Consider the following 72,089-nt stretch of genomic DNA (forward strand, 5'->3'; position numbering starts at 1 on the left):
AAAGTCACAGTGATGGGTGACCTTCTCGAGAAGGATTGCGAAATCAATTTAAACTCAAATTTTGAACCATAAAATGTGATGCCGCGGTACTTAGGACTAGTGCGAACACAGTGGAAAAGAGAAAATCACGAAAAAGAATTGTTAAGCCAGTCAAATAATTAGGTTAGGGATCCAAAAGAAATATTGAATTATTTGCAAATCGGGTTGAACCGGCGAGGGGCAATTTGGTCAATTGACCCCGTGAGCTGACTCCTGACCTAAATGTCAAATAAAATCAGAGAAAAGAAAATTTCAGAATCGAGAATTAAATTAAAGAACTAATGAAAAAATAAATAGAAAAATAAAAAGAAAATTAAAAAAGTGAAAAGAGATGACATCATGCATGATGCCATAAATACTATAATTGAAAATTTATTTAATTTGATTTTTTGGTATTCCATAAGATTAAAAGCATAAAGAAAAGAAAAACAAAAAAAACAAACAAAAAAAAAATCATCTTCTTCCTCAATTTCCGTCTCTCTCTCTCTCACCCTCTCCTTCACAAAATACTCCATGAAAGCTCATTTTTTAGCTTGAAGAAATCAAACTTTAGCCATAGAAATTGCAAGCCCCTTAATTAAAACTTGTGTTGACAACTAGAAGAGGAGATTGAATAAGAAAGAAAAAAAGAAAAGAAAGAAGAAATTGAGTTATTGAACTTCAAAGTTGAGGTAAGCTATTTACTTTGGAATTTTGAGTTTAATACATGTGTTTATGATTGAATGAACTTGGAAATATGCTTAAATAAAAAGAAAATTTTTATTGAGGGACCAAGTTAAATTTCGGTCAACTAGGGTTTTGATGTGTGTATGCATGAATTTGATGGACTTAAAAGTGTATGTGAGCTTGGTTGGGTTGAAGAAGCATGTATATAGGCATTGAATTGGTTAAATGCAACAATTTAGTGAGTTAGGGTTTTGGGCACTTAGCGTTTGGGAGCCAAAAATGTGAGATTTGGTCAAATGTTGTGTTTGACCTTGTTTGAGATGAAAAATGGTCATTTGTGACCAATTGAGATGTGTTGAAAATGTTAGAAGTGAGTTTAAATTCAGATTGAAAATGGTCAAGCTGCAGGCAGCAGGACCAATGTCCCTTTGAGGGACCAAAACTGAAAATTTACAAGTCCATTTGGTATGAGACCAATTGAGAATGAAAATAGACACAAAATGGAACAATTTTTATTTAGGAATCATGCTCAAAAAGTGACCAAAACTTAGTGAACAATTTGACCAAATCTGGATTTCAGCAGGCTGACCTGTATAAAAAATGACCAAATGAACAGTGTTTATTCATTTGCCCATAACTTATGCTAGGTAGGTCTAACTAACCTGAAATTTTACCAGTAGATAGGTGAGATATAGATCTAAAACTTTCATGAAGAACACAAACCCAAATTATGCCCTTAACTAAGTCATTTGGCCACCCAAAATTGGTGACCTAAAACTGCCAGAACCAGTTTGGTACCCAGAAATCTGGGTTAAGTCCAATATGGTAGCCATGATTCAAATGGCTATAACTTGAGCTAAAAAACTCCAAATAGAGTGATTCAAAAAGGAGAATAAAGTTAAGATAATAAAGAACATTTTCTATGGAGAAAGTTTTGCCAAATTCTAACAGAAAAATGACCAATGGGACAGTGCAACATAAGACACCCAAAACTTAAAATTTGCAAATTTGGCTAAAAGACTTAGAATTTGAGTAAACAGCTAAAACCAACAAATTTAGTGACCAAAATGTGGTATGTGGGTAAATTTGGAATTCCCATACCTATTAAGCCTTAGAAAGTCAACAAATTGACTTGAATAGTATAGTGAATAGTAACCCCAAAACACAAATTTTAAATAACGTCAAGTTTAGCACATTAGAGCTAGGTAAAAGTGAAATTAAATTTATTTTTGGATTTATGCTAAGTTATGATATTGAAACACTGTAAAACTGTGTGTTTCAGTGAAATAGAATACCGGAAAGGAACCCGAGGTGTCGAGTCAAGGCCAAAAGGCGACTCATATAAGGTTTGTGCACAACGTATGATTTCTGTAAATTATCTTCTGCATATTGTTTTGAATAATTTGAAATATTGAATTGTGACATTATTATGATGAAGTATTTATGATGCTTTTGATATAAATTGTTGGAAGTTATTTGTGTATATTTGAGATGGCATAAATATTTAGTAAATTGTTAAGATAAGTTTTGAAACCACAGTGTCATGACCATATATTTGAACACCTCACTAGCATGACTAGTGGGGGTAATCATTTTCGAATTTTGATTCCTTCTCTAGCTGAAGTGTTGAGGTGTGTGCCAGTAGAAGAAGAAATTGAATGGATATCCATATATTTGAGCTAGCTAGCCTTGTGATGTGACTTCTCCTTAGCCTCTGGCTATTGAGATTATATTTGTTTCGAATGACATGATATAACTGTGGGTTTTATGAAATGTGTTTTGATACTTCGAAATGAAATTGTTTGGATTAAAATCTCATAATTCATGTTTTGTATTTAATTCTCATGTTCAATCTAATTTTTGAATAAATAAGATTTAAATTCTGCATAAAGATTATTTTAGTATGTTGTGCACCACTGAGTCCTAGTACTCAGCGATGGCTGTGATTGCTGTCGCAGATATAGAGACTAGAGGAGCAGCAGATTGAGCTGCTGAGGATTGAGGAGCTACTTGCCCTGAAGCTATCGGGTATAATTTTCATCCTGACTGTAAAAAATTTATTTTGATGTATGTAATGTATGTAAATGTATGGACATGTAAAATTGGTCTTGAGCAGTTTGTATAAAGTTTGTAATAAATTTTAGTTCGAATTTCTCTTAATGTAAATTTTTGTAATGATGTATATAAATTGTTTTATCGTTAATGAAATATGAATGGAAGTAATTTGTCTTAAATTGAATGAAATTGATTAATAGTATTTTGATGATTGTTGAATATTGGAAATTATGGACTTGAATTTTTGAAAATGGATAAATGATGTTGAAATTGAATGGGATGATTGTGAATTTGAAGAAGTGGTTAAGATAAATAATTGGAAGTGCTTTTACAGGTATTTGAAGAACCGTTTTCTCAAAATATAAATGGCACTCTGCCGAAATTTCTATAAAATTTGCGAAAAAATAAAATGGGATAAAATTTTTTACTATTTTTAAAACTTCGAATAAATGATTTTAATACCTATTAGAAAATGCTCAACACTTATAAAAATAAGAAAATTATTTTAAAATCCCTTGTAGGGTACTTAATGAATTATCGGTAGGTGAAATTCGGTAGTTCATTAGGTATTTTATGGGATCATGTTATGCCTTACAGAGGGGTAAGGTGTGACAGCCTTCCCAGGATGGTAGTCTATCACACAGTCATAATCTTTCAGGAACTCAATCCATCGCCTCTCTCTTAGGTTGAGCTCGTTCTGGGTTGGCAAGTATTTCAGACTTTTGTGGTCTATGTAAATGTAGCACTTTTCACCATACAAATAGTGCCTCCATATCTTCAATGCAAATATGATTGATGCTAGCTCTAGATCATGGGTAGGGTAGTTCTGTTCATGTGGCCTTAGCTGTCTAGAAGTGTAGGCGACTACTTTTCCTTCTTGCATTAATACACACCCTAGCCCATTATGTGAGGCATCACTGTAAACCACAAAATTCTTCCCAGATACTAGCTGTGTCAATACTGGTGCTTCTGTTAATATAACTTTCAACCTTTCAAAACTGGCTTGACACTTGTCATTCCAGTCAAATCTGACATTTTTATGCAGCAACTTGTTCAGTGGAGCAGCTATCAAAGAAAATTCCTTCACAAACCTCCTGTAGTAACTGGCTAGCCCCAAGAAGCTTCTGGCCTTACTTGTATTTCTGGGAGGCCTCCATTCCATCACTACTTCAATTTTCTTGGGATCCACTCTAATCCCATCAGCTGATACTATTTGTCCAAGGAAGGAGATCTCACTCAATCAGAAGTCACACTTGGACAACTTAGCATACAGCTTCTTTTCTTTTAATGTCTATAGAACGATCCTCAAATGCTCATCATGTTCTGCTTTATCCTTGGAATACACCAGGATGTCATCTACGAAGACCACTACAAACTGATCTAAGTATGGATGAAGATACGATTCACAAGGTCCATGAAAGCTGCTGGTGCATTTGTCAAATCAAATGGCATCACTAGAAATTCATAGTGCCCATACCGCGTCCTGAATGCAGTCTTAGGCACATTTGCATCCCTTACCCTCAGTTGATGATACCCTTGTCACACCTTACCCCTCTGTAAGGCATAACATGATCCCGTAGAATACCTAATGAACTACCGAACTTCACCTACCGATAACTCATTAAGTGCCCTACAAGGGATTTTAAAACAATTTTCTTATTTTTGACAAGTGGTGAGCATTTTCTAATAAGTACTTAAAAAATTTAGTTAAAATTAAAACTAGTTAATATTTTTGGCCCATTTTATTTTTACGCAAATTTTATAAAAATTTTGATAGAGTTCCCTCTGTATTTTGAGAAACCAGTTCTTCAAATACCTGTAAAAAAGCACTTCTAAAAATTTTTCTCAACAACTACTTCAATTTCATACTCAATCTCAATCAATTTCTCAACACATTTGTCAACTTTCAAATTTCAAATCCACTATCCAATGATCATCAAAATACTAGCAATCCATTTCATTCAAATTAAATAAAATAGTTCAATTCATATTTCACTAGAAACAAAACAATTTAGATATAACATTGCAAAATTTACATTAAGAGAATTTCAAACTACAATATATATTACAACTTTATACAATTTTTATACAAACTGCTCAAGACCCATTTTTACATGTCCATATATTTATGTGCAATATATATACATCAAAAGAAATATTTACAGTTAGGATATAAACTATACCCGAAGACTTCAAGCTGAATGATCCTCAATCTTGACTCGATCTCTTGCTCCTCTAGTCTCTAAATGCGATGATAAAAGCTATCGCTGAGTACTAGGACTCAGTGGTGCACAACATACTAAAATAATCTTTATGCAAAACTTAAATCACATTTATTCAAAAATTTGGCTGAACATGAGAATTAAGTACAAATCATGCATTGTGAGATTTTAAATGCAAACCAAGTTCATTTCAAAGTATCAAAACACATTTCATAAAACCCACAGTTAGATCATGCCATTCGAAACAAATAGAATCTCAATAGCTAGAGGCTAAAGAGAAATCACATCACAAGGCTAGCTAGCTGAAATATATGGATATCCATTCACATCCATTTCTATTGGCACACCTCAACACTTCTCCAGAGAAGGAATCAAAATTCGAAACTAATTACCCCCACTAGTCGTGCTAGTGAGGTGTTCAAATATATGGTCATGACACTGTGGTTTCAAAACTTATCTTAAAAATTTGCTAAACATTGTCATTTCAAATATACACAATAAATTTCACAATTTAAATCAAAACATCATAAATAAGGTCACAATAAACTTTCAACAATTCAAAGCAAAAGTAAAATGCATATTTCATTCACTTTATCAATGAATTTTAAAGCATAGTGATGTTGTGCACAAACCTCAAGCGAGTCGCCCCTTAGCCTCGACTTAGTTCCTCGGGTTCCTTCCCGATATTCTTTTCAACTGAAACATACAATTTTACAATGTTTCAGTACTAAAACTTAACATAAATCCAAAATAAATTTAGCCTCATTTTTACCTAGCTCTAACGTGCTAAACTCGACGTTCTTGAAATTTTGTGTTTCGGGTTACTATTCACTACACTATTCAAGTCAATTTGTTGACTTTCTAAGGCTTAATAGGTATGGGAATTCCAACTTTACCCACATACCACATTTTGGTCACCAAACTTGTTGGTTTTGGTCATTTTCTCAAAACTTAGGTCTTTTAGGCAAAATTGCCAAATTTTCAGTTTTGGTGTCCTTAGTTGTACTGTTTCATTGGTCAGTTTACTGTTGGAATTTGGCAAAACTTTCTTCATAGAAAATGTTCCTTATTGTCTTAAGTTTATTCTCCTTTTTGAATCACCCCAATTGGAGTTTTTTAGCTCAAGTTATAAGCAAATTACTATTACTGTTCATGCTGCAGAATTTGGTTCTGCAGATTTATTGATCTAACTTCATTCAGTAATTTGATCAAGTTAAGTCCATAATTTGGTCTAATTTTCTTCATATGAAATGTTCTACTATGTCTTAGGTTTCCATCGGTTCAAGAATCGCCTAAATCGGAGTTTTCTAGAGAGAGTTATAGCCATTGAAACTTTACTATTCATACGGCAATCTGTAGCTCTGCAGATTCAGGTCACCAACTTTGTTCAGTAATTTGATTGGGTTAATGGCATAATTTGGGTTGGTGTTCATCATGAAAGTTTTAGATATATATCTTATCTAATTACTGGTAAAATTTCAGGTCATTTTGACCTGCCTAGCTCGAGTTATGACTAAATGAATAAACACTGTTTATTTGGTCAGTTTGTGCAGAGGCAGCCTACTATTTTCCGACTTCAGCTACTTTGTTCACTAGGTTTTAGTCACTTTTTGGGCAGGCTTCCTAAATGAAAATTGTGTCATTTAGTACTTATTTTCATCCCCAATTGGTCCCATATCCATTGGACTTGTAAAATTTCATTTTTGGTCCCTCAAAGGAGATTTTGGTCATGCTGCCAGCACATGACCTTATCCAATCCGAATTGGCTTTTAATTCCAACACTTCTAACACACCTCATTTGGTCACAAATGACCATTTTTCACTTCACATTTGGTCAAAGACACCATTTACAAGTTTCTCACATTTTTGGTCTCTAAACCCTAGGTCCAAAACCCTAACTTCCATGTTTAGCTCATTTATTGAATTCTACATGCATATTTGGAATTTATACACTCATTCACACTTAGCTAATTCATAATTTGTATCAAAATTATTCATCCTCAAACCTAAACCCTAGCTGCCCACATTTCTATTTGGTCCACCATGCTTGATTTTATTCACTTATTTGTTAATTACAAGTGTAACTTAACTACTTACACATAAATTCAAAGAGAGAATGAAGGAAGAATACCAACCTTAAGTGAGCAGAATTTTATCTTCTATTTCTCTCAATTTTCTTCAATTATTCTCCTTCTAATCTTCCTCTTGAGGTTTAATTTGAGGTTTCTACTATTTTTCACAAAAGATTTATGGTGTAATTTGAGGTTTAAAAAGCTTGATAATAAGCTTTAATGGGGGAAATTGGAAGAGAGGGTGAGGAGGAAGAGAACTCACGTAAGGAAGAATAGCCAAAAAAAAAAAATTTCCTTTTTTTTTTTTTTACTTTGTCTTCTTTAAACAATTTTTGACTTGGTCAATATTGGTGGGAAATAAAAAAAATCAATTATGATGTCATAAAGGTGAGATAAGCATAATGTAATAACTTTTTAAATTTTCTTTTTCTTTTTCTTTAATTCTTCAATAGTTCTTTAATTTAATTCTTGATCCTGAAATTTTCTTTTCTCCAATTTTATTTGACAGTTAGGTCAGGAGTCAGCTCTTGGGGTCAATTGACCAAATTGCCCTTCACTGGTTCAACCCGGTTTACAATTAATTCCATATTTCTTCCGGCTCCCTGACCTAATTATTTGACAGGCTTAACAGTTCTTTTTCATGATTTTCTCTTTTCCACTGTGTTCATAAGGGTCCTAAGGACCGCAGCGTCACATTTTACGGTTCGAAATTTGAGTTTAAAATGACTTCGCAGTCCTTCCCAAGAAGGTCACCCATCGCTGTGACTCTCGGCTCGTTTAACTTCTTCTGTTCTGTTTTTCTTATTTATACTTAACTAATTGAATATTACTAATTATTTGTATTTATGGCTTATCTAGTTGTCTTAAGTGTGGTTCTAATCCCCTTAATTGTCCGGACCGACATCGGTCACCGGAACAGTGAAATCTACCAGGCTATGCAAACGGGGGTGTTACAATTCTTCCCCCCTTAAAATAAATTTCGTCTCGAAATTTTACCTGGTATGAATCTCTGAACAGCTGTGGGTGTTGTCTCCTCATGTCCTCTTCTCGTTCCCAAGTAGCCTCCTGGCTCGAATGATGGTTCCACAGCACTTTTACCAACGGTATTTGCTTGTTCCGTAGCTGCTTCACCTCATAAGCCAGAATCTCTATGGGTTCTTCTTCATATGTGAGGTCTGGATTCACTTCAATTTCCTCTACTGGTAATACATGAGATGGGTCTGATCGGTACCTCCTCAACATAGACACATGGAAAACATTATGTATCTTCTCCAACTCTGGAGGTAGTGCCAACCGATATGCCAAAGGACCCACTCTTTCTAGAACCTCATATGGCCCAATGAAACGAGGACTCAGTTTCCCCTTTCTGCCGAATCCCATAATTCTCTTCCAAGGAGAAACCTTGAGGAAAACTTTCTCACCCACTGCATACTCAATATCCCTTCTCTTCAGATCAATGTAGGACTTCTGACGGTCTGATGCAGTCTTAAGTCGATCTCGGATCACCTTGATTTTCTCCTCAGTTTGCTGAACAATTTCGAGTCCAATCATCTTTCTTTCACCCACGTCATCCCAACACAACGGGATTCTACATTTTCTGCCATACAAAGCTTCATATGGAGGCATCCCAATACTAGATTGATAGCTGTTATTGTAAGCAAACTCAATCAAAGGCAAGTGTGTATCCCAACTGCCCTCAAACTCAATCACACAAGCCCGTAGCATGTCCTCTAAGATCTGAATTACCCTCTCGGTGGCCATGCATGCGTGGGTGGAATGTCGTCTTGAAGTTCAATCTAGTTCCTAGGGCTCTCTCAAGACTACCCCAGAATCTAGAAGTGAACCTAGGATCTGCATGCGACCACGATGGATCGGCACTCCATGCGATCTCACAATCTCATCGATGTATAACTTGGCCAATCTTTCTAAGCGTAATCCATCCGATCGCGAAAATGAGCGGACTTAGTTAGTCCGCGACAATGACCCATCTTGCATCATGACTCTTTTGTGTCCTCGGAAGTCCCATCACAAAATCCATTGTTATTCTTTCCCATTTCCATTACGTGCGGTAGTGGATGTAACAACCAGTGGGTACTTGATGCTCTGCCTTCACTTGGCGACAAGTTAGGCATTTGGATACAAACTCGCCACATCTCTTTTCATACCCATCCACCGATAATGCTCCTTTAGCCCTCTATACATTTTTGTGCCACCGGTGCATGGCAAAGGAGACTCATGTGCTTCCTTCAAAATGATCGCCTCAAATCAACATCATTAGGAACACACATTACGCCTGGTGTAGCAATAGACCATCATCTCGATTGAGAATTACGGTTTCTTGCCTGTCGGACTTCTTCCATCAACCGATACTTCGATCATTACGGCGACCATTCTAATCTGATCAATCAACACTGGCTGTACATGCCATGCAACTGCTGTCTGCCCATCATCATTAATCTCTAAGCTAGCATGCAATGATCTTAACTCATGTACCAAAGACAAAGGAGTAACTCGTAGACTTGCCATAGTCTTGCGACTTAAGGCATCAGCCACAACATTAGCTTTCCCTGGCTGATAGTCTATCAGACAATCGTAGTCTTTTATCAACTCTAACCATCTCCTCTGTCTCAAATTCAGCTCTTTCTGGGTACCCAAATACTTCAAACTCTTATGATCTGTATAGATGTAACACTTTTCCCCATACAAATAGTGTCTCTAGATCTTAAGAGCAAACACAATAGCTGCAAGCTCTAAATCATGTGTTAGATAGTTCCTCTCATGCGGTTTTAGCTGGCGTGATGCATAGGCAATGACATTTCGATCTTGCATCAATACACAGCCTAACCCATTGTGAGAAGCATCACTATATACTGTATATTCTTTACCCGGAGTAGGTAAAGTTAGGACTGGAGCTTCAGTCAAACATCTCTTCAATTCATCAAAACTCTGCTGGCATTTGTCCATCCACTGAAATTTTACATATTTTCTAAGCAGCTTGGTCAATGGAGATGCCAACATGGAGAATCCCTTCACAAATCTACGATAGTATCCAGCTAAACCCAGAAAACTACGAATTTCTGTGACATTTCTGGGTGGCCTCCAATTAAGTACAGCTTCTATCTTACTTGGATCTACCTTGATGCCCTCTTCTGATACTATGTGCCCCAAAAAGGATATTTCTTTCAGCTAAAATTTACACTTCGACAATTTGGCATATAGCTGTTTCTCCCTCAAAGTCTTCAGTACAATCCACAGATGTCTATCATGCTCTTCTGCATTCCTCGAATAGACTAATATATCATCTATGAATACCACAACAAACTGGTCGAGGTATGGTCTGAAGATAGTGTTCATCAGATCCATAAAAGTAGCCGGAGCATTAGTTAACCCGAATGGCATAACCAAAAACTCATAATTGCCATAGCGGGTTACGAGGCGATTTAGAAATACTCTGCTCTTGTACTTTCAACTGATAATAACCTGATCTCAGGTCAATTTTGGAGAACACAGCTGCACCCCTCAACTGATCAAACAAGTCATCAATGCGGGGCAATGGATATCTGTTCTTTATAGTCACCTTATTCAACTGCCGATAGTCAATGCATAACCGGAGAGTGCCATCATTCTTCTTAACAAACAATACTGGCGCTCCCCAAGGTGACACACTAGGGCGGATAAAGCCCTTGTCAAGCAGTTCTTACAACTGCACTTTCAACTCTTTCAATTCTGCAGGTGCCATTCTATACCTATGGAGATTGGGTCCACACCAGGCATAACATCAATCTCAAACTGCACCTCTCTTTCTGGAGGTAATCCTGGCAATTCATCAGAAAATACATCCGGAAAGTCACATACAGTAGGGATGTCTTTCAGTGCTGGACTCCCCACTTGGGTGTCTATTACATGTGCCAAGTATGCTTCACACCCTTTTCTGATCATTCTTCTGGCTAGTGCAGCCGAAATGATGTTTGATGGCAGTAAATGCCTCTCCCCATGTATTAGCACATCACCGTACAAAGGGAGACCAAAAGTGACTGTCTTCAGTCTACAGTCAATCATGGCGTGATGCCTAGCTAACCAATCCATGCCCAAGATAATATCATAATCTCTGAAGGGCATTTCAATGAAGTCTAACAGAAAAACATGTCCTTGGATCACCAAAGGACAGTCTCTATAAATTCTGTTGACCCGGACCTCTTGTCCTAACGAACTAGTTACTAGCACTTCAAAACCCATTTGCACACAAGGAACAGCAAGTGAACTGACTATGCTAGCACTAACATATGAATGAGTTGAACCCGGATCAAACAATACAAATACTTCTTGATCAGAGATAGAGAATGTACCAGCTACCACATCAGAAGTCTCAGCCTCTTCTCGCTGTCTCATTGTGTAGATTCTGGTTGAAGCACTTCCTTGTCCTGACTGACCAACTATGCCCTGACTGCCTGAAGCAGTGCCTCTACCTCTACCTCTTCCTCTGCCAACTGACGGTGAACCTCTGGGAGCAGGACTCTGAATAGATCTGTCGACACCATATTTTGGCCGATCCCCAAAATCAATGAAACTTAGAAACTGACCTCAGTACTAAGTCTCCTTTGATAGACAGTCACATTTCCGATCTCTCTTTGATAGACAGAAACATTTTCGATCTCTCCTCACAGAATTAAATCAATGCTAAGTCCTCATATCAGTCAAAGCCTTACCGATCTCTTAAATCGCTCACTGATCTCTCGAACCCATTGTTGAATCTCCGAACCAGACAAGTATATTCCTGGTCTCTGTTAATAGACAAAATGAACTGACACCAAATCTTTTCTTACCAGTTTTATTGCCGATCTCCCTTTAAAAGCTAAGGTTTTGGTCCGGTTTAATGAGGATTCCGATCTTAAGTGTTCAAGTCAAATTTCCAATTTTTAATCAAGTCCCGTTCAACATTTCTTTCCAACCGATCTCATGCTCATTATGTTTTTCCGATCTCTCACACTTAGGATAATAATAGTTTTCAGTTATTTCAATATACTCAGACAATCAAGTGTTTAGAAATTTTTCGATCACAACCATTCATCAAACAAAAAAGCCTTCTATTTCATTTCATTGCAAAATTTGTACATCCCCCAGCCTGATCTACATTTTTCTCATCCTCTCCCTCCTCTTCACTATCCTCACCCTCGCCCCCGGGAGCCAGGTCGGCCATCCAAGAGAAGTCCTCTTCTGGGTAACGCTTCTGGAGCTCGGCCAAGAGATCCTTGTGAGCGTTCACATAGGCACCGGCTATTCCCGTCACCATCTCTTCATCTTTTGCCACCATCTCTTCGTCTTTCGCCTTAAGCTCCTCGATAAGTTGGGCGACCTGAGAAGCATCATTGGCCCGGAGCGCCTCGACTTCCCTGAGAGCACGATCCCTTTCAGCCAGAATATGATTCTGTTCGACCACTCTGTCTTCATAGAACTTCGCCCGCCCCTCAACTTGAGATATGTAATCCCGAGCGGATGCAAGTTGGGATCGGAGGGAAGCCATTTCCTGATTCTTCTTCTCAACCTCCTTGCCCAGGCGATGAGCATTTTCCCGAACTATGGTTTGGCTCACCAGGCACTCCACGTTCAGGCTCATGGCGTGAGTCAAGATATCGTCAAGGCTATCCGGGGATAGCCTGTCTCGATCCTCCCGGAGGCAGATGGAAGACCCCAAGACTTTGGCAAAATCGGGGTTCTCCCGAACAGTCTGGTTGTTCTCCAGGGAGGCAATCAGCACTTGGGCGCCACGAGAAGGGGGCCTCGTAGGAGGTCGAGAACGACCCTCTACTGTGCTTGGAGCAACTTGAGGAGGTGGAGACGGCTCTTCCCGTTGAGGAGGAGATCGGACAGCTTCAGTGATCGGCGGTCCCGAAGGTCGAGGCGGGCTTCTTTGGATCTCCCTGTGTTCATGGTAGGCGTTTGAACCGTTCATACGCTTCATTTCTTTTACTTTCCGGAAGATCTCTCTTTCCTTCTTCCGTTTCCTAGAACCCTCGCCACCCGCCATACCTGCACAAAGAAGAGGTCAGTGAGATCGCTAAGGTCCTGAGATCTGAGATTTAGAAAATACCAGTGCCGAGGTCAGAGAGCGGAAGTTCACGATCTTGGCCGGTGAGCAGCTGTATGGTCCAATGGTGCAGCTCGGCAGTCACCGCATCTAAATAGGAATACTTTTGAGTGGCAGCCTGACTCTTCAGCTCCATCACTATCAGGCTTTCCTCCTGGCTCAGGGTAATGTGCTTCGGAAGCAAGGGCCCCTGGTGCCACCAGCTACGAGGGAAGTCCTCAAAGCAGGTTGGATTTTTGCTCCTCAGAATGAAGAAGCGGTTCTTCCAATTTTTAAGGGAGGAGGGCAGATCGGTGAAGAGCCCGCAATGAGGCTTCACCTGAAAGAACCAATGCTCGTCGTCCTTTCGGTGAGTTAGCCTGTGCAGCTCGGCAAACACCTTAGCCGTAGGTCTGATTCCCTTAGATCGGCATAGACCTCGGAAGGCTACTAAGATCCGCCACGAGTTAGGGTGAACTTGAGCAATGCACACCCGGTGAAGTTTTAAGACCTCCTTGAAGAAGTCATCCAGTGGGAACCGAAGACCGGCCTTTAACTGTTCCTCGTATACCATAACCAGGTCATTCTCTTCAAAGAAGTGATCGGCTCGGTGATTGCCGTGACACCGGATAAATTCGTACAAATCAGGACGAATATTGTACTCCTGGCTGAACGATTGCAGATCAGACTCTTGTAAGACCGATGGCAACTCGTCCATAGGGAGAGTCTCCCTCCCTGAAGAAGGTACGTGCCTTGATGGTCCGATCCGCCCCCGAGCTGGAACGGAGACCCTAGGAGGTCCTACTTGCGCGCTTGGCCCGACCACCTCTTCTTCGTCAGACGACCACGAAAACTGAATGGAAGGAGGACTCGCCGCTCTTTGACCCTCGGCACCGCTCATTTTCAAAGAAAACAAAAAAACTTAAACTAAAAAGAAGATCAAAGCCCTTACCGGAGTCTGATTGGCGTCGGAAGAACTTGAGTAAACGAGAGAACTTCGAAGTTGTGAGCAGGGGACTGGAAATGGAATGAGAGAACAACTGGCTAACCCCCCACCCCTATTTATACTAGTCCGAGCATTTAATGCTCGCGAGGTTCTAGGCAACGCATCGATTGGTGGGACTCGACAGCTGTTCTGACACTTCTCTCAAATATTCGAACATTCCAAGGAGACCGGTTAAATGGAGATCGGCATAATAAGTTGAATATTTTGAATGAAGGATTAGTTAAGAGTCGTTTTGTTAGGAACCAGATCGGACAAATATATCAGAGATCGGAAAATAATCAATAAGATAATAATTGAAGAAACAAGATTTTTATTTCCAAAAGATCGGATTACATCATTTGGGCGATCTCTAGGATCGGCTTATAATAAAAAACTAACTACATCATTTGGGCGATCTCTAGAGATCTGATTACATTGAAGGATCACATCATTTGGGCGATCTCTAAAGACCGAAGTGACATCCTATCTGAAAAGCCCCAAGTTTATAACTGATCCCAAGTATGCCGCCGATCGGAACTTAATCCACTGTCGGAGCACCCAATGTGGGAGGAAACCGCTGTCGGAACACTCAATGTGGTGAGAAGTCGAATGAACTTGAGGAAGCAACCGCCAAGGGTCAGCGGAGCATCAGACAAGGTTATGCGATCACCGGTCGTAAATCTTGATCGAGGAATAAGGAAGTCCAGGAGAGGGATCAAAACCACAATCATGGCGGAATGACCACGGCTAGAACTAGAAAAGAAAGAAGGAAGAGAAAAATCAGATGAAGGAAATGTCTCGTAAATGAGGTATATATAGGGAAAACGGGCATTTATTCTTTGGCGAGCGTAAACGAAGCGAACGCCTCGGGAATCGAGGGGAAATTAATGCTTTGACCAGACCGGACCAGAGAAAAGGAAAGGTCGGAATAATAGATCGGAAGATGGGAAATTAGCAAAAGAGATCGGAATAGGAGCGTGTCAAGAAGAGGGATCGGAAGGTAAAAGGAATAAGACAAATCCCAAATAACCGTCGTCAGAATCAGAGCCGAGGTAGTTAAAGCGTTGCAGACGAGATCTCCACCGCACGCCTAAGAATCGCCCACAATGCTGACAGGTGCCAGGATATGTCATGACAGTCCTGTACATCCCAATCCCCACCGTTGATCTCACTGGTAAGGACAAACCCGGAACCCTTGGATCAAGAGAGAAGACGACAATACCAGCGCCTTTCGCTCTTAGCCCTCAGATCGTTCCGGACGAGAAAATTTGGGACCGTCAGATTGAAAGAAGAAAAGGACAAAAATTCTGAAGAGTGATCTCAGCCATTCATTTTGATTCTCTTTAATTCCTGAACATCCGATCATGTCCTTCGAAATCCGGACCCTCCATCTCCCTCAAAATAAATCCTGACCCTTCATGGGGAGCACCCGATTCCTATAAATACCTGCATGAAAAAGCTGCTCGAAGGGCGGGCAAAAAAGAGGTGGTTATTATAGCGGAAAAACTCTGAAACTTGATTCAGTTTGTTACTCTGCTACTTTGAAGTTTTTATTAGAAAGACTTTTGAAACAAGTTTTCTGAAGTGTTTTCTTGAAAAGGATTCTGAATACTGGAACTCTACATTTTCAGTTTGTTCATTATCTGGTCACACTCTCACTTTCAGCCTTTTATTATCTCTGCCTTCATCCAAGCTCAATTTTATTTCATTCGGTTTTTATCTTAATCTGATTGAATTTTAGCTAAGCACCCTTTAAGTTCACAACGGACATCAACCCTCAGGCCAATCAATCCGCTGCCTTATCACTATTTGTCCCCCTGTAGTTATTTCAATAGATTTGGCTCCTCACAGGTAAGAGCTCATACTGTTGTTTTAATTGACTGTTTACATTCATTTTTCGCATTTCCTTTACTTTTTTTTATGCATGTGATTTTCTCCAAGTTCATCTAGTGACAAAGAACCTTGAACAATGTTACTCTCGAGTTTATTTCTTTAGTGATCAGTTTATCATTTTATTAATCTTCGTCATTTCTGAATGCAAGTTTTCTAGCTCCCAGTAGCGTGTAAGTGGTTGGGTAAAACGTAGGTAACTGCAACTTAAGGGTCTCTTTTGAGAGAGAGAACCTGAATAACACGTCAGGAAAATAGTTAAACCATTAGATTGACATAAACGGCAATATGGCAAGAGGCCATAAAGTGGAATAAAAACCAAAGCAAACAAAATAGAATAGGTCGGACATTAATAGGTACTGGTGAAGTGACCTTAGGGGAGGTCAGCAAAATTCAGTCCAGCTTCTCTTATTTAGTCACAAAAGAAACCTCATCCCTAGCACTTTAGAACGCCAGAATCCTTAGCTTTAGGACCTTATGACATATAGCTGAAGTTAAAATTTGGGAGATCGAAAAGATCCCATTAAGGTTTCTGTTAATTTAAAAAGAGATCGGAAGAGGGTTCTTATCCGATTCTCAACTCAAAACTTTTAATTAAATAGAGATCGGAAGAGAGTTCTTATCCGATCTCAAATCAAAATTTAAATAAATACTTAATAGAGATCGGAAGAGAGTTCTTATCCGGTCTCAAACCAAAACTTTAATAAATACTAAATAGAGATCGGAGGAGAGTTCTTATTCGGTCTCAACTCAAAATTTTTAATAAACATTAAATAAAATCGGAGGAGGATTCTTATCCGATCTCCCCTCAGAACTTAAGAGAGATCGGAGGAGAATTATTATCCGATTCTCACACCTAATTTTAACCTACACGCAAAACAAACCCAAAACCAAAAATAATATGCGACGACAATTCACTAAGGTTGTCTCATTTACTTATGTATCTGGGTGATCCAAATTTAGTGAAAAATCAAATGCTCCTTTAGTCAAAAGGATCAACATGTCCATTCGAGCCCTTCTAACTAATGCAAAATTAAATCTACTTACCCTTATTAAGGGACGAGGTGGGGTGCCTAACACCTTCCCCACCCGTTTACGGACCCCGAACTTAGAATCTCTGTCTTGAAGTGGTTTCATTTCAATTTATTTTCACAAATGGTTTTCTTTAGTTTCCCTCAAAACTAAGGTGGCGACTCCTCACTCTTTCCCACTTCGGTGAGTGATCGTCCAGGCGACCGCAAAATCCCTTGCGACAGCTTGGCGACTCCACTGGGGAGGTCAAAATGACTGACTTAACCCCGGTCTAGTGGTCCAAAAGTAGATTTAATTTTGTTCGATCAAATTATAGTTAGATGGGCTCATTCAGCGATGTTTTATATGTTATTGCTGCTGACTATTTTATTTGTTTCGCCAGTTTTATTTCTTACAGTGTTCTCCATTTCAAAAAAAGGGAAAAAGGGAAAAATGGAAAATAAAATCCCCCTGAATTGGGAAGAGGTAAAGGTGTCCCTTCACACACTGAACACTCACACGATGTCCTCACACACTTTGGCCCTATACCCGGGCTTTCTTACCCTTTTAGGAAAGTAGGAGGGGGTCATGTAGCGGTACCCGTGGGTTTTACCCCGTTAGTATCCGTGAAGGCTTCTGCTCAAATTGAAACTTGTTCTATCCACTGTGATACTCGTGGAATTTTCCTGATAATATCATGGGGGTAGAATGGGGCTCTACTGTTTACAGTAGGGGCAATTTGGGAACCTGTGGCTTTTAGAAAATTAGACCTTGAGCTAAACTATCACGATAACTGAAAGCCGTAGTAAGCTACCTTGTAAGATAGAACTATCCAAGTAGGTAGCGCTCGTCCGATATCAGGAGTCTCCCTATTATAGGACAAAAGGGGCATACTTACTCTTATCCTTTTCTGTCTTAATTTCCTTTTGTTCATTTTTGTGAGGGTAATTTTGAATTTTACTGAAACACCTACGCATTTTCCTACTTTGATAAATGTGTACGTGTCATCCTGTCAACAGTATGATTCAAAATTATCCTAATTTATCTTGCCAATAAATTTTTCCACAGGCATTACCGAACCAAGAGTCTGTAAAAGATAGGCATCATATTTATCATGGCATCCTCGAGTCAGTCGGCAGAAGAAGTTCAGAATGCTAAACTCTGGTCCAAATCGATTCATACTCCGGTACCCCCACAAGATGATGTTTCCAAGGCACATGCTAGCTTTCTACCTTCATTAGATCTGAATAAAATTGAAGTCAGAATGAACAGCCTCGAGGGTCTGTCTAATGGATGGAGGTCGCTTCCTGATCAGGTCAAGGTACGATTTGAAGAGAAGTATGGGAGGATTGCCACCTTAATGCGAGTCAAGGTCCAAATCCTGGCATTGAAGGCCATGTTGTCGGTTTGGAACCATAAGTACGGGATGTTCTCTTTCAATGATATTGATACAGTTCCCACTATGGAAGAATATCAGGCATTATTAGGGATTCCTTATTCAACACAGAATCGGATCTACCTACACCTTGAGCATAGGCAGACCTGGAAATGATTAACACATTTGTTGGGCATCCCTTCGGAAGAGGCAAAGTCAAAAGAAACTGTCAAAGGGAACACACATGGTTGGTACTGGACATATCTCCAGAAGTGGTTAGATCAGTGCCTCCAAGAGAAACAGTGGCATCAAGCTTCAGTGGCACTCGCCTTGGGAATCTATGGTCTGATTTTGTTCCCGGGACCATTGGGAATCATAACTTGCAGCGCAGTAGAAGTATTCTGGGCGGTAGAAAGGCAGGAGGTCAATCTGATACCGGCAATTCTTGCGGAGACCTTGTTAACCCTAACCTACTACAGACAACAAGGGAAGGGGTCCATTAAGTGTTGTTTTCAGTTACTATACCTCTGGATTATCAGTCACATGTGTCCTTTGGAGACAAAGGGATTAACTTAGTACCTCGACCAGCCTCCCATCGAGAAGATCACCCGGTTAGTAATCAGTCCGAAGAATGAACAGCAGTGGCGGGAACGGATTTTGAGTTTCAATAGTTATGACTACTGTTGGAGGAAGCTATGGACGTCAGGCCAACCCGTTTTAATCGGTACGGGAGGTAATCAGTCGGTATCCCTAATCGGAATAACCGGATATACAAGTTACACTCCGGCATTAGTAATGAGGCAGTTTGGCTCAACGCAGTCCATGATCAACATTGAAAAATATCACCAAGGTCACTTCTACCACGAGCTCAAGGGAGATGAAGGATTGAAACTAGCTCGCAAGTCTTGGGAAAACATTACTCTGATGGAGAGATCGCCTAAAGGCCCAAGTGCTTCGGGCGATTACCTTAAATGGAGAGCTGACAGGGACCAAGAACACTCAACTACAGAATTTGAGGACAATAACCCTCGCCAAAACATCTTATTAGAAGAAGCTGATAATCTTCTGTTTGACTCGCTACAAAAAGCAAACACCGAGAACTCACAACTGCAAGAACAAATAAAACAGTTGGAGGATCAACAGCATAAACTTAAAAGAAAAGTGAGAAGGCTCAAGGAAGAGGCAAGGGACGAAAGGATGGGGTTCGAAGAGCAAGAAGAACAGTGGGAAAAGGAAAAAGACTCTCTCCAAGCTGAGGTAAAAGAAGTGAAAGTACAGAATAGTAAGCTTCAGGAAAAGATGAAATACCAAGAGGTGCTCATTGAAGAGTATAAACAAGAAAATAAAAAGAAGAAGCTCGAATTAAAAGAACAGGCACTACTCATCAACGATATCTTGAAGGAGTGTGCCAAGGAAAGGAAAGAAAAAGAAAAACAAGCTGCTCTCTATCAAGGACTGAAAGAGAATGTTGACCGGCTGGAAAGAACGATAGCACAGGGAAAACAAGAACTATTACCTGAATCCGAATATGCTCTCAAAGCATTCGACCCTGCCAAGCAAGAAGAAAGACTATATGAGTATCTCAGAAAATGTCATCTCATTATAAAGAACCTTCCAGAGCCTAGACCGATGTAGAGGATACGATGTACAAATTATTCAGTTAATGAAATGATTTCTGGACCATTGTTTAGTAAATTTGTGAATGAATAATATGACTCCCGTAGGAACTCCCTCGCTAGGGTTATGTGAAAAATTGAATGCGCTATATGGACAGGTATCATAAATGCGTATTCAATCCAGTCATTCACAGTCAGACTATCGGACGATGCCATGATAAAATTGATGCGATGATCCTTTTACAGATTTCAACCTGGCTCTCAAATGCCACTGTATCCTTCGTCCAGACCAGGACTTTTAGTTTCTTTGCAAAATTTAAAGTTCATTTAAAATTTTCTTCTTACTCCTCACAGGAAATCAATATTGCTTCAAACAAAGCAAGTCTGACCAAGCATACGGTTCAGCCCAAGCGAGTGTACTTAACAAGATCTCGGACGAAGAAGATAATGGAAGATCAGGAACAAGTACAGAACCTACAAGGGCAAGTTTCCGAATTAAAAGATCAGGTCTCAGAACTCATGAGACTAATGAGGGAAATGTCCCAGAATAAACCCACAGCGGAGCCTAGCCTACCATTACCTCCTCCACCACCTCCAACAAATGATCCTCACCAAGCTTCAACTTCTTTTACCTTTCAGTCTCCCATCCCGGACCCGACAATCACTGTCAATCCGGTTACTACAAATAATGACCTACCTTACTCTCATTACCCAACCGTTCAAAACACTGACCCATACCCTTCAAATGTGATCCCTCCCATTCACTTCACCCCTCATCTCCCAACTGGGGGAGTATTCCATGCAGTAGGGGGAGAAAATAAGTCAAAAGAAAGTGAGAAACTATCTGCTCTAGAGGAGAGATTGAGAGCAATTGAAGGGCTGAATATGTATGGTTCGGTCGACGTGGCATCACTAAGACTGGTGCCAGATGTGGTGGTGCCACCCAAGTTCAAAGTTCCGGATTTCGACAAGTACACCGGGAACTCAGATCCCCGCATCCACCTGGCAACCTACATTGCCAAAATGTCTGCCCTAACAGAAGATGACAGACTTCTCATTCATTTCTTTCATGAGAGCCTCTCCGGAGCAGCTCTAAGATGGTGCATACAATTGGACAGGAGCAAGCTGCACTCCTGGAAGGATTTAGCTGATACCTTCTTGAAGCAATACAAATTCAATTGTGATGCGGCACCCACAAGAAGGGACCTCCAGAACTTGGCACAGAAAGACCGGGAAGGTTTCAAGCAGTATGCCCAGAGATGGAGAGAAAAGGCGGCGGAAGTATATCCCCCGGTGACTGACAATGAGCTATGCTCTTTGTTCATCGAAACTTTGAAGGCCCCTTACTTCAACTTGATGATTGGGAACACCTCCAACAGCTTCTCTGACATCATACAGGCTGGCGAGAGGATAGAGGCCAACTTAAGAATGGGACGACTGCAGGAGTCAGCAGAGAACCCTGCAAAGAAAACTGCCAGCTTTGGCAAGAAGAAGGAGGGTGATGTGCATTCCGTCACCCGTCAGAACAATTATTCCCCATTTCCCCAGAATAACTATCGGCCGTACTCTTCCCCTCACGGCCAAACCATCGCAAACATTCCACCTCCTTTTCCTAGTTATCCACACCTACGCCCACAATACCCTTCACTCACAAATTACCAACCAAGACCACCTCCTCCTCCTGCCCAACCAAGACCACCATCAAACAACCCAAGACCCCCAAGAAACCCTGATCCACCTCTTCCCCTCCCACTCAGTGAAATATACCGATACCTTGTCGGTATAAACCAAATTGTACCAGTTCCCCTAGACCCCATCCAGCCACCATACCCCAGGTGGTATGACGCTACTGCCCGTTGTGAGTACCATGGAGGGGCACAAGGGCACTCAACCGATAACTGCAGGGCACTCAGGGGAAGAGTGCACGCTTTAATCAGAAACGGGTGGTTGAAGATTGAGGGAAATGGTTCCCTCCCCAATGTTACCTCAAACCCACTGCCTAACCATAATGCAGGCAGTGGTGTAAATATGATAGAGCATGATGAAGGAGGATCAACGCTGGAAGTAGACAGGCTGGTTCCTTACTTTAAGGAAATTTTTGCTCTGGCAATAAAGGAAGGCTACCTCTGCCCTCAGGTAGTAGGATTGGAAGAAAGTACGGGGTGTCCTTATCATGGAGGGGCAGCTGATCACGAGCTGCAGGGCTGTGAGGGATTCAGGCAAGAGGTTCGGAACTTTTTAACTCTCAAGGTTCTGAGATGCCAGACGAGGTCGGAGATGGAAGAGGGAGTGAATACCACTAGATATGGCCAAAATACTCCCAACCCTAAACCTAGAATCACTTTCTCACCCCCGGTAGCCTCACCACCGGTAACGGTCATCCGAGCCCCATCTCAGCTCCCTGTTACCAACACCCATGCCATACCTTGGAACTACAATTTCCAAGTCTTCACTCAAGGAGCGTCGAGCAGTATACCGGCTCCTAGCCTTGCTTCACCTCCAGCACCTCCTAAGCCATGTTTCACTCCTCATGCACACTTTCAGATGACTTATGCAGGACCTACCACCAGCGCTACTCCCCAGATCGATCCCCAACCCGTCACTGCCACAAAGTCCTCCTCCCTTGAGCAAGAGGTCGAGTTCATAACTCGAAGCGGGAGGTGTTACAGTAACGAAGAAAAAAAAAAGAGAAAAGGGAAAGTAAAGGTGGGAGGGTCATGGAAGAATGCAGAAGAGGATGTAGAAAGGGCAGAGGAAGCAGAGCCGGCTGAGCATAAAGAAAAGGAGGAACTGCTACTCCAAATAATGAAACAGAGCGAGTATGATATGGTGGAGCAGTTGAGGAAAACTCCTGCCCGAATTTCGCTGTTATCGCTGATCTTGAGTTCGGAAGTGCACCGACAAACCTTGCAGAGAATCCTGGATCAGGCCTTTATAAACCCCGACATTACTCCGGGGCAGTTCGAGAAGATAGTGGGACAAATCCAGGCATCCAGCTTCGTTACTTTCTCAGAGGACGAGATAGACCCTGCAGGTTTAAGGCACACTAAGGCTCTACATGTGACAGTGAAGTGTAAGGGTTGTATAGTAGCCAAGGTACTTATTGATAACGGGTCAGCTCTCAATGTGCTCCCCAGTGCTACCTTGGCTAGATTGCCAGTTGACCAAACCGACATACGTCAAAGTGCTATGGTGGTAAGAGCCTTTGACGGTACCAGAAGAGAAGTGTTGGGAGATATTGACTTGCCGCTTCAGATTGGCGCATGCACTTTCAGCGTCACATTCCAGGTGATGAATATAGAGCCGGCCTACACTATGCTGTTGGGGAGGCCTTGGATCCATTCTGCGAACGCCGTTCCCTCAACTCTGCACCAGAAAATAAAATACATCAGGGACGGCAAAATTGTCACAGTAAAAGGAGAGGAGGCCTTGCTGGTCACCAAGCCGCAATCACTGCCCTATGTGGAGGCAGCAGAGGAGTCACTAGAAAGCTCCTTCCAAGCCCTCGAGTTACAAGATACCATTTCAGACAATGGAGGGGCTATGGCTATGGTAGCCAAAATAATGTCAAGAAATGGATATCAGGAGGGAAAAGGCCTAGGCGCTGCCCTGCAAGGAATTGTTGAACCCATACCAACTATCCAAAAGGTAGGCCGTTGTGGTTTGGGATATGAGGAGGATGCCCTCATGGATGGGCGATTCTGGATGAGGAAAATGCTTCGGGATCAGAGGTTCGATCAGAAAATGGGCAAAGGAAGGGTAGTCCCGAGAATCACGGAGATCTTCACTAAGCCAGTCATTTAACATCCAGCAAATACAGAAGAATCACCCGATGATCCATCCATAGATGTCATCCAACTGGATTCCTTGTATGAGGCCCTAGTCTCGCCAACAACTGAGGGGCAAGAGCTGAACAACTGGACAACCGAGGACATCCCTGTACTCAATTTCGAGTAAAGTACCTTTGGTTATCTATACTTGATCATTTTGTCCATGGTGACAAGTGTAATGCTGTAAATGGATCTTTTTCTTATGGCATAAATATTAATAAATTAATAGCGCATTTTTAAATCCAATTCTTTCCAATTCTTTTCTTTTGAATTTCATCCTTATAATATGTTCCATTTTTATTCATTCAGGACCATTCATCAATTAACACCTAATAATCCAATAGACTCAGAAATTCCTCTGGTTAATTTTGAAATCCCCATAACTGCCATTACTTCAAGTGATTTTGAGAAAGACCTTACAGAAGAAAGCAATGAAAAGGATGAACCCTCCCTAGTGCCTTGTGGAGACGAAACGCGCACCGTAAACTTAGGCACAGAAGAAGTAAAAAGGGAACTTAAGGTAGTGGAGAGTGAAGAATTGGGAGATATGATCAGTCTGCTTAAAGAGTTCCTCGACGTATTTTCCTGGAGCTATGACGATATGGTGGGTTTGGACCCTCAGATAGTGACGCACAGAATTCCCCTAATTCCAGGGATAGTCCCGGTAAAGCAGAAGTTAAGGAGAATGAATCCCGACACACTGCTCAAAGTTCGGGATGAAGTCAAGAAAGCGATGTGCTGGGTTCCTGGAAGTGGTCAAATATCCCCAATGGATAGCTAATGTGGTCCCGGTAATGAAGAAGGACGGGAGAGTTCGGGTGTGCGTCGATTACAGGGATCTCAATAAAGCGAGCTTGAAAGACGATTTCCCTCTCCCTCACATTGATGTGTTAGTTGACAATGCTGCGGGATTGGGCAGGTGTTCGTGTATTGATGGGGCATCAGGGTACAATCAGATCCCGATGGACGAGGAAGACAAGGATAAAACTGCTTTCATCACTCAATGGGGAGTATTTTGCTATCGGGTCATGCCTTTTGGGTTGAAGAATGCTGGTGCTACCTACCAGCGTGCAATGGTCACATTATTCCACGATATGATGCATAAAGAGGTGGAAGTGTATGTGGATGATATGATCATCAAATCCCGGGGAGAAGAAAGTCATGTGCAGGTACTGAGGAAAGTATTCGAGAGACTCAGGAAATACCAGTTGAAACTGAACCCTGCCAAATGTATATTCGGAGCTAGCTCGGGAAAGTTGTTGGGATTCATAGTAAGTGAAAAGGGAATAGAGGTTGATCCAGACAAGGTTCGAGCTATTCAAGAGATGCCATCCCCAAGAACAGAAAGGGAGGTGCGCAGTTTTCTGGGAAAATTGAACTACATTTCGAGATTTATTTCCAATCTCACTGCCAAAGCTGAGCCAATTTTCAGGCTACTCCGGAAGAACAACTCCACCCAATGGGATTCAGTTTGCCAAGAGGCTCTTGAAAAGATCAAGCAGTATCTGTCAAACCCACTAGTGTTGGTTCCACCCGTGGTAGGGAGGCCTCTTATCCTGTATATGGCAGTCCAGCAGAACTCGATGGGATGTGTTTTGGGACAACATGATGACACCGGGCAAAAGGAGAGGGCTATTTATTACCTGAGTAAGAAGTTCAATGATTGTGAGTCAAGGTACTCCTTCTTAGAAAAGACTTGCTGCGCATTAGCCTGGACAGCAAATCGCCTCAAACACTATATGTTGAATCACAAGACATGGCTCATCTCCAGGATGGATCCTATCAAATATGTATTCGAAAGCCCATTCGTGCCAGGTAGATTAGCCAAGTGGCAGGTTATACTCTCCCAATACGACATAGTCTACATGACCCGGAAAGCGGTGAAAGGTAGCGTGATTGCTGACCTCTTAGCAGAAAATCCTATCCAGGATTATGAAGCTCTGGATTTTGAGTTCCCTGATGAGCATATTAATGAAGTGGACTGCGAAGAAGAGGGGTCAGCCGATGTATGGGAAATGTATTTCGACGGAGCTGTCAATTTTTCCGGTAATGGAATTGGAGCTGTATTGGTATCCCCGAATGGAAAACATTTTCCGATAGCTGTCAAGTTGAGGTTTGATTGTACCAACAATGTCGCAGAGTATGAAGCTTGTGTAATGGGTCTGCAAGCCGCTATCGAGAGGAAAATCAGAAAATTGGAGGTGTATGGAGACTCAGCTCTGATAATTTATCAAGTCAAGGGAGAATGGCAAACCAAGGATCCAAAGCTGATCCCATATCAGAAGTACTTACTGGAGCTGATTAAGAAATTCGAAGAGATCTCTTTCACTCACCTTAGTAGGGACAAGAATCAATTTGCCGATGCTTTAGCTACTCTAGCCGTTATGGCTCAAATCGAAGAGGGTCAGATGATTCAGACATTGAGGATTAAAGCAAGAGATGAGCCAGCTTACTGCTTCATGATTGAAGAAGAGCCCGACGGTAAACCTTGGTATCATGACATCCTGATCTACTGCAGAACCAGAGAATTCCCTCTGGGGGCAAACCGAAATGAAAAGAAGATGATTCGGAGATTAGCATTTGGATACTTCCCCAGTAGAGAAACCCTATACAAGAGGAGCTCCAACGGCGAACTGTTGAGATGTGTGGATGCAAAGGAGGCAAAGAAAATCCTTTTTGAGACTCATGAGGGAAATTGTGCAACCCATACCAATGGGCACATGATGGCTAAGCAAATCATGCGACGGGGGTATTTTTGGACTACAATGGAAAAGGATTGCATCGAGTATTTCCGAAAGTGCCATAAGTGTCAGATTTATGCGGATCCAATAAATGTGCCACCTCACAAGTTATTCAACCTCGTCTCACCATGGCCTTTTGCAATGTGGGGCATCGATGTGATTGGTCCCATCAATCCCAAGGCATCCAATGGGCACAGATTCATCCTTGTAGCCATCGACTACTTTTCCAAGTGGGTCGAAGCCACGTCATACGCGCACATCACACAGAATACGTTTCTCAAATTCTTCAGAAACAATATTATCTGTCGGCATGACCTCCCTAATGAAATCATCACTGACAACGCCAAGAATCTGAATGGTCCAAAGGTTCAAAAATTGTGTGATCAATACAAAATCCGACACCTCAATTCCTCCCCATACCGTCCCCAGATGAATGGAGCGGTGGAAGCTGCAAACAAAAATCTCAAGAGGATAATCCGGAAGATGACGGTCACGTATAGGGATTTGCATGATATGCTTCCCTACGCTCTTCACGCATACCGAACTTCCGTGAGAACCTCAACCGGGGCAACTCCATACTCGCTGGTTTACGGCATGGAAGCGGTATCACCAATCGAAGTTGAAATCCCTTCCCTAAGGATTCTGAAGGAATCAGGGATTGATGAGTCAGAATGGGTCCAGTCAAGGTTGGATCAGTTAAACTTGCTTGATGAGAAAAGATTAGCAGCAGCATGTCATGGGCAGTTATACCAGATGAGAATGGCTAGAGCATTTGACAACAATGTTCGCCCGCGCGAATTCCAACCCGGGGACCTAGTTTTGAAGAAAGTACTGTCGAATCAAAACGATCCCCGGGGCAAATGGTCACCAACCTACGAGGGACCCTATGTGGTTAAAAAGGCATTTTTTGGAGGAGCCTTGATCTTGACCCACATGGACGGTGAAGAGTTTCCGAGACCTGTGAATGCTAACACCGTCAAGAAATACTATGCCTAAAAAAAAAAAAAAAAAAAAGAGTAGGAGTGAAAACCCGAAAGGGCGCTCCTAGCAAAATGTGTGAAAGAAGGCGAAAACCCCGAAGGGGCACTTTCTGTAAAATGAGTGGAGGAAAACCCGAAAGGGCATCCTGAAAAAGTGAGTCGAAAAAAAAAAAAACTTAGGGGTGAAAACCCGAAAGGGCATCCCAAGAACAAAAAGGGAGAAATAAGGAAATAGGGGGCATGAAACCAGGATGAAGAAGAGAGTGTCACGATATGAGGCTTCAGAAGACTTGAAATAACGACAGTTAAGGGATTTCAAGATCAACCGCAGGGAGTATGTGAGATCTATCCTTGTACCCTTCTTCTTTGAAACTCTTTCTTTATCTATATTAAACCATAATAAAACCACACTTCACTCCCCATGCTTCTATCTTTTCCTTATATTTATCTTTCTACAATCTCGTTATTTAATGCGCTATTTAAATCAGTTAAAATTTTTGCCATAAGATTAAGATTTGACAATTGATAACCTCACGTACTTTACTATGAGATTTGCAGGGAATGACCAAGAAAAAGGTATATAAAAGAAATAGGGATGAAAACCTGAAAGGGCATCTTTTTAAAAAAAAAAAAAAAAAAAAAAAAAAAAAAAAAAAAAAAAACTAGAGGTGAAAACCCGAAAGGGCGTTTCTAGTCATATGGACGAAGGGGAAGTGAAGACCCGCAAGGGCGCTTTTCGGAAAAACAGAAAAGGGGTATTTGAAGAAGTGGGGTCATAGGCTAAGTCTTGCAACTTGTCCTCCATTCGTCATTGGTCTTCGGGATTCTATTAAGTACACTTCATCGGGGAAGAACTTCTTGTGTCTGGATCAGGCTTGCTTTGTGCGTGCAATCTAAATTTCCTGCCAGTTTTAATTTCCTGCAATTTAAATTTCCTGTTATCAACCTCTGGTTCCTTGATCTAAGTTAATTTTAATTTCCTGCAATTTAAATTCCCTACTATTAACCTCTGGTTCCTTGATCTAAGTTGATTTTAATTTCCTGCAGTTTACATTTCCTGTTATCAACCTCTGGTTCCTTGATCTAAGTTGATTTTAATTTCCAGCAATTTACATTTCCTGCTATCAACCTCTGGTTCCTTGATCTAAGTTGATTTTAATTTCCTGCAATTTAAATTCCCTGTTATCAACCTCTGGTTCCTTGATCTAAGTTGATTTTCATTTCCCGCAATTTAAATTTCCTGTTATCAACCTCTGGTTCCTTGATCTAAGTTGATTTTAATTTCCAGCAATTTACATTTCTTGTTATCAACCTCTGGTTCCTTGATCTAAGTTGATTTTAATTTCCAGCAATTTACATTTCCTGTTATCAACCTCTGGTTCCTTGATCTAAGTTGATTTTAATTTCATGCAATTTAAATTTCCTGCTATCAACCTCTGGTTCCTTGATCTAAGTTGATTTTAATTTCCCGCAATTTAAATTTCCTGTTATCAACCTCTGGTTCCTTGATCTAAGTTGATTTTAATTTCCAGCAATTTACATTTCCTGCTATCAACCTCTGGTTCCTTGATCTAAGTTGATTTTAATTTCCTGCAATTTAAATTCCCTGTTATCAACCTCTGGTTCCTTGATCTAAGTTGATTTTAATTTCCCGCAATTTAAATTTCCTGTTATCAACCTCTGGTTCCTTGATCTAAGTTGATTTTAATTTCCTGCAATTTACATTCCCTGCTATCAACCTCTGGTTCCTTGATCTAAGTTGATTTTAATTTCCAGCAATTTACATTTCCTGTTATCAACCTCTGGTTCCTTGATCTAAGTTGATTTTAATTTCCAGCAATTTACATTTCCTGTTATCAACCTCTGGTTCCTTGATCTAAGTTGATTTTAATTTCCCGCAATTTAAATTTCCTGTTATCAACCTCTGGTTCCTTGATCTAAGTTGATTTTAATTTCCTGCATTTAAATTTCCTGCTATCAACCTCTGGTTCCTTGATCTAAGTTGATTTTAATTTCCTGCATTTAAATTTCCTGCTATCAACCTCTGGTTCCTTGATCTAAGTTGATTTTAATTTCCTGCAATTTAAATTCCCTGCTATCAACCTCTGGTTCCTTGATCTAAGTTGATTTTAATTTCCAGCAATTTACATTTCCTGTTATCAACCTCTGGTTCCTTGATCTAAGTTGATTTTAATTTCAGCAATTTACATTTCTTGTTATCAACCTCTGGTTCCTTGATCTAAGTTGATTTTAATTTCCTGCAATTTACATTTCCTGTTATCAACCTCTGGTTCCTTGATCCAAGTTGATTTTAATTTAACTTCTGATACCGATCCCTAGGTCACTGACTTAGGTATGAACACCTAATCGTCCAAAATACGGGTCTGAATCTTTACATAATTCCTACACGGGAAATTTTTCCCTTAATAGAAATTATGTAAAGAGGGGCAGCTGTCGACACCATATTTTGGCCGATCCCCAAAATCAATGAAACTTAGAAACTGACCTCAGTACTAAGTCTCCTTTGATAGACAGTCACATTTCCGATCTCTCTTTGATAGACAGAAACATTTCCGATCTCTCCTCACAGAATTAAATCAATGCTAAGTCCTCATATCAGTCAAAGCCTTACCGATCTCTTAAATCGCTCACTGATCTCTCGAACCCATTGTCGAATCTCCGAACCAGACAAGTATATTCCTGGTCTCTGCTAATAGACAAAATGAACTGACACCAAATCTTTTCTTACTAGTTTTATTGCCGATCTCCCTTTAAAAGCTAAGGTTTTGGTCCGGTTTAATGAGGATTCCGATCTTAAGTGTTCAAGTCAAATTTCCAATTTTTAATCAAGTCCCGTTCAACATTTCTTTCCAACCGATCTCATGCTCATTATGTTTTCCGATCTCTCACACTTAGGATAATAATAGTTTTCAGTTATTTCAATATACTCAGACAATCAAGTGTTTAGAAATTTTCCGATCACAACCATTCATCAAACAAAAAAGCCTTCTATTTCATTTCATTGCAAAATTTGTACAAGTTATTCGGCTGGGGGATCACCCCCAGCCTGATCTACATTTTGCTCATCCTCTCCCTCCTCTTCACTATCCTCACCCTCGCCCCCGGGAGCCAGGTCGGCCATCCAAGAGAAGTCCTCTTCTGGGTAACGCTTCTAGAGTTCGGCCAAGAGATCCTTGTGAGCGTTCACATAGGCACCGGTTATTCCCGTCACCATCTCTTCATCTTTTGCCACCATCTCTTCGTCTTTCGCCTTAAGCTCCTCGATAAGTTGGGCGACCTGAGAAGCATCATTGGCCCGGAGCGCATCGACTTCCCTGAGAGCATGATCCCTTTCAGCCAGAATATGATTCTGTTCGACCACTCTGTCTTCATAGAACTTCGCCCGCCCCTCAACTTGAGATATGTAATCCCGAGCGGATGCAAGTTGGGATCGGAGGGAAGCCATTTCTTGATTCTTCTTCTCAACCTCCTTGCCCAGGCGATGAGCCTTTTCCCGAACTATGGTTTGGCTCACCAGGCACTCCACGTTCAGGCTCATGGCGCGAGTCAAGATATCATCAAGGCTATCCGGGGATAGCCTGTCCCGATCCTCCCGGAGGCAGATGGAAGACCCCAAGACTTTGGCAAAATCGGGGTTCTCCCGAACAGTCCGGTTGTTCTCCAGGGAGGCAATCAGCACCTGGGCGCCACGAGAAGAGGGCCTCATAGGAGGTCGAGAACGACCCTCTTCTGTGCTTGGAGCAACTGGAGGAGGTGGAGGTGGCTCTTCCCGTTGAGGAGGAGATCGGACAGCTTCAGTGATCGGCGGTCCCGAAGGTCGAGGCGGGCTTCTTTGGATCTCCCCAGGTTCATGACTGGGCGTTTGAACCCGTTCCGCACGCTTCATTTCTTTTACTTTCCGGAAGATCTCTCTTTCCTTCTTCCGTTTCCTAGAACCCTCGCCACCCGCCATACCTGCACAAAGAAGAGGTCAGTGAGATCGCTAAGGTCCTGAGATCTGAGATTTAGAAAATACCAGTGCCGAGGTCAGAGAGCGGAAGTTCGCGATCTTGGCCGGTGAGCAGCTGTATGGTCCAATGGTGCAGCTCAGCAGTCACCGCATCTAAACAGGAATACTTTTGAGTGGCAGCCTGACTCTTCAGCTCCATCACTATCAGGCTTTCCTCCTGGCTCAGGGTAATGTGCTTTGGAAGCAAGGGCCCCTAGTGCCACCAGCTACGAGGGAAGTCCTCAAAGCAGGTCGGATTTTTGCTCCTCAGAATGAAGAAGCGGTTCTTCCAATTTTTAAGGGAGGAGGGCAGATCGGTGAAGAGCCCGTAATGAGGCTTCGGCTGAAAGAACCAATGCTCGTCGTCCTTTTGGCGAGTTAGCCTGTGCAGCTCGGCAAACACCTTAGCCGTAGGTCTGATTCCCTTAGATCGGCATAGACCTCGGAAGGCTACTAAGATCCGCTACGAGTTAGGGTGAACTTGAGCAATGCACACCCCGTGAAGTTTTAAAACCTCCTTGAAGAAGTCATCCAGTGGGAACCAAAGACCGGCCTTTAACTGTTCCTCGTATACCATAACCAGGTCATTCTCTTCAAAGAAGTGATCGGCTTGGTGATCGCCGTGACACCGGATAAGTTCGTACAAATCAGGACGAATATTGTACTCCTGGCTGAACGATTGCAGATCGGACTCTTGTAAGACCAATGGCAACTCGTCCATAGGGAGAGTCTCCCTCCCTGAAGAAGGTACGTGCCTTGATGGTCCGATCCGCCCCCGAGCTGGAACGGAGACCCTAGGAGGTCCTGCTTGCGCGCTTGGCCCGACCACCTCTTCTTCGTCAGACAATCACAAAAACTGAATGGAAGGAGGACTCGCCGCTCTTTGACCCTCGGCACCGCTCATTTTCAAAGAAAACAAAAAAACTTAAACTAAAAAGAAGATCAAAGCCCTTACCGGAGTCTGATCGGCGTCGGAAGAACTTGAGTAAACGAGAGAACTTCGAAGTTGTGAGCAGGGGACTGGAAATGGAATGAGAGAACAACTGGCTAACCCCCCACCCCTATTTATACTAGTCCGAGCATTTAATGCTCACGAGGTTCTAGGCAACGCATCGATTGGTGGGACTCGACAGCTGTTCTGACACTTCTCTCAAATATTCGAACATTCCAAGGAGACCGGTTAAATGGAGATCGGCATAATAAGTTGAATATTTTGAATGAAGGATTAGTTAAGAGTCGTTTTGTTAGGAACCAGATCGGACAAATATATCAGAGATCGAAAAATAATCAATAAGATAATAATTGAAGAAACAAGATTTTTATTTCCAAAAGATCGGATTACATCATTTGGGCGATCTCTAGGATCGGCTTATAATAAAAAACTAACTACATCATTTGGGCGATCTCTAGAGATCTGATTACATTGAAGGATCACATCATTTGGGCGATCTCTAGAGACCAAAGTGATATCCTATCTGAAAAGCCCCAAGTTTATAACTGATCCCAAGTATGTCGCCGATCGGAACTTAATCCGCTGTCGGAGCACCCAATGTGGGAGGAAACCGCTGTCGGAACACTCAATGTGGTGAGAAGCCGAATGAACTTGAGGAAGCAACCGCCAAGGGTCAGCAGAGCATCAGACAAGGTTATGCGATCACCGGGGTCGTAAATCTTCAGTCAAGGAATAAGGAAGTCCACCGGAGAGGGATCAAAAACCACAATCATGGCCGGAATGACCGCCGGAGCAGCTAGAACTAGAAAAGAAAGAAGGAAGAGAGAAAAATCAGATGAAGGAAATGTCTCTGTCGTCAGGGGTATATATAGGGGAAAACGGGCATTTATTGCTGAGCAGAAAACGAAGCGAACGCCTCGGGAATCGAGGGGAAATTAATGCTTTGACCAGACCGGACCAGAGAAAAGGAAAGGTCGGAATAATAGATCGGAAGATGGGAAATTAGCAAAAGAGATCGGAATAGGAGCGTGTCAAGAAGAGGGATCGGAAGGTAAAAGGAATAAGACAAATCCCAAATAACCGTCGTCAGAATCAGAGCCGAGGTAGTTAAAGCGTTGCAGACGAGATCTCCACCGCACGCCTAAGAATCGCCCACAATGCTGACAGGTGCCAGGATATGTCATGACAGTCCTGTACATCCCAATCCCCACCGTTGATCTCACTGGTAAGGACAAACCCGGAACCCTTGGATCAAGAGAGAAGACGACAATACCAGCGCCTTTCGCTCTTAGCCCTCAGATCGTTCCGGACGAGAAAATTTGGGACCGTCAGATTGAAAGAAGAAAAGGACAAAAATTCTGAAGAGTGATCTCAGCCATTCATTTTGATTCTCTTTAATTCCTGAACATCCGATCATGTCCTTCGAAATCCGGACCCTCCATCTCCCTCAAAATAAATTCTGACCCTTCATAGGGAGCACCCGATTCCTATAAATACCTGCATGAAAAACTGTTCAGAGGACGGGCAAAAAAAGAGGTGGTTATTATAGCGGAAGAACTCTGAAACTTGATTCAGTTTGTTACTCTGCTACTTTGAAGTTTTTATTAGAAAGACTTTTGAAACAAGTTTTCTGAAGTGTTTTCTTGAAAAGGATTCTGAATACTGGAACTCTACATTTTCAGTTTGTTCATTATCTGGTCACACTCTCACTTTCAGCCTTTTATTATCTCTGCCTTCATCCAAGCTCAATTTTATTTCATTCGGTTTTTATCTTAATCTGATTGAATTTTAGCTAAGCACCCTTTAAGTTCACAACGGACATCAACCCTCAGGCCAATCAATCCGCTGCCTTATCACTATTTGTCCCCCTGTAGTTATTTCAATAGATTTGGCTCCTCACAGGTAAGAGCTCATACTGTTGTTTTAATTGACTGTTTACATTCATTTTTCGCATTTCCTTTACTTTTTTTTTATGCATGTGATTTTCTCCAAGTTCATCTAGTGACAAAGAACCTTGAACAATGTTACTCTCGAGTTTATTTCTTTAGTGATCAGTTTATCATTTTATTAATCTTCGTCATTTCTGAATGCAAGTTTTCTAGCTCCCAGTAGCGTGTAAGTGGTTGGGTAAAACGTAGGTAACTGCAACTTAAGGGTCTCTTTTGAGAGAGAGAACCTGAATAACACGTCAGGAAAATAGTTAAACCATTAGATTGACATAAACGGCAATCTGGCAAGAGGCCATAAAGTGGAATAAAAACCAAAGCAAATAAAACAGAATAGGTCGGACATTAATAGGTACTGGTGAAGTGACCTTAGGGGAGGTCAGCAAAATTCAGTCCAGCTTCTCTTATTTAGTCACAAAAGAAACCTCATCCCTAGCACTTTAGAACGCCAGAATCCTTAGCTTTAGGACCTTATGACATATAGCTGAAGTTAAAATTTGGGAGATCGGAAAGATCCCATTAAGGTTCCTGTTAATTTAAAAAGAGATCGGAAGAGGGTTCTTATCCGATTCTCAACTCAAAACTTTTAATTAAATAGAGATCGGAAGAGAGTTCTTACCCGATCTCAAATCAAAATTTAAATAAATACTTAATAGAGATCGGAAGAGAGTTCTTATCCTGTCTCAAACCAAAACTTTAATAAATACTAAATAGAGATCGGAGGAGAGTTCTTATCCGGTCTCAACTCAAAATTTTTAATAAACATTAAATAAAATCGGAGGAGGATTCTTATCCGATCTCCCCTCAGAACTTAAGAGAGATCGGAGGAGAGTTATTATCCGATTCTCACACCTAATTTTAACCTACACGCAAAACAAACCCAAAACCAAAAATAATATGCGACGACAATTCACTAAGGTTGTCTCATTTACTTATGTATCTGGGTGATCCAAATTTAGTGAAAAATCAAATGCTCCTTTAGTCAAAAGGATCAACATGTCCATTCGAGCCCTTCTAACTAATGCAAAATTAAATCTACTTACCCTTATTAAGGGACGAGGTGGGGTGCCTAACACCTTCCCCACCCGTTTACGGACCCCGAACTTAGAATCTCTGTCTTGAAGTGGTTTCATTTCAATTTATTTTCACAAATGGTTTTCTTTAGTTTCCCTCAAAACTAAGGTGGCGACTCCTCACTCTTTCCCACTTCGGTGAGTGATCGTCCAGGCGACCACAAAATCCCTTGCGACAAGATCCCTCGGTAGTAGTAGGAGCTGGACCAAATCTCGAAGATGGAGCACTAGTGCAGTCTCTTGCTAAATGACCCTTGCCTCCGCAGTTAAAGCAGGCTCCAGTGGCCCAATAGCATTCCCCTCCATGAACCTTGCCACAAGTCTCACAGGGGCGGCAGAATATGAACCCTTGCTCGACTGCTGACCAGACCTAGGGGGTCTCTGTCCAGAAAATCTGCCTCTACCAAATCTTCCACCTCGACCCCTGCTGGGTCCACTAAACTTCTTTCTCTTTCCGGAGGTAGCACCAGAACTTTGTTCAACTGATTTTTCCCCCTTGTCTTTTTCTGATTTCTCAGCTTTTTCTGATTTTTCTTTCATTGGGGTTGCTTCTGATTCAATTCTCTCCAGTTCAAGTGCTTGAGACATAAGCTCTGAGAAGTTGCTGTGTCGAAATCCACAACTTGCATCCTTATCTTTGGGCTTCAAACCCGTCTCAAATCTCTTGCATCTTGCCTTCTTGGTAGTAAGGAGACTCCCAGATAATGACTTAAGCGGAGAACTCCCTCTCATACTCGCCACCGATCGGTTCCCTTGTTTGAGACTAAAAATTCTTGTAATTTCGATCAACATATGCATCCGATGTATTTCATGCGAACTCTTTGATGAAGTCATCCTGTGTCAAGATCGTAGTTCAGCCAAGCTGTGGGGATGGTCTTCCACAAATCATATGCATCCTTGCGATGGCGACACAGAATACTCAAACTTTAGTTCATCTTGGCAGTGCAGCTTCTTAAACACTCTGTCCATTCTTTCAAGCCATTGCTCTGCCTCTAAAGGGTCCACTGTACCCTTGAATTCTGCAGCCCCATACTTCAATAACTTATCATACTGTCTAGCTGGAGGCAGTGATTGTGCCACAGGTGGTTGGGGTGGAGCTTGAACAGGCATACCCCCAGCCATTTGCTGAAACATCGCAGCCATCTGCTGTGCGAATTGTGTAGGGAACTGCGGCATTTGTGGGGCTGGTGCTGCTGACCCACTGACATTCGGTAAAGCTGGGGCTTCCTCTTGTGCCTCAGCTTTAGCAATTCGCTCAATGGCGATCCTTTCTTCCATTTCAGTCAGAAGTTAGGGTATCTCCTGAACAAGTAACACATGGAGATTTCCCTCCGTTAGTTTATATTCATGATGTAATGCACTGTATGTAATAATTATGGACATTGAGCAGTTGTACTTAACAAAGAAAAATACAAATTCACAAGTTAAAACATACTTCAAAAATTTGCTCTGATACCACTAAAATATGTCACACCTTACCCCTCTGTAAGGCATAACATGATCCCATAGAATACCTAATGAACTACCGAACTTCACCTACCGATAACTCATTAAGTGCCCTACAAGGGATTTTAAAACAATTTTCTTATTTTTGACAAGTGGTGAGCATTTTCTAATAAGTACTTAAAACATTTAGTTAAAATTAAAACTAGTTAATATTTTTGGCCCATTTTATTTTTACGCAAATTTTATAAAAATTTTGATAGAGTTCCCTCTGTATTTTGAGAAACCAGTTCTTCAAATACCTGTAAAAAGCACTTCTAAAAATTTTTCTCAACAACTGCTTCAATTTCATACTCAATCTCAATCAATTTCTCAACACATTTGTCAACTTTCAAATTTCAAATCCACTATCCAATGATCATCAAAATACTAGCAATCCATTTCATTCAAATTAAATAAAATAGTTCCATTCATATTTCACTAGAAACAAAACAATTTAGATACAACATTACAAAATTTACATTAAGAGAATTTCAAACTACAATATATATTACAACTTTATACAATTTTTATACAAACTGCTCAAGACCCATTTTTACATGTCCATACATTTATGTGCAATATATATATATCAAAAGAAATATTTACAGTTAGGGTATAAATTATACCGGAAGACTTCAAGCTGAATGATCCTCAATCTTCAAGACTCGATCTCTTTGCTCCTCTAGTCTCTAAATCTGCGACAGCAATAAAAGCTATCGCTGAGTACTAGGACTCAGTGGTGCACAACATACTAAAATAATCTTTATGCAAAACTTAAATCACATTTATTCAAAAATTTGGCTGAACATGAGAATTAAGTACAAATCATGCATTGTGAGATTTTAAATGCAAACCAAGTTCATTTCAAAGTATCAAAACACATTTCATAAAACCCACAGTTAGATCATGCCATTCGAAACAAATAGAATCTCAATAGCCAGAGGCTAAAGAGAAATCACATCACAAGGCTAGCTAGCTCAAATATATGGATATCCATTCACATCCTCTTCTACTGGCACACCTCAACACTTCTCCAGAGAAGGAATCAAAATTCGAAACTAATTACCCCCACTAGTCGTGCTAGTGAGGTGTTCAAATATATGGTCATGACACTGTGGTTTCAAAACTTATCTTAACAATTTGCTAAACATTGTCATTTCAAATATACACAATAAATTTCACAATTTAAATCAAAACATCATAAATAAGGTCACAATAAACTTTCAACAATTCAAAGCAAAAGTAAAATGCATATTTCATTCACTTTATCAATGAATTTTAAAGCATAGTGATGTTGTGCACAAACCTCAAGCGAGTCGCCCCTTAGCCTCGACTCGGTTCCTCGGGTTCCTTCCCGATATTCTTTTCAACTGAAACACACAATTTTACAATGTTTCAGTACTAGAACTTAACATAAATCCAAAATAAATTTAGCCTCATTTTTACCTAGCTCTAACGTGCTAAACTCGACGTTCTTGAAATTTTGTGTTTTGGGTTACTATTCACTATACTATTCAAGTTAATTTGTTGACTTTCTAAGGCTTAATAGGGATGGGAATTCCAACTTTACCCACATACCACATTTTGGTCACCAAACTTGTTGGTTTTAGTCATTTTCTCAAAACTTAGGTCTTTTAGGCAAAATTACCAAATTTTCAGTTTTGGTGTCCTTAGTTGTACTGTTTCATTGGTTAGTTTACTGTTGGAATTTGGCAAAACTTTCTTCATAGAAAATGTTCCTTATTGTCTTAAGTTTATTCTCCTTTTTGAATCACTCCAATTGGAGTTTTGTAGCTCAAGTTATAAGCAAATTACTATTACTATTCATACTGCAGAATTTGGTTCTGCAGATTTGTTGATCCAACTTCATTCAGTAATTTGATTAAGTTAAGTCTATAATTTGGTCTAATTTTCATCATATGAAATGTTCTACTATGTCTTAGGTTTCCATCGGTTCAAGAATCGCCTAAATCGGAGTTTTCTAGAGAGAGTTATAGCCATTGAAACTTTACTGTTCATATGGCAATCTGCAGCTCTGCAGATTCAGGTCACCAACTTTGCTCAGTAATTTGATTGGGTTAATGGCATAATTTGGGTTGGTTTTCTTCATAAAAGTTTTAGATCTATATCTTATCTAATTACTGGTAAAATTTCAGGTCATTTTGACCTACCTAGCTTGAGTTATGACCAAATGAATAAACACTGTTCATTTGGTCAGTTTGTGCAGAGGCAGCCTGCGATTTTCCGACTTTGGCCACTTTGTTCACTAGGTTTTAGTCACTTTTTGAGCAGGCTTCCTAAATGAAAATTGTGTCATTTAGTGCTTATTTTCATCCCCAATTGGTCCCATATCCATTGGACTTGTAAAATTTTATTTTTGGTCCCTCAAAGGAGATTTTGGTCATGCTGCCAGCACATGACCTTATCCAATCCGAATTGGCTTTTAATTCCAACACTTTTAACACATCTCATTTGGTCACAAATGACCATTTTTCACTTAACATTAGGTCAAAGACACCATTTACAAGTTTCTCACATTTTTGGTCTCTAAACCCTAGGTCCAAAACCCTAACTTCCATGTTTAGCTCATTTATTGAATTCTACATGCATATTTGGAATTTATACACTCATTCACACTTAGCTAATTCATAATTTGTATCAAAATTATTCATCCTCAAACCTAAACCCTAGCTGCCCACATTTCTATTTGGTCCACCATGCTTGATTTTATTCACTTATTTGTTAATTACAAGTGTAACTTAACTACTTACACATAAATTCAAAGAGAGAATGAAGGAAGAATACCAACCTTAAGTGAGCAGAATTTTATCTTCTATTTCTCTCAATTTTCTTCAATTATTCTCCTTCTAATCTTCCTCTTGAGGTTTAATTTGAGGTTTCTACTATTTTTCACAAAAGATTTATGGTGTAATTTGAGGTTTAAAAAGCTTGATAATAAGCTTTAATGGGGGAAATTGGAAGAGAGGGTGAGGAGGAAGAGAACTCACGTAAGGAAGAATAGCAAAATAAAAATAAAAAATTCCTTTTTTTTTTTTTTACTTTGTCTTCTTTAAACAATTTTTGACTTGGTCAATATTGGTGGGAAATAAAAAAAATCAATTATGATGTCATAAAGGTGAGATAAGCATAATGTAATAACTTTTTAAATTTTCTTTTTCTTTTTCTTTAATTCTTCAATAATTCTTTAATTTAATTCTTGATCCCGAAATTTTCTTTTCTCCGATTTTATTTGACAGTTAGGTCAGGAGTCAGCTCTTGGGGTCAATTGATCAAATTGCCCTTCACTGGTTCAACCCGGTTTACAATTAATTCTATATTTCTTTCGACTCCCTGACCTACTTATTTGACTGGCTTAATAGTTCTTTTTCGTGATTTTCTCTTTTCCACTGTGTTCATAAGGGTCCTAAGGACCGCAGCGTCACATTTTACGGTTCAAAATTTGAGTTTAAAATGACTTCGCAGTCCTTCCCGAGAAGGTCATCAATCGCTGTGACTCTCGGCTCGTTTAACTTCTTATGTTCTGTTTTTCTTATTTATACTTAACTAATTGAACATTACTAATTATTTGTATTTATGGCTTATCTAGTTGTCTTAAGTGTGGTTCTAATCCCCTTAATTGTCCGGACCGACACCGGTCACCGGAACAGTGAAATCTACCAGGCTATGCAAACGGGGGTGTTACAACCCTGATCTGAGATCAATCTTGGAAAATACACCTGCTTCCTTTAGTTGATCAAACATATTATCTATTCTGGGCAATGGGTATTTGTTCTTTACGGTTACTTTGTTCCGCTGTCGGTAGTCAATACATAGCCTCAAAGTTTCATCCTTCTTCTTCACAAACAGCACTGGAGCTCCCTACGGTGACACACTGGGCCATATGAACCCCTTGTCTAGTAACTCTTGTAACTGGATTTTTAACTCTTTCAATTCAGTAGGTGCCATCCTATAAGGAGCAATTGAAATTGGAGCTGTACCCGGCATTATCTCAATGGCAAATTAAACTTTCCTTTCTGGTGGCAAACCAGGCAATTCCTCAGGGAATACCTCAGGGAAGTCTCTTACTATGGGTATATCATACAGGTTTAGCTTAGCCTGCCTAGTGTCAACCACGTGTGCCAAGTAGGTTTCACAGCCTTTTTTCATCAATTTCCTTATAGCAGTGGCTGAGATAACATTGGATAAGAAATCTGTTCTTTCTCCCACAATTGTAATCTCATTACCCTTTGGAGTTTTTCAGTGTAATCCTTTTCAATCTACAGTCCACTATTGCCTGATGACGTGATAATCAATCCATTCCCAATATCATGTCAAACTCGTGGAAGGGTAATTCAATCAAGTCTGCCAAGAACTCATACCCCTGAATCCTCAATGGGCAACCCTTGTATACTTTATTCACTACCACGCTGTGGCCTAGTGGATTAGTGACCAGAATGTCTTGCTCACTTTTCTCTACTTGTATTCCCCTTTCTACAGGTAGCTTAATATAGATATATGAATGAGTGGATCCTGGATCCACCAATGCATGCACAGATGTGGTGTAGAGGGAGAACATACCCCTGATGACGTCCGAGGCATCCTGCTCCTCCTGAGCTCTCGTAGCATATGCTCTGGCCGTGGCACGGCCTCGCCTCTCGATTGACTCTGTTGCCCTCTCGTGATGTGCCGCCACTGATTTCCCAGCCTTCTATCTCTTTGAGCTGCAGGGGCAGGCCTATCTGCTGGTACTGAAGCAGTTGTAGCAGTTCTCCTGGGGTAATCTCTAATCTGATGCTCGATGGACCCACACCGAAAGCAACCACCAGTTACTCGCCAACATTCCTCCTTATACCACCTTTGGCAGTGTGGACAGGCCGTAGAAGCTGCTGGGGCTGGTCCCTTAAACGCCGTCCCTGGAGAGCTGCCCACTGATTGTGTGGACTGGCCTTTCCTCAGTGTGAACTGTGATCTGGGCCTCTGGGACTGACCCTGATTTTGTTGCTGACTTGAACTCTGAGTAGGTGGGCCTCTGAACTTTGTACTGGGAGTAGCAAATGCACTAGACTGATTTGGAACCCTCTTCTACTGTCTATCCCTTCTGCTCTGTTCACTCACTCTGACCCTTTCCACTTTCAGTGCAGCTTCAACTATTTTGGCGAAATCAGTAATCCCCAAAGCTGTGATCATAATCTTGATATTGTCGTTCAGCTCTTCTTCAAACCTTCTGCACCTCTCAGCTTCTGTGGGGACTATTTCCCTGCTATATCGGCTCAGTCTAATGAATTCACCCTCATATTCTGCCACTATTAGCTGCCTCTGTCTTAGATGAATAAATTCTCTTCTTCGCTCTTCTAGGTATACACTGCTAGCATACTTCTTTCTAAACTCTAAGAGGAAGAAGTCCCATGTAATCTGCTCTGGCTGCACATCTCTGGATATTGTGTCCCACCATTGGTATGCATAATCTTGGAGCAGGGACACAACACCCTCCAGGTTCTGCTCTGGGGTGCAATAGAGCTATCTCAACACTCTTCCAGTTCTATCTAACCAATTTTCTGCTACCATGGGGTCATCTTCCTTCTTCCCCAAAAAATCTACAGCTCCATATTTTCGTAGCTTTTCCAGATGGGACTTCTGTGGTGGTGGCGGAGGTTGTGGTTGTCGCTGTGGTGGTGGAATTGCTCCCATCATTTGCCGATAAAATTCTATCATCTGCTGGAATAACGCAAACTGAGGCTGTACAGGTGCCTCAGCTTCTGGTGGAGCAGGTTCTCCCCTGCCTCCAGCTTTAACCACTGGTGGAGCATGACTCTCCATCGCTTCTTCAACCGCTCTTTGTGATGACGGATCCATATCCTAACCAAAGAAAATAGAAAAACAAACAGATCTGCATTAGTGTCACCTTAACTCTTACAAATGCACTGCATAATATGGACTCTATCTAGAGCCAGAAATGCCAAAATCGTGCTCTGATGCCACTAAATATGACACCCCTCACCCGTCTACAGTGTAGCCGAGCAAGGCGTATCACACTATGTGTTGGAGCACCTTTTCTTATCTAATTTCAATTTATTATTTCTTAATATATTTATTAAAAGTCACTAAGTGAAATTTTTACCATTTATGTCATTTATTGAAATTATGAATTAATTTGAATTTCCAAAAATTTTACTGAAAATCCGGCAGAGTGCCGGCTAAAAATGGGAAAAACAGTTCTTTGGAACCTATGGAAAACACTCCCAAATATATTTAACACATCCCCAACCTCCAAATAAATTCAACACAGTCCCAACATTTCTTATCAAATTTTCAATTTCCATCATTCAGTTCATATCATACTCATGCTCAATTTATGAAGAAATACTCAAATTTTATTTATGAACACAATTTACAGATAATTACATCAATACATAATTACATGAGTTTATAGTGTACAGGGCAAAATGAAAGTCTAATTACAAAAATTTACAAAAATACAAAATATAAGATGTAGCCTAGTGCCCTACCAATGCACTGCAGATGTGAAGTGACACTGGACACAAAAATGCAAATTTGACTCTCACCTAGTCTAGGGTCTGCTGGGTTCTCGCTCCGTGTCTCCAGTACCTACGCATTGCAAACAGGGACACGCTAAGCAATACAGCTTAGTGGTGCCAATAATAAAATAAAAATAAATAAACTAAATAAATAAATATGCAGAATTTATGTTATGATTATGTGCAGACTAAAATTTGAGGTAATTATTAATATTATTATTAATTTAATATTTTTATGTTTATTATTTGTAATAATTTATTAAGGCTTAATTTCATTGTCCAAGTAACCTATGCAAATTGACCAGACTGAATAAACGAGTAAACTGGCACTAAGTACTAAGTACCTCAGGCCGTCACACCATCGGTCACAAAGTGTCTCCAGGCGTACAACAAAACAGTTAATAAGCAGTAGTATCATCAGGCACAAGGTCGAGTGTATCGAGTGTATCAAAATGGCCAAAAGCCATAATATCACAAAATGGCCACAAAAGCCATAAATCATGGAATGACTTAAATACCATATGTAGTACTACTATCAGAACCCTATTGGCATGCCAACCTATCCAAACTAATCGTTCTAGGCATACTAGGGCATTTTATAAAGTTAATTATTTAATAGTTACTATTCACTTTACTATTCCTACACAAATGTTGACTTTTTAATACATAATAGATTTGTAAGTTCTAATGTCACCAAGATACCATATTTTGAACTTTATACTTGTTAGTATTAGTTGTCAAACTCAATTCATAGCCTTTTGAGTGTTATTTTAAATTTCTAGATTTTATGGTCCATGTTTACTGTTCCATTGGACCTTGCTACAATAAAAATTTGGCTAAACTTTCTTCATGAAAGTTGTTCCTTTATGTGTCTAGTTTAATTCCCTTTTTGAATCACTCCATTTGGAGTTTTGTAGCTCAAGTTATGGTCTTATTACCATAACTGGCCGGATTGCCAATTCGCAGAATTTCTGAGCACAAATTTAGTTCTGGCAGTTTTAGTATCCTGAATTTTGCTAACAATTTGAATTAGTTCTGGTCAAATTTTGGGTTTATACTCCTCATGAAAGTTGTTCTATATTGTCTAAGCTTTCCATGGCCACAAAAAGCAGGTCATTTGGACCTCTCTACACAAAGTTATGGCCAAATGAACAAATACTGTTCATTTGGTCACTTTTACTAGGTCTAGAATTGGTTACCCAGAATTGGTCAATTTTTTAGGTCATCCTAAGATGGTTTTCTGGACAGGATTTCTTCATCTAAGTTGTGCCATTATGTGTCTAGTTTAACCTCCAATTAGCCTTGTACCAATTGAAGTTATACTAATCAAGTTATTGCTGCCCAACCACACTGGACTCAAGTCCAGTGATTCTGGCACCTTAAGGGTAGCATATCAAATCAATTTCTAATGCCATAATTCACTTCAATTTATGGTCAAACCTTACCAAATGGTCACTAATTGACCATTAAAATGTTCATTCACCATTACATGAACAAAACCCTAATTTTTCTCAAAACCCTAATTCCCAATTCCAATTCATACAACATATCATTATCAACTTGCATCTACATGTCAAACACCATCTCTAAACCACTTTAAATCCATCAAAACAATCAAAGCTACCACCCCCATAAGGCTGCCAAAATTCAAGAAAATCCAAACATGCAAATTTTTGTCCAATTTTCACAAATTCTAACCTAATTCATGTTCCTAACATGAAATTTAAAGAGAAAGGAAGAGAAAAGGGTACTTACCTCTCTTGAAGAGTTCTCAAATTTTCCCCAACTTCAAATTTTCTAATTCTTTTTGCTTCCTCAAGCTTGCCCAAGGGGCAAGGGTAAGTTTTAATGAAGGGATCTTAGGGTTATGAGGTGAGTTTGGCTAGGAAATTAAGTGAAAGAAAAAAAAAATGGTGAAGTGTGCTTTAATAGAGTCTCGGCCAGCTGAAGAAAGTGGGGAAGATGAATGAATTTTTCATTTGTTTTATCCCTTTTTATCTCTTTTATGAGTGCTTGTTAAATGGTGATTGGTGGGATGTTTTTAAATGACATCATTATTATGTCATGCTTGTGTAATAATTCCATTAAACTTCATTTTCTTTTTTTTTTTCTTTTCTAATCATTTTTAATTAAATTTTCATCAATATTTATTCATATTTTATGTCATATAATTCACATACTTAATTGGACAAGTTGGTCAAAAATTATCTCTGAAGGTGAAATGACCAAAATGTCTTTCGTTTTGCTTAACGGACTAAAACTATCTCTACCGATTTAAAATTTTCTCTGAGCATGTTCTTGGCATTCTAGTGCCATCGAAGGCTCAATAACTCTTCATTGGAGTCACCAAAATTATTTCACAGGGTTTCCCCATGGGTATAGGATCGACAACTATTTTCACAGTTGCTTCTCGTTAGGTCACCCATCGCCAGGGCACCGGCTCATTCAACCTAATGAAATTTCTTAGCTTACATTTTTCCTTAATTTTTATTACCATTATTTGAATTATTTATGACTCCTTACTCTAGTTTAAATATAGTTCCATACGTTCTGACTGTCCAGACTCGCATTGGTCACCAGAACAGTAGAATGTACGGACTAGCTAAAGTGAGGGTGTTACAAAATGTGTGGTCAGCAAACTCAGATTATGAGTTCTAGAAGTTGTCTCAGTTTTCTTAAAAGGTATATATGTAAAGTATGGAACTTCTTTTTATGACATGTAAATTATGTAAAGGTTTACTGTACTAACTATCCTACATTTTATGATGCAAATAAATTGTTTTCTTTGAATTATGCTATTTGAAATGTTTTATAACTTACATGGGCCCTTTAATGTTTAAGAAAGTAATGTTTAGACTTGTTGTGGATTTTAGTGACTTTAAGCCTACCTGAACTCTAGCACTAGGAATGGTCTCGAATTTGTGTCGTTATAGCTATTGTTGATCCAAATGCACCTACACAAAGCCCAAATTATATTAATAATTATCGTATAATTATTTCTCAAAAACAGTGGTTGAAAGGGTTCGAAAATCTCACTAATTAATTTAGGTTGTCTAATGATCATCTTTTCCAAACAGTGTCCAATCAAAGCGGGGTTGGTTCCATTTCGAAGGTCTCGATGAGTAATGTTCATTGGTGGTCTTGGATTATTCGATCGGTAGTCGGATTGCCTAAAAAATGGCAGGAAAGCTTTGTGTGCCATGTTATTTTATCTACCTCATTTCTCCACCATTGGCTGCAAGATTGGTCTAAAAAGGAAGTTGAGCTTGTGAGGGTTCTAACGTCAGCGAGCTCATGCAGAATGGCAATCAAAATTACCAGCAATGGCCACTTGAAACTTTGGTCTCTTCTCTTGTGTTGTTGGAAAGAATGGAAGTTTCTATCTCCATTTAGTTGTTGCTTGGATGTTGGTTGGCTTGCTCGAGCTCGTTGGGAGCTTGGCAACTTGTACCATCGCCGGAAAAGGCAAATGGAGTTGGAGAGCTCCTTAAGGAGAGATGGGATGAAGGACCCCATTTCGGGTGTGTTTTATGTGTTTTTAGTTTTCAATTTTTTTTTCATTCTTTTTTTTTATAATAATAATATTTAATTTTTTTTCAACTAAAATATCTCAACTAATCTTTTGTACCAACTCATTTAAAAATTCCTTCCTAATAATTTAAACAATTTTAATTAATAATAATAATAATTTTTATTATTATCTTAAATAGAAAAAATATTCAAATTTCATAAAAATTGCAATTATTAAAAGTAAATTATCAAAAAAATATTGTTCAAAATTATAAATTCAAAAATTCAAGTTAGTATAGGAGCTCCAAGACATGTATCATTTTGCACATTTTGAGTATTGTGCAATATCATTGAGTATATGTAAGTCTTTTGTATGCATTCAGAATTGTCATTTCCATGTTTACCCTAATTCCATACAAGTGATAAAGGAAAGAAAGGATGTTAAAATATGTCCATGGAAATGTATGCCCCTAACGTCTTTAAGGAAAGAATGTTATGTTTTATGAAAATCATAGTGGAAATTGATTGTGAACATGTAAAACAAATCATTTATTATTTTGTTATTTAAAGAAAGCATTAAGGGAAAGCAGTTAAAGTTCCATGGGTTCAGTCAAAGTAAAGGCTTTTAGGCTTGTTACAAGTTATGGTGGCCTTAAGCCTACCCGTAACCTAGCGCTGGTAACAGTCCCGAAATTGGGTAATTACATCAACTCTCCAATTAAATCTTAAATTGCCGCTCTACACTTTCCAACTAATAGATTCCAATATTCAATTTCTCAATATTCAATTTGCTATTATTTTCATTTTTCTAATATTCATTCCTAATTCAATTTTTTTACATTATTTTACTTTTTCTCCAAAACAAATGCCAAGTTCTAGAAATTTATCAAGGAGATGGAGGACCAACAAGGGTAAGGGGACTCTCAATGAATCAATCTCTCAAAATACATTCGACCCTAATTTCAAGCAAAAGGATAACAACACTCTAGATGAATTATATAACTCGAAATACAAGGATTTATTATTTAATCAATATGAAATAAATTATAATAATTATTTTAAAAAAATGAAAAATATTTCATCAATTGGAAATAAAATATAAAAGTGAAGTATAACTTAAAATATTATATTTTTACATAAATGAAATTATTAAAAAAATAAAAAAATAAAAAAACATTTAATCTCAAAGGCCTTGGATTTTGACAATCAATTTTTAAAGAAAATAATCATTTAAATCATAAAAATTAAATTAGTAATGTCAATGATAATGATACTCAAAAAAAAAAAAAGAAAATTAAATAATTAGCATAAAAGAAAACACTTTTTCTTTATAGAGAGTGACATGTGGCAGTATCATGAGAAAGCCACACTCATTCTTTATGAAAATATAATAATTTTAATTTATATTTTTTTTAATTTAATATATGAAAATAAAATAATGTTTGAAATTTGTTTTTACTCCATATTTTATTCTTTATTATTTTTTATATAGGCTTAAACTTTTTATTTATCAAAAATTTTAAGAAAGATTTCATAATAAAAATATAACAATATAATAAAAAAATTGATTAAAGATATAAAATAATTTGAGGTAGTTAAATCGCATGATCATTTTCTTCATTTTAAAATTTCAAAAGTTTTTATATTTTCATAATATATTAAGTAAATATAATATGTTGAAACATTACTTTTATTTTAATTATATTAATAATATTTTAAAAAATAATATTAATGATTTGAAAGTAGTGCTAAAGAAAAATTTAAAAAAAATTATATGTGTAACACCCTCACTGTATCCATTCCGTACATTCTACTGTTCCGGTGACCAGTGTCGGTCTGGACAGCTAGAACGTCTAGAAAAATATTTAGACTAGAGTGAGGAGTCATAAATAACTCAAATAATAGTAAGAAAAATTTAGAAAAAATTTTAGAAATAAAATACAATCAAGTTAAATTAGACGGTGCCCTAGCGATGGGTGACCGTACGGGAAAGTATTAGTAAAGATAGTTACCGACCCTAGACCCAGGGGAAAATTCATGAAATAATTTTTGGGACTCCAAAGAAGATTCATTGAGGTTTCTATGGCATTAGAATGCCAAGAAAATATTTAGAAAAATTTTTCAATTGGTACAGATAATTTTAGTCTGTTAAGCCAAACGGAGGTGTTGTCCCAAAATAGTCCAAGAGGGGGTTGAATTGGACTTTAACAATTTTTCAGCCCTTGCTTATAGCCTAATGAAAAATTGTGGCTTTGTTCAACTAGATGCTTCTCTATACAAAATGATAGTGATATGTGTTTCAACAATGAGTTCCTAAGTTGCAATTCAAGCCCCAATCAATGTATATGGCAATATCTAACAAAACATGCATCATACCATATACAACTAATTTCTCATGTCACTCAATATATTCTCTAGTTTATCAATTCAATCTATTCAACCAACATTCAATATCATGTATAACAAGAAAAATTTAAATTGCACAAAAGTAAGGAGGTTAAGGTTAGAGAGATCAAACACAATGATTTTTATAGTGGTTCGGCTTAACTAGCCTACATCCACTCTCTCAAAGAACTCTCTTTGAGTCTTCTCTCCACTATTTGCTCTTTTGAAGGCAAGAGACCAAAAGCCCTTTACAACTTTTCAACACCAAGCTTTTATCAAGGTAGCTTGAAACCTTCACAAGTGCTATCACAAGCACTTTCTCTCTCAAGCTTCAATAGGTGCTTGTACAACCTCTCTTAAATGGAATTCAATGTTGTGACACTCACTCTTACTCAATACAAATCAAACTATAAAGAAGAGATGAATTGATTTGCCAATGGTAGCTCAAAATCTTTAAAGCTCTTGAATGAAAGAAATAAATGAAAAATCAAAGTTGGAGTTCAAATGTAAGCTTTCATCAAGTGTAAATGAAGTAAAGAATGTGTATTTATAGTCCCAAATCATTTTAGACCGTTTGAAACCCTTTTGGAACGTTATACACACTGCCCAAGACAAAATAGCCGTTATTTTGTCCTTTTGTGCGAAGTTGAGCAGCTCTGATCAATTAGTAAACTAATGAAATATTGGTAGTAGTCAGTAAACTGGTTAGTAAACTAATGTTTTTAGCAAACACATTAGCAAACTAAAAATTTTAGCAAACCAGTTAGCAAACTAAGTCAACAGCTGCATGTCTCAACTTGCAATGTAAAATGATTTAGACCTTAAAAAAAATGTTTCAATAGTAGTGTCCAAGGTCATGATGAGAAAAAGTAATCAGAAAATAAAATTTCATTTTTGAGCTCCATATGACTAAATTCTCATCCATTCTTTTCACAAAAGACCTAAGACTCAATTTCTAACACTATGCCTTTCATACCTTTTCTTTGAGTCTTGGCTTCCATAGTCTTGTTCTTTTCTTATTTTGGATTTGTCTTGAAATACCTTTGAGTATCCTTTCTCCTTAGATACAACTTGAAAGGTTCTTTATGCATAAGACAAGGAATCTACACATCACTTTGAAGTTGGGTTAGATAGATTCTCTTTAAGTTTTGTTATCATCAAAATCAATGCTCATTTTGAGCTACACGGGGTCAACAATCTCCCCCTTTTTGATGATGACAAAACTCAATTGAATCAACAATCAAAAATAAAAGTGTGTGAAAGTTTATGTGAGTATGTAAAACCAAGTATAATATGCCAAAAATGCTCCCCCTAAATGTATGCATATAAATTCCAAGAAATCTATTTTCTGTACATAAGCTCCCCCTGAGTTTATGCTATAAGGCATATTCACAATATTCTCAAAAAGCATTTCTATTTGTCACAAGTATAAACACAAGTATAAACACATATCCATCAACACAAGTATCAATCACATATTCACATATCCATGTCACAAGTATCAACACATTCATATTCACACACATATTCACATAACCATCCTATTCTCCCCCTTTTTGTCATCAATCAAAAAGGAAACAGGAGAAAATAACCAAAAAGAATCATGTTAGCTCAAATGTGAACGCAGTAAGGTAAACAGTAGCAAACTAAAAACCAATAGTAGCAAACAGACTAGTAAACTAAAAATGCAGATAGGAAACTAAAAATCCACATTAGATGAGAATCATTTAAGTCTTTTGCTCCTGCGAGTAGATTTGGAAGGGACCAACTTCTTCCTGGTGGGTTTTGCAGTAGGTGGCTGAGATCCTTGGTCAGCCACTTGATCATCCTTCTGTGGCTCATCTTCATCAGATGGTGGTTGAAGAGCAGCAGCTAGGGTCTGATATGGATTTGACACGGTAGATTTAGTTCGTTTTCTCCCTTTCTTGGTGTAAGGGCGCAAGCTGAATGAGATAGCTGAGTTGGAGCACTCTCTTGGTGATCCTTGAGAGAAGCTTCCATCTGCTGCATAGGAGCAGCAGCAGTTTCAACAGGTGGGTCACTTGGAGCTGAACCTTCAGGTTCTACAACCAATTAACCATCAAGCTAAATAGGTATATCACCGCAGGCCAATCTCAGTTCAATGACCTGTCACTAGCATGTTCAATGTGGGCTTCTCAGAGGTTCAAGCTCAGGTTCAGCTACTTGGTCAATTTCATGTGCCATAGCAGCAGGAGACTTACCAACCTTATTGCTTTCACCCTTATCAGCAGAGACTTGAGTAGCAGCCTCAACTTTAGTGGGAACACCAGTTTCCTTGGCCTGCTGAAGATCCATAATTAGCCTCTTCAATTCCTCATTTTGAGTGAGCAGGTGACTCACTTTGTAGTCAATCACATCCACATATTTTCTCAGAATGTCAACGGACTGATGGGTTGAACTAAATTGATCATTAACAGCAGCTTTTAACCCTTGAATCTCTCTCAAAAATTCACTAGCAGAATCGGAACCAATCTTAGCAGAGGAAGAACCACCCTTTTCAAACCTTTTCTTTCTCCCATCAGTGTCAGAGTGAATTTCTCTGAGCACCATCAAATCAGTCCTAGAGCTTTCCTTAGAGACATTCACATTCAGCTCTTTAAACACAGCAGTCAAAAGATGTGCATAAGGCAGTTTTCCAATCCCATAAGCTTTGCACATGTTCTTGAAAATTAAATAAGCCAAATTCATTCTGACTTTATTCACAATGTGCCACATAATACACATGTCCAAGTGACTCAAATAACCATAGCTACCAGATTTAGGACAGAAAATGTAGTTCACCATACTGTGAATGATTTTGATGTGTTGAAGGGCTTTTGTGCTAGTGGACTTTTCATTTGCGGCAGTGTTAACAGGGAACACTTCGTTTTCAAACTCAACCAAATTGAATCCTGCCACCTTAGCAACATCCTTATGTGTTGAAATTTTATTTCCATCATTGGGCAATTTCAAAGCTGTAGCTATCAGTTCAACAGAGACACCATATATACTGTTATTCAAAATAACCTCAAATTTGTCCTCATCATCAATCATTCTTAAAGTCCTATTAAAATCTTGAACAAGCCTAGGGTAATACTCATTTGCACATTCACACACATCCAACCATCCTTGAAACTCAAAAAGCTCTTTGAATTGAAAGTTTACCTGATTAAAGTACTCCCATTTGATAAATTTGCAATCTAACAGTGCTTTATCCACTGGGCCTGAAGATTTTACGGCACGCATTTTTCGTTGGGTATCAATCCCTGACTTCTGCTGCTTTTTTACGTTCAAGGCGTCGTTTTAGTGGGTTTTACACCCTTGGATGGATTTGAAGACTCACTAGCTGATTTCGATGCAGGTAAATTTTTCTTCCCTTTCAATTTCTTCCACAATGTAGCAACAGGAATATCGTCGGAGGCTGACGAGGAAGACAAAGCAGCCGCAGCAACTGGAGACTTGCGTTTAGCACGAGCCATTGACGAAAAAAAATGGTGAATCTGAACACTTGTTTTTCGGTGTGTAAGGAGTGGAGAAGAAAGGTGAGATGAGAAGTTTGATGGGTTTGGATGAATTTTATAGAGAAAAAAAAATGGGTCTGTTTTAGAGGTATGGTGTCGTGAACCGATGCAGAGGAGAGAGAGCGTGGGGGTTTCGTGTGGCAGAGGGTTTAAGTCCTCTTGAGTCCCACGCTTTTCTGTTTCACTGTACTTTCAACTGAACCTGTTTTCTTACCTTTTTTTTTATTTTATATTTCAAATAAGTCTATCTATCCCTATATGCACAAATAAACATTTCTACATGTCTGACACAGCACTGAGAGTGTGATATCAAATGTGAAAAGATAAATGCATTGCTGGACACGCAGAAAATTTCAAGCACAATCACGTTTTGGTTTGAGATTTGAACAGTACACGATATAGCAAGCTAATTTTAGTCACGCAATATTAGCATACAACTTAGTAAACTAATTTCACGAGTACACAAACAAGTTAGCTAATATTCTTTAAAGATTTATTAGCAAACTTATATCACAGAAGATCACTCACACATTGGACACAATGAAATCATTATGAATTAAATTTCAAGCAAATGGTTCACACATACCAATTTCCCTTCTAATTCTACAAAAGGTTTCTTCATTAAGAGGTTTTGTAAAAATGTCAGCAAGTTGATTTTCAGAGGTAACAAACTCTATTTTGATATTTCCATTTTGAACATGATCTCTAATAAAATGATGTCTAATCTCAATGTGTTTAGTTCTTGAATGTTGGATTGGATTTTTGATCAAGTTTATGGCACTTGTGTTGTCACACCTAATTGGAACAAGATTATATTTCAAACCAAAATCTTCCAATTGTTGTTTCATCCATAAAATTTGAGCAACACAACTACCAAGACTATATATTCGCCTCACCGTAGATAACGCCATCAAGTTTGTTTCTTCGTACAAGAAACTAGTGCAAGACCAAGAAATTGACAAGTACCGTAAGTACTTTTTCTATCCGATCTACTTTCAAGAAAATCGAATCACTATAACCAACAAGATTAAATGATTCACATTTTGGATACCATAAACCAATTGAGTATGTGCCAAGGAGATATCTAAAGATCCTTTTAACTGCACTTAGATGAGATTCTTTTGGACATGATTGAAATCTTGCACACAAGCAAACACTAAAGTGTATGTCTGGTCTAGATGCAGTAAGATACAAAAGAGAGCCAATCATACCTCTATAAAGCTTTGTATCCACTTCTTTACCTTTTTCATCATTGTCCATTTTAATTGTTGAACTCATAGGAGTGCCCATGCTCTTCAAATCTTCCAATTTAAATTTCTTCAGCATATCCTTGATATACTTTGATTGATTTATGAAGATGCCATCTTTCATTTGCTTAATTTGAAGTCCAAGGAAGAATGTGAGCTCACCCATCATGCTCATTTCAAATTCATTCTGCATAATCTTAGAAAATTTCTTGCAAAGAGATTCGTTAGTAGTACCAAAAATTATATCATCAACATAAATTTGCACAATGAGCATATCATTATGATGCTTCTTAACAAAAAGTGTTGTATCCACTTTGCCTCTTTGGAAATCATTTTGTAAAAGGAATTTACTAAGCCTTTCATACCATGCTCGAGGAGCTTGTTTTAATCCATATAAAGCTTTAGTAAGTTTATAAACATGATTTGGATGCTCATGATTTTCAAAACCTGGAGGTTGTGCAACATACACTTCCTCATCAATATAACCATTTAAGAATGCACTCTTGACATCCATTTGATAAAGCATAAAGTCCTTGTAACATGCAAAGGCACACAACATTCTAATAGCTTCAATTCTAGCAACCGGAGCAAAGGTTTCATCAAAATCAATCCCTTCCTCTTGGTTGTAGCCTTGAGCCACTAGTCTAGCTTTGTTCCTAACAACATTGCCTTTTTCATCCATTTTTTTTCTAAAAACCCATTTAGTACCAATAATTGAATGATCTTTTGGTTTAGGCACTAAATTCCAAACTTTATTTCTCTCAAATTGATTTAGTTCTTCTTGCATGGCAAGAATCCAACTTTTATCATTTTGACCATCTTCAAAACATTTAGGTTCAATTTATGAAACAAAAGCAACATTACCAAAATATCTTCTCAATTGTGCTCTAGTCATCATCCTCTGAGATGGATCATCAATAATGTCTTCTTGGGGATGATTTCTATGGAATCTCCATTCTTTAGGTAAATCTTCATGTTGGGGCTCATTTACTTGTAATTCTTCCAAATTTGGCATTTCTTCATTGATTTGATCTTCATTGGCATCATGGACATCTATTGTAGTTTCTCCTTGAGTTTCTTCATCTTTTTCATCAATTTGTTTCATTTCTTAACTTGATATTATATTTTCTTTTCCAAAAACCTGCTCATTATTATCATCACAAACATTTTTCCTTCTAATAGAAGAGTTAGTCTCATCAAACAAAACATGAATGGTTTCCTCAATAACTAAAGTTCTTCTATTGAACACTCTATAGGCTTTACTCTTTGTTGAATACCCAAGAAAGATCCTTTATCGGATTTAGCATCAAATTTCTTCAAGTTATCCTTCTTGTTATTTAAAATATAGCACTTACAACCAAATGCTTTGAAATATGAGATATTTGGTTTTCTTCCTTTCCATAGCTCATAGGGGGTCTTTTTCAAAATTGGTCTAATCAAAACTCTATTCAACACATAGCAAGATGTATTAACAGCTTCAGCCCAAAAGTACTTTGGCAAATTATTTTCACTCAACATAGTTCTAGTCATTTCTTGCAAAGTCCTATTTTTCCTTTCTACTACCCCATTTTGTTGTGGTGTTCTAGGAGCTGAAAAATTATGGCTGATTCCATATTTATCACAATACTTCTCAAATAAATGATTTTCAAATTCAGTTCCATGGTCACTTCTTATAGATGAGATGCAAAAGCCTTTTTCATTTTGAACCATTTTACTAAAAAATGTGAATTTTTCAAAAGTTTCATCTTTGTGAGCAAGGAAAAATGTCCATGTATATCTTGAATAGTCATCAACAATAACTAAAGCATATGACTTCCCACCAAGACTAGTAGGAGTTACGGGTCCAAATAAATCAAGATGAAGCAATTCTAGTGGCCTAGTGGTAGACACAATATTTTTAGATTTAAAAGATGCTCTAGTATGCTTTCCTAGTGCACATGCTCTACATTGAAATTCATTCTCATAATTAATCTTAGGAAGACCATTAACAAGATCTTTCTTAGACAATTTTGAGAGTGTATGCATGCTTGCATGACCCAGTCTTCTATGCCACAAATAACTAAAGTTATCAAGAGATACTAGACATGTATCATGATTAGTTTCAAAATTATTCATGTCAAGCAAGTAAACATTATTTGATCTATTTGCAATGAACAATGTGTCATTATCTAAGTTATTGATTGTACATAGAGAAGAAGTAAACTTTACCTCAAAACCTTTATCACAAAGTTGGCTTACACTTAGCAAGTTGTATTTCAAACCTTCAACAAGCGATACATCTTCAATACATGGTTTGGTTCCAATTGTGTCATTTCCAATTATTTTTCCTTTTCCTTTATCTCTAAATTTTACATATCCTCCATCTTTCATTGTGATTTCAAAACTTGTCCTTTTCACTAGTCATGTGCTTTGAACAACCACTATCTATATACCATTTTTCACTTTCCTTCATCCCTTTGAAACATACCTGAAATTTAATCATTAAGCTTTAGGTACCCAAGCAACTTTGGGTCCTTGGGGGTTAGTGACCTTAGGTAAGGTTCCCTTTGGTACCCATACCTTTTTTACCTTAAGACGACCTTTCCTAAATGCACAAGAACTAATCATATGACCTTTTGTATTGCAATAATAACATGTAACATTAGGCAAGGAAGATGTAGATGCTTTAATGAAATGATTCTTATATTTGTCATAGTTCATGAAACCATCAAAACCAATTCCATATTTTTCATTTGAAATTCTTTGGTTTCCAAGAAGTACATCTCGAGTTTCTTTTCCTTTTGTAAATTTAGCCAAATCATTTGTCAAGGATTCTACTTTAGCCTCAAGAACTTTATTTTTCTCAATAAGCATTTCACAAGTTTCTTTTGAGGTTTTCAACTTTAAGTCTAGTTCTTTAAACATAGCAATTTGTCCTTTGTAAAATTCATTTTCTTTATGCACATTGGACATGGCAATATTTTGTGATCTCAATGATTCAATTTCTAAATTCATTTTAGTGCACTTTCTCTTGTAATTTCTATACTCATCATATACTTTAGCAAATGCAAGCTCAAGTTCTTCTACATTAGGAGATTCATAAGAGTTTACCTCATTGTCACTTTCTTCTTCCTTTTGTGAACTCTCAACTTTCTCTTCAAGTGCCATCATACAAAGAAGAGCAGTATCCTTGTCACTTGATTCATCATTTGAAGATTCTTCACTGTTACTCCAAACTACTTTCATAGCTTTCTTGCTTCTATCTTCTTTTCCTTTCTTCTTTTTGAGTAATGGACATTTGGACTTGATATGTCCAGGTTTGTGACACTAATAACATACAACTTCTTCTTTTGAATCTCTGAAATGTTTATCCTTAGGAGTATACTTTTTCAAGAATTTCTTGTATTTGCTTCCTCCCTTCTTGAAAGCTCTTTTGAATTTTCTTGCAAGCATAGCCATTTCATCATCATCATCACTTGAAGCATTTGAGTTGTCACTTGAGTCAACTTTGAATGCAACTCCTTTCTTCTTATCTTCATCCTTGTTTGACTTGAGAGCAATGCTTTTCTTCTTCTTTTGCTCATTTTCAACTTCATCTTTCTTATACACCATCTCATGTGCAATGAGAGAGCCAATGAGTTCATCATAGGTGAAAGTTTTAAAATCCTTGGTATCTTGGATAACTGTAGTCTTTGCTTCCCAAGATTTTGGAAGTGACCTAAGAATTTTCTTCACAAGTTCAGCTTCCTCAAATATTTTGCCAAGCGCTTTGAGAAGATTTACAAGATCAGTAAACCTTGTACTCATATCCGCAATTGATTCTCCTGGCCTCATTTCAAACAGCTCATAATCTCGAATAAGAAGGTTTGCTTTGGACTCTTTAACGACATCAGTTCCTTCATAAGTGACTTCAAGCTTATCCCAAATTTCCTTAGCAGATTGACATCCTGAAACACGATTGTATTCAATAAGGCCAAGTGAGCAATGCAAAATATTAATAGCTTTAGCATTTATAGAGATTTTCTTCCAATCATTGTCATCATATTCATCTTCATGTTTTGGAACTTTTGTAGTTCCTGGACCATTCTTTTGAGGAACATGTGGACCATTTTTAATAATTCTCCATGCATCAATATCTACAGATTGTATGAAATTTCTCATTCTTACTTTCCAAAATGAATAATTAGTTCCATTGAAGAGTGGTGGTCTAGTGATTGAGTAGCTTTCAGCTAGTGGTGCGGGTATACCCGCAGTATTACTAGATGAACTAGCCATTGTGGATCACTCTAAGGTTGTAAGACCCTAAGCAAGAGAGACAAGCTCTGATACCAATTTGTTGTCCCAAAATAGTCCAAGAGGGGGGTGAATTGGACTTTAACAATTTTTCAGCCCTTGCTTGTAGCCTAATGAAAAATTGTGGCTTTGTTCAACTAGATGCTTCTCTATACAAAATGACAGTGATATGTGTTTCAACAATGAGTTCCTAAGTTGCAATTCAAGCCTCAATCAATGTATATGGCAATATATAACAAAACATGCATCATACCATATACAACTAATTTCTCATGTCACTCAATATATTCTCAAGTTTATCAATTCAATCTATTCAACCAACATTCAATATCATGTATAACAAGAAAAATTTAAATTGCACAAAAGTAAGGAGGTTAAGGTTAGAGATCAAACACAATGATTTTTATAGTGGTTCGGCTTAACTAGCCTACATCCACTCTCTCAAAGAACCCTCTTTGAGTCTTCTCTCCACTATTTGCTCTTTTGAAGGCAAGAGACCAAAAGCCCTTTACAACTTTTCAACACCAAGCTTTTATCAAGGTAGCTTGAAACCTTCACAAGTGCTATCACAAGCACTTTCTCTCTCAAGCTTCAATAGGTGCTTGTACAACCTCTCTTAAATGGAATTCAATGTTGTGACACTCACTCTTACTCAATACAAATCAAACTATAAAGAAGAGATGAATTGATTTGCCAATGGTAGCTCAAAATCTTTAAAGCTCTTGAATGAAAGAAATAAATGAAAAATCAAAGTTGGAGTTCAAATGTAAGCTTTCATCAAGTGTAAATGAAGTAAAGAATGTGTATTTATAGTCCCAAATCATTTTAGACCGTTTGAAACCCTTTTGGAACGTTATACACACTGCCCAAGACAAAATAGCCGTTATTTTGTCCTTTTGTGCGAAGTTGAGCAGCTCTGATCAATTAGTAAACTAATGAAATATTGGTAGCAGTCAGTAAACTGGTTAGTAAACTAATGTTTTTAGCAAACACATTAGCAAACTAAAAATTTTAGCAAACCAGTTAGCAAACTAAGTCAACAGCTGCATGTCTCAACTTGCAATGTAAAATGATTTAGACCTTAAAAAAAATGTTTCAATAGTAGTGTCCAAGGTCATGATGAGAAAAAGTAATCAGAAAATAAAATTTCATTTTTGAGCTCCATATGACTAAATTCTCATCCATTCTTTTCACAAAAGACCTAAGACTCAATTTCTAACACTATGCCTTTCATACCTTTTCTTTGAGTCTTGGCTTCCATAGTCTTGTTCTTTTCTTATTTTGGATTTGTCTTGAAATACCTTTGAGTATCCTTTCTCCTTAGATACAACTTGAAAGGTTCTTTATGCATAAGACAAGGAATCTACACATCACTTTGAAGTTGGGTTAGATAGATTCTCTTTAAGTTTTGTTATCATCAAAATCAATGCTCATTTTGAGCTACACGGGGTCAACAATCTCCCCCTTTTTGATGATGACAAAACTCAATTGAATCAACAATCAAAAATAAAAGTGTGTGAAAGTTTATGTGAGTATGTAAAACCAAGTATAATATGCCGAAAATGCTCCCCCTAAATGTATGCATATAAATTCCAAGAAATCTATTTTCTGTACATAAGCTCCCCCTGAGTTTATGCTATAAGGCATATTCACAATATTCTCAAAAAGCATTTCTATTTGTCACAAGTATAAACACAAGTATAAACACATATCCATCAACACAAGTATCAATCACATATTCACATATCCATGTCACAAGTATCAACACATTCATATTCACACACATATTCACATAACCATCCTATTCTCCCCCTTTTTGTCATCAATCAAAAAGGAAACAGGAGAAAATAACCAAAAAGAATCATGTTAGCTCAAATGTGAACGCAGTAAGGTAAACAGTAGCAAACTAAAAACCAATAGTAGCAAACAGACTAGTAAACTAAAAATGCAGATAGGAAACTAAAAATCCACATTAGATGAGAATCATTTAAGTCTTTTGCTCCTGCGAGTAGATTTGGAAGGGACCAACTTCTTCCTGGTGGGTTTTGCAGTAGGTGGCTGAGATCCTTGGTCAGCCACTTGATCATCCTTCTGTGGCTCATCTTCATCAGATGGTGGTTGAAGAGCAGCAGCTAGGGACTGATATGGATTTGACACGGTGGATTTAGTCCTTTTTCTCCCTTTCTTGGCTGTAAGGGCAGCAACTGCAGATAGCTGAGTTGGAGCACTCTCTTGGTGATCCTTGAGAGAAGCTTCCTTCTGCTGCATAGGAGCAGCAGCAGTTTCAACAGGTGGGTCACTTGGAGCTGTACCTTCAGGTTCTACAACCTTTTCACCATCAAGCTCAATAGGTATATCAGCTGCAGGGCCAATCTCAGGTTCAATGACCTGGTCACTAGCATGTTCAACAGGGGCTTCTACTGTAGGTTCAAGCTCAGGTTCAGCTACTTGGTCAATTTCATGTGCCATAGCAGCAGGAGACTTACCAACCTTATTGCTTTCACCCTTATCAGCAGAGACTTGAGTAGCAGCCTCAACTTTAGTGGGAACACCAGTTTCCTTGGCCTGCTGAAGATCCATAATTAGCCTCTTCAATTCCTCATTTTGAGTGAGCAGGTGACTCACTTTGTAGTCAATCACATCCACATATTTTCTCAGAATGTCAACGGACTGATGGGTTGAACTAAATTGATCATTAACAGCAGCTTTTAACCCTTGAATCTCTCTCAAAAATTCACTAGCAGAATCGGAACCAATCTTAGCAGAGGAAGAACCACCCTTTTCAAACCTTTTCTTTCTCCCATCAGTGTCAGAGTGAATTTCTCTGAGCACCATCAAATCAGTCCTAGAGCTTTCCTTAGAGACATTCACATTCAGCTCTTTAAACACAGCAGTCAAAAGATGTGCATAAGGCAGTTTTCCAATCCCATAAGCTTTGCACATGTTCTTGAAAATTAAATAAGCCAAATTCATTCTGACATTATTCACAATGTGCCACATAATACACATGTCCCAGTGACTCAAATAACCATAGCTACCAGATTTAGGACAGAAAATGTAGTTCACCATACTGTGAATGATTTTGATGTGTTGAAGGGCTTTTGTGCTAGTGGACTTTTCATTTGCGGCAGTGTTAACAGGGAACACTTCGTTTTCAAACTCAACCAAATTGAATCCTGCCACCTTAGCAACATCCTTATGTGTTGAAATTTTATTTCCATCATTGGGCAATTTCAAAGCTGTAGCTATCAGTTCAACAGAGACACCATATATACTGTTATTCAAAATAACCTCAAATTTGTCCTCATCATCAATCATTCTTAAAGTCCTATAAAAATCTTGAACAAGCCTAGGGTAATACTCATTTGCACATTCACACACATCCAACCATCCTTGAAACTCAAAAAGCTCTTTGAATTGAAAGTTTACCTGATTAAAGTACTCCCATTTGATAAATTTGCAATCTAACAGTGCTTTATCCACTGGGCCTGAAGATTTTACGGCACGCATTTTTCGTTGGGTATCAATCCCTGACTTCTGCTGCTTTTTTTTCTGTTCTGGCGTCGTTTTAGTGGGTTTTACACCCTTGGATGGATTTGAAGACTCACTAGCTGATTTCGATGCAGGTAAATTTTTCTTCCCTTTCAATTTCTTCCACAATGTAGCAACAGGAATATCGTCGGAGGCTGACGAGGAAGACAAAGCAGCCGCAGCAACTGGAGACTTGCGTTTAGCACGAGCCATTGACGAAAAAAAATGGTGAATCTGAACACTTGTTTTTCGGTGTGTAAGGAGTGGAGAAGAAAGGTGAGATGAGAAGTTTGATGGGTTTGGATGAATTTTATAGAGAAAAAAAAATGGGTCTGTTTTAGAGGTATGGTGTCGTGAACCGATGCAGAGGAGAGAGAGCGTGGGGGTTTCGTGTGGCAGAGGGTTTAAGTCCTCTTGAGTCCCACGCTTTTACTGCTTTCCTTTGTACTTTCAACTGAACCTGTTTTCTTACCTTTTTTTTTATTTTATATTTCAAATAAGTCTATCTATCCCTATATGCACAAATAAACATTTCTACATGTCTGACACAGCACTGAGAGTGTGATATCAAATGTGAAAAGATAAATGCATTGCTGGACACGCAGAAAATTTCAAGCACAATCACGTTTTGGTTTGAGATTTGAACAGTACACGATATAGCAAGCTAATTTTAGTCACGCAATATTAGCATATAACTTAGTAAACTAATTTCACGAGTACACAAACAAGTTAGCTAATATTCTTTAAAGATTTCTTAGCAAACTTATATCACAGCAGATCACTCACACATTGGACACAATGAAATCATTATGAATTAAATTTCAAGCAAATGGTTCACACATACCAATTTCCCTTCTAATTCTACAAAAGGTTTCTTCATTAAGAGGTTTTGTAAAAATGTCAGCAAGTTGATTTTCAGAGGTAACAAACTCTATTTTGATATTTCCATTTTGAACATGATCTCTAATAAAATGATGTCTAATCTCAATGTGTTTAGTTCTTGAATGTTGGATTGGATTTTTGATCAAGTTTATGGCACTTGTGTTGTCACACCTAATTGGAACAAGATTATATTTCAAACCAAAATCTTCCAATTGTTGTTTCATCCATAAAATTTGAGCAACACAACTACCAGCAGCTATATATTCTGCCTCAGCTGTAGATAACGCTACTGAAGTTTGTTTCTTACTGTGCCAAGAAACTAGTGCAAGACCAAGAAATTGACAAGTACCAGAAGTACTTTTTCTATCCAGTCTACTTTCAGCAAAATCAGAATCACTATAACCAACAAGATTAAATGATTCACATTTTGGATACCATAAACCAATTGAGTATGTGCCAATGAGATATCTAAAGATCCTTTTAACTGCACTTAGATGAGATTCTTTTGGACATGATTGAAATCTTGCACACAAGCAAACACTAAAGTGTATGTCTGGTCTAGATGCAGTAAGATACAAAAGAGAGCCAATCATACCTCTATAAAGCTTTGTATCCACTTCTTTACCTTTTTCATCATTGTCCATTTTAATTGTTGAACTCATAGGAGTGCCCATGCTCTTCAAATCTTCCAATTTAAATTTCTTCAGCATATCCTTGATATACTTTGATTGATTTATGAAGATGCCATCTTTCATTTGCTTAATTTGAAGTCCAAGGAAGAATGTGAGCTCACCCATCATGCTCATTTCAAATTCATTCTGCATAATCTTAGAAAATTTCTTGCAAAGAGATTCGTTAGTAGTACCAAAAATTATATCATCAACATAAATTTGCACAATGAGCATATCATTATGATGCTTCTTAACAAAAAGTATTGTATCCACTTTGCCTCTTTGGAAATCATTTTGTAAAAGGAATTTACTAAGCCTTTCATACCATGCTCTAGGAGCTTGTTTTAATCCATATAAAGCTTTAGTAAGTTTATAAACATGATTTGGATGCTCATGATTTTCAAAACCTGGAGGTTGTGCAACATACACTTCCTCATCAATATAACCATTTAAGAATGCACTCTTGACATCCATTTGATAAAGCATAAAGTCCTTGTAACATGCAAAGGCACACAACATTCTAATAGCTTCAATTCTAGCAACCGGAGCAAAGGTTTCATCAAAATCAATCCCTTCCTCTTGGTTGTAGCCTTGAGCCACTAGTCTAGCTTTGTTCCTAACAACATTGCCTTTTTCATCCATTTTTTTTCTAAAAACCCATTTAGTACCAATAATTGAATGATCTTTTGGTTTAGGCACTAAATTCCAAACTTTATTTCTCTCAAATTGATTTAGTTCTTCTTGCATGGCAAGAATCCAACTTTTATCATTTTGACCATCTTCAAAACATTTAGGTTCAATTTATGAAACAAAAGCAACATTACCAAAATATCTTCTCAATTGTGCTCTAGTCATCATCCTCTGAGATGGATCATCAATAATGTCTTCTTGGGGATGATTTCTATGGAATCTCCATTCTTTAGGTAAATCTTCATGTTGGGGCTCATTTACTTGTAATTCTTCCAAATTTGGCATTTCTTCATTGATTTGATCTTCATTGGCATCATGGACATCTATTGTAGTTTCTCCTTGAGTTTCTTCATCTTTTTCATCAATTTGTTTCATTTCTTAACTTGATATTATATTTTCTTTTCCAAAAACCTGCTCATTATTATCATCACAAACATTTTTCCTTCTAATAGAAGAGTTAGTCTCATCAAACAAAACATGAATGGTTTCCTCAATAACTAAAGTTCTTCTATTGAACACTCTATAGGCTTTACTCTTTGTTGAATACCCAAGAAAGATCCTTTATCGGATTTAGCATCAAATTTCTTCAAGTTATCCTTCTTGTTATTTAAAATATAGCACTTACAACCAAATGCTTTGAAATATGAGATATTTGGTTTTCTTCCTTTCCATAGCTCATAGGGGGTCTTTTTCAAAATTGGTCTAATCAAAACTCTATTCAACACATAGCAAGATGTATTAACAGCTTCAGCCCAAAAGTACTTTGGCAAATTATTTTCACTCAACATAGTTCTAGTCATTTCTTGCAAAGTCCTATTTTTCCTTTCTACTACCCCATTTTGTTGTGGTGTTCTAGGAGCTGAAAAATTATGGCTGATTCCATATTTATCACAATACTTCTCAAATAAATGATTTTCAAATTCAGTTCCATGGTCACTTCTTATAGATGAGATGCAAAAGCCTTTTTCATTTTGAACCATTTTACTAAAAAATGTGAATTTTTCAAAAGTTTCATCTTTGTGAGCAAGGAAAATGTCCATGTATATCTTGAATAGTCATCAACAATAACTAAAGCATATGACTTCCCACCAAGACTAGTAGGAGTTACGGGTCCAAATAAATCAAGATGAAGCAATTCTAGTGGCCTAGTGGTAGACACAATATTTTTAGATTTAAAAGATGCTCTAGTATGCTTTCCTAGTGCACATGCTCTACATTGAAATTCATTCTCATAATTAATCTTAGGAAGACCATTAACAAGATCTTTCTTAGACAATTTTGAGAGTGTATGCATGCTTGCATGACCCAGTCTTCTATGCCACAAATAACTAAAGTTATCAAGAGATACTAGACATGTATCATGATTAGTTTCAAAATTATTCATGTCAAGCAAGTAAACATTATTTGATCTATTTGCAATGAACAATGTGTCATTATCTAAGTTATTGATTGTACATAGAGAAGAAGTAAACTTTACCTCAAAACCTTTATCACAAAGTTGGCTTACACTTAGCAAGTTGTATTTCAAACCTTCAACAAGCGATACATCTTCAATACATGGTTTGGTTCCAATTGTGTCATTTCCAATTATTTTTCCTTTTCCTTTATCTCTAAATTTTACATATCCTCCATCTTTCATTGTGATTTCTGAAAACTTGTCCTTTTCACCAGTCATGTGCTTTGAACAACCACTATCTATATACCATTTTTCACTTTCCTTCATCCCTTTGAAACATACCTGAAATTTAATCATTAAGCTTTAGGTACCCAAGCAACTTTGGGTCCTTGGGGGTTAGTGACCTTAGGTAAGGTTCCCTTTGGTACCCATACCTTTTTTACCTTAAGACGACCTTTCCTAAATGCACAAGAACTAATCATATGACCTTTTGTATTGCAATAATAACATGTAACATTAGGCAAGGAAGATGTAGATGCTTTAATGAAATGATTCTTATATTTGTCATAGTTCATGAAACCATCAAAACCAATTCCATATTTTTCATTTGAAATTCTTTGGTTTCCAAGAAGTACATCTCGAGTTTCTTTTCCTTTTGTAAATTTAGCCAAATCATTTGTCAAGGATTCTACTTTAGCCTCAAGAACTTTATTTTTCTCAATAAGCATTTCACAAGTTTCTTTTGAGGTTTTCAACTTTAAGTCTAGTTCTTTAAACATAGCAATTTGTCCTTTGTAAAATTCATTTTCTTTATGCACATTGGACATGGCAATATTTTGTGATCTCAATGATTCAATTTCTAAATTCATTTTAGTGCACTTTCTCTTGTAATTTCTATACTCATCATATACTTTAGCAAATGCAAGCTCAAGTTCTTCTACATTAGGAGATTCATAAGAGTTTACCTCATTGTCACTTTCTTCTTCCTTTGTGAACTCTCAACTTTCTCTTCAAGTGCCATCATACAAAGAAGAGCAAGATCCTTGTCACTTGATTCATCATTTGAAGATTCTTCACTGTTACTCCAAACTACTTTCATAGCTTTCTTGCTTCTATCTTCTTTTCCTTTCTTCTTTTTGAGTAATGGACATTTGGACTTGATATGTCCAGGTTTGTGACACTAATAACATACAACTTCTTCTTTTGAATCTCTGAAATGTTTATCCTTAGGAGTATACTTTTTCAAGAATTTCTTGTATTTGCTTCCTCCCTTCTTGAAAGCTCTTTTGAATTTTCTTGCAAGCATAGCCATTTCATCATCATCATCACTTGAAGCATTTGAGTTGTCACTTGAGTCAACTTTGAATGCAACTCCTTTCTTCTTATCTTCATCCTTGTTTGACTTGAGAGCAATGCTTTTCTTCTTCTTTTGCTCATTTTCAACTTCATCTTTCTTATACACCATCTCATGTGCAATGAGAGAGCCAATGAGTTCATCATAGGTGAAAGTTTTAAAATCCTTGGTATCTTGGATAACTGTAGTCTTTGCTTCCCAAGATTTTGGAAGTGACCTAAGAATTTTCTTCACAAGTTCAGCTTCCTCAAATATTTTGCCAAGCGCTTTGAGAAGATTTACAAGATCAGTAAACCTTGTACTCATATCCGCAATTGATTCTCCTGGCCTCATTTCAAACAGCTCATAATCTCGAATAAGAAGGTTTGCTTTGGACTCTTTAACGACATCAGTTCCTTCATAAGTGACTTCAAGCTTATCCCAAATTTCCTTAGCAGATTAACATCCTGAAACACGATTGTATTCAATAAGGTCAAGTGAGCAATGCAAAATATTAATAGCTTTAGCATTTATAGAGATTTTCTTCCAATCATTGTCATCATATTCATCTTCATGTTTTGGAACTTTTGTAGTTCCTGGACCATTCTTTTGAGGAACATGTGGACCATTTTTAATAATTCTCCATGCATCAATATCTACAGATTGTATGAAATTTCTCATTCTTACTTTCCAAAATAAATAATTAGTGCCATTGAAGAGTGGTGGTCTAGTGATTGAGTAGCTTTCAGCTAGTGGTGCGGGTATACCCGCAGTATTACTAGATGAACTAGCCATTGTGGATCACTCTAAGGTTGTAAGACCCTAAGCAAGAGAGACAAGCTCTGATACCAATTTGTTGTCCCAAAATAGTCCAAGAGGGGGGTGAATTGGACTTTAACAATTTTTCAGCCCTTGCTTGTAGCCTAATGAAAAATTGTGGCTTTGTTCAACTAGATGCTTCTCTATACAAAATGACAGTGATATGTGTTTCAACAATGAGTTCCTAAGTTGCAATTCAAGCCTCAATCAATGTATATGGCAATATATAACAAAACATGCATCATACCATATACAACTAATTTCTCATGTCACTCAATATATTCTCAAGTTTATCAATTCAATCTATTCAACCAACATTCAATATCATGTATAACAAGAAAAATTTAAATTGCACAAAAGTAAGGAGGTTAAGGTTAGAGAGATCAAACACAATGATTTTTATAGTGGCTCTTTGAGTCTTCTCTCCACTATTTGCTCTTTTGAAGGCAAGAGACCAAAAGCCCTTTACAACTTTTCAACACCAAGCTTTTATCAAGGTAGCTTGAAACCTTCACAAGTGCTATCACAAGCACTTTCTCTCTCAAGCTTCAATAGGTGCTTGTACAACCTCTCTTAAATGGAATTCAATGTTGTGACACTCACTCTTACTCAATACAAATCAAACTATAAAGAAGAGATGAATTGATTTGCCAATGGTAGCTCAAAATCTTTAAAGCTCTTGAATGAAAGAAATAAATGAAAAATCAAAGTTGGAGTTCAAATGTAAGCTTTCATCAAGTGTAAATGAAGTAAAGAATGTGTATTTATAGTCCCAAATCATTTTAGACCGTTTGAAACCCTTTTGGAACGTTATACACACTGCCCAAGACAAAATAGCCGTTATTTTGTCCTTTTGTGCGAAGTTGAGCAGCTCTGATCAATTAGTAAACTAATGAAATATTGGTAGCAGTCAGTAAACTGGTTAGTAAACTAATGTTTTTAGCAAACACATTAGCAAACTAAAAATTTTAGCAAACCAGTTAGCAAACTAAGTCACAAATTGCATGTCTCAACTTGCAATGTAAAATGATTTAGACCTTAAAAAAAATGTTTCAATAGTAGTGTCCAAGGTCATGATGAGAAAAAGTAATCAGAAAATAAAATTTCATTTTTGAGCTCCATATGACTAAATTCTCATCCATTCTTTTCACAAAAGACCTAAGACTCAATTTCTAACACTATGCCTTTCATACCTTTTCTTTGAGTCTTGGCTTCCATAGTCTTGTTCTTTTCTTATTTTGGATTTGTCTTGAAATACCTTTGAGTATCCTTTCTCCTTAGATACAACTTGAAAGGTTCTTTATGCATAAGACAAGGAATCTACACATCACTTTGAAGTTGGGTTAGATAGATTCTCTTTAAGTTTTGTTATCATCAAAATCAATGCTCATTTTGAGCTACACGGGGTCAACAATCTCCCCCTTTTTGATGATGACAAAACTCAATTGAATCAACAATCAAAAATAAAAGTGTGTGAAAGTTTATGTGAGTATGTAAAACCAAGTATAATATGCCAAAAATGCTCCCCCTAAATGTATGCATATAAATTCCAAGAAATCTATTTTCTGTACATAAGCTCCCCCTGAGTTTATGCTATAAGGCATATTCACAATATTCTCAAAAAGCATTTCTATTTGTCACAAGTATAAACACAAGTATAAACACATATCCATCAACACAAGTATCAATCACATATTCACATATCCATGTCACAAGTATCAACACATTCATATTCACACACATATTCACATAACCATCCTATTCTCCCCCTTTTTGTCATCAATCAAAAAGGAAACAGGAGAAAATAACCAAAAAGAATCATGTTAGCTCAAATGTGAACGCAGTAAGGTAAACAGTAGCAAACTAAAAACCAATAGTAGCAAACAGACTAGTAAACTAAAAATGCAGATAGGAAACTAAAAATCCACATTAGATGAGAATCATTTAAGTCTTTTGCTCCTGCGAGTAGATTTGGAAGGGACCAACTTCTTCCTGGTGGGTTTTGCAGTAGGTGGCTGAGATCCTTGGTCAGCCACTTGATCATCCTTCTGTGGCTCATCTTCATCAGATGGTGGTTGAAGAGCAGCAGCTAGGGACTGATATGGATTTGACACGGTGGATTTAGTCCTTTTTCTCCCTTTCTTGGCTGTAAGGGCAGCAACTGCAGATAGCTGAGTTGGAGCACTCTCTTGGTGATCCTTGAGAGAAGCTTCCTTCACGCATAGGAGCAGCAGCAGCTTTCAACAGTGGGTCACTTGGAGTCAGACCTTCGTGTTCTACAACCTTTTCACCATCAAGCTCAATAGGTATATCACCGCAGGCCAATCTCGTGTTCAATGACCTGGTCACTAGCATGTTCAACAGGGGCTTCTACTGTAGGTTCAAGCTCAGGTTCAGCTACTTGGTCAATTTCATGTGCCATAGCAGCAGGAGACTTACCAACCTTATTGCTTTCACCCTTATCAGCAGAGACTTGAGTAGCAGCCTCAACTTTAGTGGGAACACCAGTTTCCTTGGCCTGCTGAAGATCCATAATTAGCCTCTTCAATTCCTCATTTTGAGTGAGCAGGTGACTCACTTTGTAGTCAATCACATCCACATATTTTCTCAGAATGTCAACGGACTGATGGGTTGAACTAAATTGATCATTAACAGCAGCTTTTAACCCTTGAATCTCTCTCAAAAATTCACTAGCAGAATCGGAACCAATCTTAGCAGAGGAAGAACCACCCTTTTCAAACCTTTTCTTTCTCCCATCAGTGTCAGAGTGAATTTCTCTGAGCACCATCAAATCAGTCCTAGAGCTTTCCTTAGAGACATTCACATTCAGCTCTTTAAACACAGCAGTCAAAAGATGTGCATAAGGCAGTTTTCCAATCCCATAAGCTTTGCACATGTTCTTGAAAATTAAATAAGCCAAATTCATTCTGACATTATTCACAATGTGCCACATAATACACATGTCCCAGTGACTCAAATAACCATAGCTACCAGATTTAGGACAGAAAATGTAGTTCACCATACTGTGAATGATTTTGATGTGTTGAAGGGCTTTTGTGCTAGTGGACTTTTCATTTGCGGCAGTGTTAACAGGGAACACTTCGTTTTCAAACTCAACCAAATTGAATCCTGCCACCTTAGCAACATCCTTATGTGTTGAAATTTTATTTCCATCATTGGGCAATTTCAAAGCTGTAGCTATCAGTTCAACAGAGACACCATATATACTGTTATTCAAAATAACCTCAAATTTGTCCTCATCATCAATCATTCTTAAAGTCCTATAAAAATCTTGAACAAGCCTAGGGTAATACTCATTTGCACATTCACACACATCCAACCATCCTTGAAACTCAAAAAGCTCTTTGAATTGAAAGTTTACCTGATTAAAGTACTCCCATTTGATAAATTTGCAATCTAACAGTGCTTTATCCACTGGGCCTGAAGATTTTACGGCACGCATTTTTCGTTGGGTATCAATCCTCGACTTGCCGCTTTTTACGCTCAAGCGCTGCTTTAGTGGGTTTTACACCCTTGGATGGATTTGAAGACTCACTAGCTGATTTCGATGCAGGTAAATTTTTCTTCCCTTTCAATTTCTTCCACAATGTAGCAACAGAATATCGCTTGAGGTCGACGAGGAAGACAAAGCAATGCAGAATCGAGACTTGCTTAGCACGAGCCATTGACGAAAAAAAATGGTGAATCTGAACACTTGTTTTTCGGTGTGTAAGGAGTGGAGAAGAAAGGTGAGATGAGAAGTTTGATGGGTTTGGATGAATTTTATAGAGAAAAAAAAATGGGTCTGTTTTAGAGGTATGGTGTCGTGAACCGATGCAGAGGAGAGAGAGCGTGGGGGTTTCGTGTGGCAGAGGGTTTAAGTCCTCTTGAGTCCCACGCTTTTCTGTTTCACTGTACTTTCAACTGAACCTGTTTTCTTACCTTTTTTTTTATTTTATATTTCAAATAAGTCTATCTATCCCTATATGCACAAATAAACATTTCTACATGTCTGACACAGCACTGAGAGTGTGATATCAAATGTGAAAAGATAAATGCATTGCTGGACACGCAGAAAATTTCAAGCACAATCACGTTTTGGTTTGAGATTTGAACAGTACACGATATAGCAAGCTAATTTTAGTCACGCAATATTAGCATACAACTTAGTAAACTAATTTCACGAGTACACAAACAAGTTAGCTAATATTCTTTAAAGATTTCTTAGCAAACTTATATCACAGCAGATCACTCACACATTGGACACAATGAAATCATTATGAAT

Source organism: Hevea brasiliensis, chromosome 1 (assembly GCF_030052815.1).
Source record: "Hevea brasiliensis isolate MT/VB/25A 57/8 chromosome 1, ASM3005281v1, whole genome shotgun sequence".
In the NCBI taxonomy this organism is placed as follows: Eukaryota; Viridiplantae; Streptophyta; class Magnoliopsida; order Malpighiales; family Euphorbiaceae; genus Hevea; species Hevea brasiliensis.